This window comes from Rosa rugosa, chromosome 4, assembly GCF_958449725.1.
Source record: "Rosa rugosa chromosome 4, drRosRugo1.1, whole genome shotgun sequence".
In the NCBI taxonomy this organism is placed as follows: Eukaryota; Viridiplantae; Streptophyta; class Magnoliopsida; order Rosales; family Rosaceae; genus Rosa; species Rosa rugosa.
This window is the reverse complement of record NC_084823.1, coordinates 35,906,113-35,976,331: the sequence shown is the minus strand read 5'-3', so window position 1 is coordinate 35,976,331 and position 70,219 is coordinate 35,906,113. Positions and strand designations below refer to the sequence as shown.

At 38.6% G+C, this 70,219-nt stretch overlaps 6 protein-coding genes, 1 long non-coding RNA gene and 1 pseudogene across 12 annotated transcripts in view; 3 read left to right on the top strand and 5 right to left on the bottom strand.

Annotated features, from left to right (window-relative positions):
- Positions 1 to 6,071: 6,071 nt before the first annotated feature.
- Positions 6,072 to 7,744, bottom strand: LOC133744014 (protein TORNADO 2). Its single transcript, XM_062172116.1, has 2 exons — positions 7,136 to 7,744; positions 6,072 to 6,595 (listed from the first exon to the last, which is right to left on the bottom strand). The coding sequence occupies exons 1-2, from the start codon at positions 7,631 to 7,633 to the stop codon at positions 6,284 to 6,286; spliced, it is 810 nt and encodes a 269-aa protein (XP_062028100.1). The 5' UTR covers positions 7,634 to 7,744; the 3' UTR covers positions 6,072 to 6,283.
- Positions 7,745 to 20,921: 13,177 nt separating this feature from the next.
- LOC133745206 (LEAF RUST 10 DISEASE-RESISTANCE LOCUS RECEPTOR-LIKE PROTEIN KINASE-like 1.2) lies at positions 20,922 to 26,304 on the bottom strand (annotated as a pseudogene).
- A 6,845-nt stretch (positions 26,305 to 33,149) lies between these two features.
- LOC133743277 (28 kDa ribonucleoprotein, chloroplastic) lies at positions 33,150 to 37,925 on the top strand. Of its 3 annotated transcripts, none has more exons than XR_009863038.1 (6): positions 33,150 to 33,553; positions 33,640 to 33,738; positions 34,364 to 34,654; positions 35,650 to 35,796; positions 36,382 to 36,442; positions 37,586 to 37,925. XR_009863038.1 is itself a non-coding variant. In XM_062171147.1 (5 exons), the coding sequence occupies exons 1-4, from the start codon at positions 33,188 to 33,190 to the stop codon at positions 35,788 to 35,790; spliced, it is 897 nt and encodes a 298-aa protein (XP_062027131.1). In that variant the 5' UTR covers positions 33,150 to 33,187; the 3' UTR covers positions 35,791 to 35,796; positions 36,382 to 37,102. The 3 variants fall into 3 exon arrangements, 1 of the variants encoding a protein (XP_062027131.1); XR_009863039.1 differs by having other exon boundaries at positions 37,481 to 37,925; XM_062171147.1 differs by lacking the exon at positions 37,586 to 37,925 and having other exon boundaries at positions 36,382 to 37,102.
- A 654-nt stretch (positions 37,926 to 38,579) lies between these two features.
- LOC133743276 (RING-H2 finger protein ATL52-like) lies at positions 38,580 to 40,508 on the top strand. The gene has a single exon (XM_062171146.1). The coding sequence runs from the start codon at positions 39,200 to 39,202 to the stop codon at positions 40,322 to 40,324; it is 1,125 nt and encodes a 374-aa protein (XP_062027130.1). The 5' UTR covers positions 38,580 to 39,199; the 3' UTR covers positions 40,325 to 40,508.
- Positions 40,509 to 42,370: 1,862 nt separating this feature from the next.
- LOC133707331 (uncharacterized) lies at positions 42,371 to 47,283 on the bottom strand. The gene is made up of 12 exons (XM_062132885.1): positions 47,124 to 47,283; positions 46,441 to 46,563; positions 46,300 to 46,326; positions 46,137 to 46,178; positions 45,023 to 45,142; positions 44,700 to 44,845; positions 44,469 to 44,616; positions 44,226 to 44,309; positions 43,832 to 43,947; positions 43,648 to 43,706; positions 42,875 to 42,965; positions 42,371 to 42,738 (listed from the first exon to the last, which is right to left on the bottom strand). The coding sequence occupies exons 2-12, from the start codon at positions 46,541 to 46,543 to the stop codon at positions 42,517 to 42,519; spliced, it is 1,158 nt and encodes a 385-aa protein (XP_061988869.1). The 5' UTR covers positions 46,544 to 46,563; positions 47,124 to 47,283; the 3' UTR covers positions 42,371 to 42,516.
- LOC133707332 (uncharacterized) lies at positions 42,610 to 43,200 on the top strand. Its single transcript, XR_009845058.1, has 2 exons — positions 42,610 to 42,748; positions 42,888 to 43,200. It is a non-coding gene; the product is annotated as an uncharacterized LOC133707332 (long non-coding RNA).
- A 13,866-nt stretch (positions 47,284 to 61,149) lies between the features above and the next one.
- On the bottom strand, positions 61,150 to 63,635 carry LOC133746009 (transcription factor bHLH71). Its single transcript, XM_062174169.1, has 3 exons — positions 63,072 to 63,635; positions 61,902 to 62,345; positions 61,150 to 61,537 (listed from the first exon to the last, which is right to left on the bottom strand). Exons 1-3 carry the CDS (start codon positions 63,492 to 63,494, stop codon positions 61,442 to 61,444), a joined length of 963 nt encoding a protein of 320 aa, XP_062030153.1. The 5' UTR covers positions 63,495 to 63,635; the 3' UTR covers positions 61,150 to 61,441.
- A 2,732-nt stretch (positions 63,636 to 66,367) lies between these two features.
- Positions 66,368 to 70,219, bottom strand: part of LOC133743275 (uncharacterized protein At4g17910) — an 8,292-nt gene continuing 4,440 nt past the window's right edge. For 2 of the 4 annotated variants that reach the window (XM_062171142.1, XM_062171145.1), the window contains 9 exons: positions 69,824 to 69,897; positions 69,541 to 69,628; positions 68,749 to 68,875; positions 68,566 to 68,670; positions 67,808 to 67,937; positions 67,665 to 67,716; positions 67,544 to 67,588; positions 66,865 to 66,963; positions 66,368 to 66,774 (listed from right to left, as the gene is read on the bottom strand). In XM_062171142.1, coding sequence (XP_062027126.1) covers positions 66,622 to 66,774; positions 66,865 to 66,963; positions 67,544 to 67,588; positions 67,665 to 67,716; positions 67,808 to 67,937; positions 68,566 to 68,670; positions 68,749 to 68,875; positions 69,541 to 69,628; positions 69,824 to 69,897 — 873 coding nt within the window. In that variant the 3' untranslated portion in view covers positions 66,368 to 66,621. Of the gene's footprint in view, positions 66,775 to 66,864; positions 66,964 to 67,543; positions 67,589 to 67,664; positions 67,717 to 67,767; positions 67,938 to 68,565; positions 68,671 to 68,748; positions 68,876 to 69,540; positions 69,629 to 69,823; positions 69,898 to 70,219 lie in introns of all 4 variants that reach the window. The other 2 variants (XM_062171143.1, XM_062171144.1) reach the window with 2 other exon arrangements.

Sequence of the window (70,219 nt, the reverse complement as noted above, 5' to 3'; positions counted from 1 at the left end):
CAGCTCCATAAGCATGAAGCGGACCTGGAGATAATCATGAGGCACTTCGACCGCACAGACAACAAGTGGAAGTTTGGGGATGTTGTTATGGAAATAACGGAGGAGGATGTCACGGCTTTATTTCACCTTCCGGCTGAAGGAGAAGTGTTCAATGTGAACAAGAGGGTGGTGAGGGATGAGATGGAAGTCTCCCCAATATTTGGTAGCCCTTTGAAGAAGCAAGCTGTCCTGAGAACACAGGTGGAATCGAAGCTGACAGCTGAGTTAACGAAGCCGGCAAAACAGAAAGACGCCCGGAAGATAGCCGTGCTGATGATCACCTATCTCTTCAGCACATTCTTCTTCAGCAGAACCGGAGCTCAGATCACATGGGATATGGTCACCGTATGTGAACGAATTGGGACCATAAACATGTACAATTGTCCAAGGCTTATTCTGGACTTCCTGATGGAAGGGCTCCAAAAGTATAGGAGAAACAGTCCAGCTACAATGAATGGATGTCTTCTTCTCATCTACTACTGGTTTCTTGAGAAGACCAAGGCGAAGACCTGGATACCTGGAAAGCAGCAGGAAACCCCAAGATTCATCCGATGGTCGATAAAGGAAATATTTAACCTGGAGCAGCTGTACAGGAATGAGAACCTGGCCGTGGTAAGCAAAACACGATAACATTACATGCATTTACATATTTCATTATTGCATCGAACTGACTTTTTGATTGTAACAGGATCTAATAAAAGCTGGACCGTGGTCTGTGAATATAGGACTGGAAGACCTCGACCTGGGTGATGAGGTGCAGGACACACCAAGCTTTGACAATTGGGTGAGTAACTTAACTGAGCTTGTCTACTGCCAGTTATTGGGGGGCAATAGAAACATTATTGGCCCCCAATAATGTTTTGTCACTGGTTCTGTTATAACTTAAATTAGGCCTTTGATGTGAAATTGGCTTGTAAATCTTTGTAGTGGGTGCATCTATGGTGGTCTACTGGGGGACAATAATATTTTTATTGACCCCCATTAAACACATTATTGGGGCCCAATAACTTACAGGTTTTGGTTCTATTATTTGCAGGTGCCACAGGCAAGCCAAGCAGAACAGGAACAAAATGAAAGGCTAACCGTTAATATCAAAGAACTAATCAGTGAGATGGAGGCAGCCGTTGGTGAGACAAAGCCCACCAAAGAAATGGAGGCAAAGCTAGGAAGGCTTGCCAAAGCAAACGATGAACTGAATACACAGAACAGAGAATTATGGGCCAAGCTAAAGGTTTCCGATGAGAGGATTAAAGTTCTGGAGAATGAAAAGAGGGCCAAAAATAACCTCATCAAGGCTTTGTACATCAGGCTTGGAAAGGAAAAGGGAGAGGTCTCCCCACCACAAAGACAGCTTCAGATAGTTCCTTTTTCGCCCAAAGTGCCCCACCAAGATGAAGTTGAGGATGGAAATCCAAACTTTGGATCAAGCGTGGGGGAGGAAACACATTATGCAGCCAGTGTGGGGCATTCGACAGAGACGGTGACGTCAACATTTCCTCTCTCTATGGAACTACCTGAAGAATAAGAAGAAAGCCGAGAACGACCGGAACAACTAGAAGGTGTGAATAAAGAAGAGGAAGAGCAACTGGATAACATAATAAGGATGATTGCTGAGAAAGAAGTGATGACAGTTGTAGGAAAGGAAAAAGAGAAAGAAGGTGCCCAAATCGAACAGCAAAAACAGAAGAAAACTGGGGAGATACATTCAATAGAGAAGAATGTGAAGACATATAGGAGGGGTGCCAAGAAGGCTAGAGAAGAGGAATGGGAGTACGACACTCTCGAAGAAGCAAAAATGAGGAAGAGGGATGCACCTAATAGCAGGTCATTTACACAAATTATGGTGAAATTACATGCAGTATTCGATTCATGCTCCAAAATAGGCAGGTTTATTGCCCCCCAATAATCTTCGTAATTTTGGTAAGAATAGTATTGGGCCCCACTAATATTTAAGAAGATGGCCATAAGTATCTCAGTTGGTATTTGAAATTGTTGGCAATAGTTGAGATAGGTTTCAAATCACATGAAGGCCTAAAGTCCTTAAATAGATGACATTATTGGGGGCAATAATTTGTTTATTGCCCCCCCCCCAAGAAACCACCTGTAAGCACTAATTGCAACTCAAACCTGTTCGAAATTTAACTTCAGCTATCTAAAAGCAATTGTAATCAACCCAAAAGTAAAAATCTGTCATCTGAAAAGAATAATGATTGTTTGAGCCTGAATATAAACAATTACTGGCCCCCAATAAACCCATTACTGTCCCCCAATAGAAAAAAGTAAAACCTATCAACCCTTTACAGAAACATATACTACTGCTGAACGAGAGGTTCAGTGCAGCGCAACTTGTTATGAGTGCCCATTTTTCCACAACGGCCGCACCGGATCATCTTCTTTTCAACCTCTCCAACAGACTTGAACCGCTTCACCCTAGGCCTCCCAGGTGGCCTCTTCGCAAGGGGAGCTAATATACAGTCAGTAGCAGATTCAAAAGAAGACATATCAACATTGGTTATCGGCCGGATAGGAAAACTGTAGCTCTTCTTGAACATATCAACATGAAAGTACTTATCAATATAATCATAGACATTTTCAGAGGCAGCTTGTATTGCAGCAAGGCCGTGAGGACAAGGAAAACAATTGATCTGCCATTTCACACATGAACATGAATGCTCGGAAATGTTAACTACATAAGAAAAGTCAGATCGAACCTCATAAACTCCAGGGCTAGAATAATGGACACTGAAACGACGAAATTTCTCCATCTGTACCTTCAACCTTTCCTCCATTTTGGGAGTTAGTTATGTGGTCCAACGTTGTGCCTCATCCCTTCTCTCACCCATCAGCTCCATTTGTTTTATTCTGGTCTGATCCAACATACAATATACCGGCATCAAACGCTTAATTGCAATCCAAGAGTTAAATGAATCAGCAATCCCATTAGCCATAATTCCATATTGGCAGCTACTATAAAATGCACGGCACCAATTTTCCATAGGGATTTCAGCAAGAAAAGGGTCAATAATATCGGCACCACCAACTTCTCTAAGCAACCGCAAATTGAAACGGTATTCATTCTCAGTAGAGGAATATGCAACCTTATAAAACTTCTGCTTAACATCTTCTATCAAGACAGAATTACCTTTACCCCTATATTTACTGGCAAGGTTTGCCACCAAATGCTTGTAACAAAACAGATGAGGATGACCAGCAAATACCTTATCGAAAGCACTCAACAATCCAGTACCCGGATCACTAATAAATGTGATGACTCTTCCTTGAGTTTCAAGCAAACTCTTCAAATGCTTAAAAAAGAATGTCCAATTTGCATCTGTCTCAGAATCACAAAAACATATGGCTAGAGGGTAGAAACCTGCATAAATCAGAGCACAAAAAAATCAGTCTACTGGGGGCCAATAATGTTTTTTATTGCAGGGCAGTAAACTATTGCAGCGTGCCACTGCACAGAAAAAATGATATCAATAACAATACAAGAAACTAAAACAAGAAATATTAAACACACAAATGAAGAAACTAAAACAAAAGCCAATATTACTGGGGGCCAATAATAAAATTATGGGGGGAGGGGGGGGGGGGGGGCAATAAAGTATACAACTACCTTGATTTCCATTCCTTCCAGTTGCAGAAAGAATCTTACCCTTGTAAATGCTTTTACCAAACGTTCCATCAACATACAACACAGGCAAACAGAATTGGAAGCCTTCAACACAACCTCCGTAAGCTACGAAAAGCCACTGAAAACGATTAGTAGATGGGTTAACTTCCAACACAAAAGAAGAGCCCGGGTTACTCTGCAAAACAGCTTCCTTATATCAAGATAACTTGCTGAATGAATCTGCATTGGAACCATAAATCTCTTCCTTAGCCCTATGCTTTGCTTTCAAGGCAACCTTGTAGGAAATATCAAACTCATATGTTCACTTGAACTTACTCATAATCTCCCTTGGCTTCAATGAAAGATTATAGCTAACATTGGCAGCAATGCAAGTCTTGACAACCTTGGATCCCAAAAGCTTGTGCTTTTGAGTCCTAACTACACCCTTGCAAGTGTGAATATTATTCAACTCTGTTATATAAAGGCAACCATTGGCAGATGATGACAGAGCGCGAAGATGCCAATCACAACCTTCGGTTCCAACATTTGAACAGACTGCATGAATACGGTCCAAATCATTTCTCAAAAATACAAACTCGAAACCAACTGCAATTGCATACTTCCTGAGCTTCTCATGGAGCTCGGCTGCACCATGAAATTTCTCCCCAACATGATGAATATAAGAATTCCACTCATCAGACAAATACGTCTTGTGAACTTCAGTCCTAAATGCCTCCCCCAAATAATCGTCTTCATCAATAACTGCCGAACAACTATCCATTGAACAAGTTCTGCTGCAGCTTCCACCAATCTTTAAAACATAAATCTCAACACAATCTAACTTATGTATTCTAGCAGCGCAGAACAGCATTTGGAAATCACGATCGTTACGAAGGAAACAAACTTCACAACTAGGAACTGAATACTGAAGCTCAATAACATCACTTGGCAAAAACTAGAATGTACGGAAAATGTCTTCATACAAGTCAGAATAGCTCATACATTGATTCAAATGAATCATATAGCCTTTTCCAGAGTAAATGCACCTAGCAACCAGAGGATCAGCCATAATCCTGGGAAAAAAAAAGGAGAACGAATCTATTATTGCCCCCTAATAAAGAGATTATTGCCACCCAATAATGTAATCAAAACTACCTAAACAAATCAGAATCAGTAGCAAATTGCTTTTAAAATAACAAAAAAAAAATGTTGTAAACAATTACAACAACATACTAACACATAATACATATTACTGCCCCCAATACAGATATTACTGGGGGCTCAATAATATAGTCAAACAACAAAAACACTGCGGAAAATGTAACAAATCGCAATTCAAACAAATAAAAAGATCATTACACAACAATTAGATAGTCTAACTACCGATTAAAACACATTATTGCTCCCCAATGGAATGATTATTGCCACCCAATAATATAATCAGAACGACAAAAACACTACAGAACCAACTCAAAACCAACACGAAGCATGAATTCACCAAAAACAGCACGAACTTAACACAGAAATTCAAAACTAACACAATGCACTCAAGAAGACCTGGAAATTTAAAATCAGAACTGCAAAAACAATTCAAAACCAGTACAAACATAACACAAAGCTCAGATTCAGCAAAATCAGTACGAAGTTAACACAACAATTCGTACACAAAAAGACCTAAAATCAAACATATTAAATCGAGCTAAAATCAAACAATAAAAGATCGATGAGGAAAATAAACAAACCGCAATGGAGGAACACGTAGAGGATCTCCATCTCGCTCCATGTGAAAATCAGGGACCGCAGCAGATCTTCTCTCTCTAGGAAACGCAGGTCTTCTCTCACTAGGTCTAACTACAAATCGCAGAGCTTCACACACTGAAATCGCACGGCTCCTCTCCCCTATATGTAGAAATCGCACAAATCCTCTCTCTCTCTCTAAAATGGCAGAGATTCACTCTCAAAGCCCATGGAGCTTCTCTCTCTCTATAAATCGAGCCGATCCTCTTTCTCTCTAAAATCGGAGAGCTTCTCTCCCTAAATCTCGTTTCTGTTACAATTTGAAAGGTTTCAGTTATAAAAGGGCAAAACGGTTAGAAATTTTATATAAAACAAAAACGTTTTGAAACAATTGGGTAATTGGGGTTTAAAAATGAAAATTGTTGTTTAAGTGGGCAATCTCTTAGAGTGTTTGGGTAAGTAGGGTTAATTAACCCCAAAATTGGGTAAATTATCATTTTCCCTAAAACTTAAGGTATGCAAATGCAAAAATTTAATAATTGGATGTGAAAATAAAATTAGCCTCAATTCTGGGGCTATTTTGTAATTAATCCCATTACCAATGTCTCTACCGACCTCAGCAATAAAGGTTGCCAAAAGTCTTTCAAGGATAGAAAATGTATACATAGAATGCTCCACCTTAATGCTTGTAATTCAAAAGCAATCAGCTTTCGGTTCCCTCCGCAAATCATGCATGTTCACCATGACAATTTTTACACATATATCGAAGCTAGCCAAATGATCAAACCAGTAATTTTAAATCCCTAATTAGTCACAAAGTGAAAATTAACAAGAAAAAAGAAACGAAATCTTCTCGTACAAACCGGCAATTACAGTATCGATCTATTGCAATTAGGTATAGCCTTGTTTGTATTTGCGGAAAAGGTCTTCTGTTTTGGCATTCCTAAAAGCACAGCACCCTATCAAATAAACCGAAATGAGAGCAACTAGAGTAATGAGCAATATGATGTCTGTTCTTCTCCACTCTCTCTTCAGATTGGCAAGCAATCCGGCTTTGCAAGAATCGCAGTTGAAGCAAAGCTGTGTCTGGTCATTGTTCCACTGCAAGCAATCCATGTCCGCCGCATTGTTAATGGGGCTAATCCAATAGGTCGGGTTCACAAAGGTGTAGCCACATTGTGTTGGTGGTTTGCAGCATCCTGACTGTAATAAAGCAAAAGTACCACAGTAAGGAATAAAACATAAAGATAAAGATGATGCGCCACATGGTTATGAAGAATCTCCAAAGTGGTTTGTCTGGGTTCCTCAAGAGGACGATAGGCTATTCGCTTTTCTATATATAATAGTAAGAATACCATAGTTCATGAAGTCTTGAAGATGGTTGTTAATCTAAGACTAATAGTGTTTGAGGCAAAGAATATAACTTAACTTAATCTTTGTTTTCACGCTTCAAGCAAATGGTACAGTACTGTAGAAGCTTCTTTCAAAAACCAAATAATCCAAGAACTCATAAGCTACTCAAAAATTTCACAGTGATTTAATATGTACGTACTTCATTAATTCAAGAATTTAAGATACAGCTTTAAGCTGTAATTAGTGCAATTCTTTGTTACTCATTGTTAAACATACATAAGGGTTATGTCAGTACTAAAATTTCATTCAGGCTGAATTATATATTGTTGGAAGAAAATGATAAAAAAATTCAAAAATATGATTGAACTTGAGAACAATCTACTTGTTTACCTGCAAGGGCGTAAGGTGTGCGTTAAAGAAATCCTGAGCCATTCGATAACTCTGATTCAACTCAGCACACATATTCGTTGAGCTAAGACAAGCTCTGATGCGATCCCACTTAAGAGGGGATCGAACTCTCCGGCGAAGCCAACCGGAGTAGTCATCAAGATGATACTCCAAGTAAGACCGGCTCGGCTCAAGATGGCCGGAGCCCCTCATGGTGACCATGTAGATGAAAACCACCAAACAAGCAAGCAAAACTATGAGGATGAGCATGGCAATAAGGTAAGAGACAAGGAGCCACGGGATCCTCCAAAACGCCCCCACAAAGCCAGCAATGGCCACAACTAAGAACAATATGCCCAAGATGATGACAGGCCATTGTAGAATCTTTACGCAAGAGTTATCAGGTTCAGTGGCGAGCCAGATTCCGGCACCGATGATTGGGATGGAGAGGAGCATTGCAACAAAGTTGATGGCCGCAATGACATTGTTGCTAAGTGCCATTTTTTTGGGCGGAAAGAGGGAATGGAACAAATAATGTCTAAGGTGCCTTTTCTTTGCTATATGATCACAGTGGCTGGCTTAATGTGCCTTATCTTGGATCCATGTAAGCACGATATTTTTTTTTTTTTTTGATCAATAGTAAGGCACGATAGTAAAGCTTAAAGTAGTGAATTATAATGATTTGTAAAGCTGTTATAAAAAAAAAAAAAAAAAAAAGATTTGTAAAGCGCGTTTTGATCTTTAGTTCCAATCACTTTTTGAAAAGCTAGGAATACCTTGTATGGGGAGAAGGGAAAAAAGAGACAAAAGATCTTGGTTGCAAGTAACGACAAATGTGTATATATATAATTATATACATCGTGGAAAGGATTTAGAAGAAAGGGAACCCGATACATGTGGATGCATTACTTGTGATCTATGAATTCAATTATCTTTCAGGTCTGAAAACGATTTCTGACAAATTGACCTATTGCGTATGAGCTCAAATTTTTCAACAACGTACCGCATCTTCATCAGTAACAAAGCTTATCTCCACATCGGCATTTTGTCGATTATGAGTTTTCTTACTTGATACGACTATTTTTCTAGTCTCATTATGTTCACAAAATTATGTTTAGGTTTATTGGTCTGACATTTGTTACGAATGGTTCGTTAATGACTATTTTTTGTATCATTCATATTATTTGTAACTTCTTTCATATAAATTTACTTATTTAATAAATTAAAAAAATATATCTCCTTTTGAATATATATATATATATATATATATATATCTTGTCCTTACTTATAAAGTGTACCTCTTCCTATCTTGGACCAAACCTTTATGGGCCTAGACTCTGAGCCAGAGTCGTAGGGGGTGAGATTCCAGTTGAAACCCTAGCCTAGGGTTTCTTGCAGATCGGCGGCGTTTGATCGTGGGCACCAGTTTAGATCGGACGAAGCAAGCACCTCTTCAGTGCGTGGAGCGAGATTGAGGTGTCTGGGGTGGCGGCTTTCGCCGACGAAGATAGCAAGTGAGTTTGGCAGTTTCGTGAGTGACTGGGCCATCTGGGCAGCAAAGGTGATCGGAGGTGCAGGCCAGAAGGGTCGGGTCGGTGGAGATGAGTACGACGCATTGGGTCTCTGCGTTTTCTGCCAATTTGGACGGGATTTGTCTGGCGGTCTTGGCTGTGGGCAGATCCGGAACTGGGCAGCGCATGATGCTGTGGAAGGGACGCCCGCCGGAAGTCTGGCCGGTGGCGACGACATGGTAGGAGACGGCCTATGTTCCTGCTAGGGTAGTTTGTGTGTGGGTTTGGGCCTTTGGGCCTAGACTCACATATGGACTACTTGGGCCTCATTCATGGGTTTTTAAGGAGGGTGTCTTGCCACCCTCATTACTCACTTAGTGATGGGAGTGAGCCTGGCCTAAGAGGTGGACACTCTTGGGCATTTGGGCCGGTATATGGTCCATGACCAATCGCTTTCGTATCAAGACTGCTACGGGAGTTGGTAATTATTTGGAATAAGATTGGCAGTTTTTCAAGTGGCTTATGGATAAGGAATTGCTCCTATTTGTTTGCTAGGAAGTGGCTCTCTGTTGGTACCGCAATTGCGCGCCTGGCTAATGGGGATCCTAGTCAAAGATTTTGCCCTAGAAGACACGAAGTTGTTCTTTGTTTATGGGTTCGCTTCACAAAGCGGGCTCAAATTGTCTTGTAATGAGTTTTACATTGCTTAGATAGGAGTTTAGTCGTTACCCCACCATTTTTCTGTCTTGTAAGTGTGTGTTAGACTCTGGCTTGTTGGTTGGTCATCTAATGCAATGAACCTTTACTTCAAAAAAAAATAAAGCGTACCTCTTGTAAATTGTTGGACTCCACAACTAAAGGGAAAGGAAACCATCAACAACGGCAACTTCCAAAAGAATTTTAAGACAAAAGAGTTAAAATAGAGATATCGATCATATGTCTCGATTTTAGCTGCAGCACCCACAGGTAAACTATCATAGGCATCACTGCATCCATCCCTCGCATGTCAAGCCCATGGCGAATTTCAGTAGCACCATGAACAAGTAGTTTATACTTTATACTTTATCTCTATTAATAAAGCGAAGAGGGTGTTACTGTTCATCTTTGGGGTAACTTTCGAACTTCCCATTTTGCCCTTGATATTGCCCATGATTTACAGAGAAAATAGAACCTTAGAAAGAGACGGATGGTTCTGGGGTTTGCCAACACAGAGGAAAAGAGAGGAGACGTGGCTAGGGATGGTTTAGTTTCGCTCTGATAGAGAGACAGATGGTTTCATTTCCATATAGACAGAGAAAGAGAAGGGAGGGGTGTTTCTTAGCTTTCCGCAAAGAGAGAGAGAGAGCGAAAGAGAGAGAGAAAGCACAGTCGAAACAGAGAGAGAGGGAGATAGCGAAAGTGAGCCAGAGAGAGTGGTGATTCCGTTTTGCTGTGAGGAGGAAGAAGATCTGCTTATTCGATGGTTTCGATGCTGCTTATTGTGAGGTTGGCGTTTTGCAATAGAAGGTAGTTGAGCCAAGGCGATACAAGCTGTTACATCATTGGCATCGTCACGCGAAGAAGGGAGGAGATTGATTCCCGTTCGGCTTGGATAGATAGACGGTTGTCGTTTCTGCGGATTGTGCAAGGTTCAGCGTCGAAGGTATTATGTGGTAGATTTCTAGATTTTTCGGTTTTTGTTGTTCTTAGCTTTGAATTGATATGGGTTTTCATGTTTTAGGGATATTGTTTGTTGTGGAGTTTGCGGTTTGGGTGATTGGTTGGAAAGGGTTGAAGGTGAGAATTTGATTTTGGTTTTATGTTTTTGAATCTAAATTCCTGTGTTGCTTTGATATGGGTTTTCAAGTTTTAGGGATATTGTATATTGAGGAGTTTGCGATTTGGGTGATTAGTTGGAAAGGGTTGAAGGTCAGATTTTGATTATGATGTTACCATTTAAATGTGAGATTGTGGTCAATGTATTTGATTTTATTGATTATTGTTAACGCCATCTCTTGAATCTCTTATTGTTTTTCTGTTGAAATACATGTCTTTGCCTCTTCAATCTTGGTTAAGAAGAATCTATTGTCAGGATTTTGCTTCTGTTTTATCTTTTATTGATAAAACTTGATCTCTGTAATTACATTGCAGCTCTAAATAACTTGAATATCAATTGCATATCAGTTCTCGAATTCGGTACAAAACTTGATTATATCAATACTAGGAAAGAAGGTGTACCTTTATGAAGCATTATAAAAAGAGAGTAAGGTTTGTCATGAAGACATTGTCATAACTAATCTCACAGTATAGAGAATTTATGATCTGCAAGGAAAGTTAGAAACACATCAATATTAAAAGCTGTATACTTTTAGGTGTATGATCTGCAACGAAAATTATAGTTGCAATTCAATCTGTTTGTGGATAAAGAAACTAAATCGAAATGTAGTTTACAAGCTAGCTACTTTATCTTATTGTAATCCGTATAAACCGTTAATATATATATATATTATTGTTAGACAAAATGCCGTTGGATGAATTCCATGAATAATCTCTTGTACCAATAGAGGGAGAAGCCACTGTTCTGTAGGTACTGTCCTACTGTTGGACACTTTTTGACGGATGTCATACACAGCACAATGAGCACATTGTCCCTCCGAACAGAAAAACACACTTTGCACCAAAGCTTCAGGTAATTAATGTAGGATTAGCCCCATGCATGAATTGATTCCTATCAAACCACAAATACTAACATACATAAATAAAGCTAGACGTACTAGTCCTCACCAAGGAACGATGTACGTACCGTTTACATTGTTGAAGAATAATGCCCAAAGCTAGCCCCGATTAATTGGTGAAATTGAAACAATCCCATGCGTACCTTGGAACTCAATCTCAATGGGCATGACCACACATATGTTATGTAGTGTCACTTCAACCTCTCCTCGAAACAAACGGCAATAGGATACGAGAAAGAACAAATTAAGGGTGAAACTCATATAGAAATGCGAGCTTGAGTTTAGAACTTTAGATGCATGAAAATAATTATCGGCCGGCTTGACATGTCCCTCTTAGTTGGGTATGAAAAACTTGGCACCAACAAGGCTCTAGACTTGTATGGTGTGCTTTGCAAAACTGCAATTAGTATTGTCATTACTGTATACTCCTCTAAACCCGTCTAATTTAAATTCTTAAAAAACAAAAACAAAAACAAAAAACAAAAACCTCTCATTTTCTAAACCATCCACCCCCTTAAACCTGTTGAGATTATAGATCCCAAATGGAAAAAATGGGACTCTGCCTATAGATTTATAAGAGTTTGACTCACTCTATCCATTGCCAATTGGTTTTGGATGTGAACCCCAGATTACTTTATCATGGTATCAGAACGGGTTATCCCACGTGTGAATGCTTAACAGCCACACGGGCTCCACATCACCCAATATAAGTGGTCCACGTGTATGGCTTGAAAATTCGCCACACGTGCGGGGGGCATGTTGAGATTATAGATCTCACATGGGAAAAAATGGGACCTTGCCTATGGGTTTATAAGAGTTTGGGTCACTCCATCCATTGCCAATTGGTTTTAAATGAACCTCATATATTACTTTATCAAAACCTTTGTATTAATACTCAATTTCCATTCCTTCTATTTCCCACAATTTTCTTTTCTCTTCTCCCCAATCGACTGCATGTCAATTGCCTAGTAAGCAGGGGCGACCCTGAGGGTGTGCAGGTAGTGCCGCCGCACAAGGCCTCCGAAAATGAGAGGCCTCCGACTTCGAGTTTCAAATACAATATATATATATATATATATATATATATATATATTATATATATATATATATATATATATATATATATATATATATATTTATAGGTATAGTGAATATAATATATTTAGTTCCTTTTTTTATAAAAACACTAAAGCTTGTGTAGTCCAGTTGGTGGGTTGGTAAAGGCGTGTGCGGGCCTTCATTCCCTTGTCATGAGTTCGAGTCCCAGTCTCCGTATTTTAATCTTCCTTTCTTCTTTTTCCTTCCTTTTTTTTTTTTACTTTCCCTGTCCCTATTTATTTTTCCTTTTCTCTTTCTCTTTTTTAATCTTTCTTTCTCCTTTTTTCTTCCTTTTTTTGTTTTTTCTTTTTACTTTCCTATTTTATTATACCCATTCATTTTTTTTAAAGTCATTATGCAATGAACATAAGGTCTTGGTCAAACTTTCCCACTAAGATGAATTCTCAGGACCGGCCCTGCTAGTAAGTCGTAACTTGTAAACATGAGCTACCATGTCAACTTGTAGAATTAGAAATTAATTAGCCAAAAATAAACTTAATTTGCCATGATAGAGCTATAAAGATTTTAGTAACCCATGCACGTCAATTTGAGTTTTTATATGCATGAAAGTGGTAGTTGTGAAAATTGATGACGAAGTTATAATATGAAATCAGGTTGTAAAAGAGATTAGATACGGAGTTATATGTTGTTGTCCAACTCGGCCTATTTGCTAAATTAATAACCAAGGATCGCATAACCAATACAATACAAAAGTAGGGAAGCAGGGAGCCACCAATGGCTTAGCAGCTAGCGCCTCCATCTCCTTCTGATATTGTTCAGGAGATTTGACCAATTGCGAAGGCTTGATCAGGCCCTGATCCAAAGCCTCTAGCGCTCGCTTGGCCTCTCCAAACCTGCGCTACAACTTCCTTTTCTTGGAAAGGCTAATTTCTACCGCCTTACCCTTTTCCCTGGTGTACCACTTGCCCTCCTTGATGGAGGATGTTGAAGAAGGCGGAATGTAGGGTTTGATCAAGACATCTTTGTACTCGTTCTTAGCCCTCCCATCTTGTTTCTGTTCGGCCGTGGCCGCTTTCAGTTTCCTGAACAAGTTGGAATCCCTTGGGGATGGTGGTGACTCCATCTTGTCTCTTGCTCTTGGGCTAGAAGGTTGATAATTTCTCGACGGCGAAGCCCACTTGATTGGCGGGAAAGAGCCAAAACGAAATGTCTGCTCGACCTCTTCATGCGACACTTGGATGTCACATTCCTCTTTGCATCACAAGCATAGGATCACTGGTGAGGCCTCGCTGGCAGGTCTGGCATTCTTCTTCGCTGGGACCTCACCCTTGTCTTCCTCTTGAGCCCCTGTAGTCAAGTCTAGGGTTGGTTTCCTCTGGTTCTTCTTGGTCCAATTCACATCGACCATATTGACCCCGGTGTTAGGAAAAGGGTTCATATCAGGTCTACTAGCACTGCCGCGGTCGCCGGAGCTTCCACCTGCAAACTACCATTATTGAGCCATACCTGAATCTGATCCTTCAGCTTTATGCAGTCAGCTGTGTTATGATTCCACAGGTTGTGGAATTTGCAATACTTTTTCCTTTTAGCTGATCTGGTCTAGGGAAGGGTCCAAAATCTGTCTTCACCATCTTCGCGGCTATCATCTCATCTAAAATCTCATGTGCCTTATTGGCATTATATGTATACGTCGCGAACTCGGGCTTGGTGAAGGCTACAGATTTGAGCTTGACAGGTTCCTTAGATATTTTTAACTGCTTCAAGGCTGAATTCTTCCTTCCTGTCAGTTCCAATGCGGAGACATCATTTTCCTCTTCATCATCTTCCTCCTGGAAAAACTCTTCACCTTGATGATGGTAGTAAGGGTCATAGGTAGTCGGCTGGTAGTTCAAAGCAACCACTATACGGTGTTTTCCTGGCACATAGGTACCTTTGGACGCATTCTTTCTGGCCTCAGTCTCTCTGAGGAGATGCTCAAAACTACCCACCTCTGTGATAAGCTCCCCCATTGATTGGATCATGATGCCATGTTGCTTCTTTCACTGACGTGGTTCCAAGCCCTTGATCGCCAACTTAACCAGTTCTTTCTCAGGCAAAACCATACTCAGTTTGGCCTTCTGAATCTGGAAGCGTTGAAGATAAGCAACAGCAGACTCGGTGGGCTGTTGGGCCATCTGAGTGAGAGAAGCCAAGTCAACCTCAGGCTCGATAGCCCCAAAAGTCTCTCGGAAGGGTTTCTCCATTGCTGGCCAATCTACCACTAATCCTGGTCGAAGCTTAGAAAACCATCTAAAAGCAGCGCCAGAAAGAGAAGTGCCAAAGATCTTGCACTTGAGTATGTCATCATTTTGGTACTAGCCGCATTGCACCCTAAACCTAGCCAGATGGGTTGCCGCATTCTCAGTATCTTCTCCTGAAAAAGTAGAAAATATGATATTTTTGTAGCCTCTGGGAAAAGGCGCAAGCATTATATGCGGCAGGAAAGGTCCCTCATAAATTCCATCAAGGTGGGCCCTAGGGTCAGCCAACCTGATCATCTCCTCAACCTCATCGCGTCTCACGTTATCTGGGCCAGGAGAAGGAGTCGCCACAGTCTGGCGGGCAGTCTGCAAAGGTACCGCCTGGCTGGCAGTCGCTGTTCCTTCCCCCAGACGAATGGTCCGGGGAGTGGTGGATTGCTGAAGGGTCATTGCTGGCGTGGACACATCCTTAACCAGAGCCGTTATCTTGATTGGATTGCCTGCCTGGTCAATGCCATAGTAATTTCCTGGGAGTTCTTCGTACACATTTTCTGCCCCATCGCTGTCGTATTGAGTAAACGCAACAGGGTCAGCATATGTGCCTTCACCGATTTTTAGAGTCCTATTCTTTTGCGCAGCCGGTGGAGTGGCCTTGTTGCAGCCAATTACCAAGACTTTTTCCTTATTCTTAGCTGATGCGGCAGTAGCTGTTGCAGAAGGCGTAGCCGCGCTGCTGTTAGCCTTCTCCCGAGCATTCGGTGGTATATATTTGCCAGAGCCTGAGGGTTGGCCAAGCGAACCAAGAATGGCATTAGGATCTCCTAAAGCTTTATTCAAAACCTCTTTAGCCTGGTCCAATTCAGCTCTTTGCATGGCCACTTGGGTAGAAAGGTTGGAACCCTCTTTGCGCATAGCCGCAATGTCGTCCGCGGTTTCCTTGCTTTGGGTATTAACATTGTTAACAGCACTCAAAAGCTTCTCATACCGTGTGAGACTTTTATCAGCAGCCCTATTGGTTTCCTGGGCATTCTGTTCCATTCGCTGTTCGAAGTCACGAAGACGTTGTTCCATCTTCGCGATCGAAACAGCCAACTGCTTCCGATACTTGTTACTGTCGATAGTAAGGAGGTGGAGTTGTTCATCAATACTAGCACCTTCTGGGATGATGAGGTCTTCGAGCTCGCTAGCTTCAGTTGTTTCGCCGACCGTAGTGGCTACGGTAGTTGCGGGAGCCTTGACTGCCTCAACAGTAGCAGAATTCTCGCCCTCAGTAACGGGCGGCTCATTTTCTCCTTGTTTAGTTGACATGATTGGTGATAGTGAATTGAGTGGGAATCTTTGAGTCACCTGTTCGTCGGAAAGACCACGACAGTCTGCACGAGAGTGCGGCCTGTAGCTGGAGGTCTTATGCTTCGGGCAGTTAACGTAAACCTTTTGGTAAGGGTTTGCGCCTGACTTCCCAATGGTGGCGATCGCGAAGAAACGCTATGCAGGTCCTGTTTGGCTCCAATTTTGCTGCAGCTGGTCAACAGTCTCTTTTCTTGCGCGGGCGTGCCAGCACCGTTCGGGTGCGGTCGTCGGGGGTGTCCCTTGACCTGACTTCTATCAAGCGATTGTAGACGAGGAGAGCACCAACCTCGTCGTGGGATTCTTTCTGCCTCGTGGTGAGGACTTTGCTGAAATTTCTTCTTGTTAACACAATCGATACTCAATATTGTAGATCGAGCAGAGCGACATCACCGGGAAATGTTGAGATCTTGCTAAAGCGTGACTTTAGCTTGGCTGGGTTGCTAGGGCGTTACCCTTGCTTGGCTGGTTCTGTAACCGTTGTGGTCGCGGCACTACCGTCGGCTCCCGAGGAGACTAGGACCGAAGCACGTTGACAGAGGGTTTGGTGGCACTGAAAGTCGGCTTCTGAGAAGACTAGGACTAGGAGTGTGATCACCGGTAAGAGAAAGAGAAGGAGAGGAGTTGCTCTTAGAGAGGTTGCTCTAGAGAGAACTTAGATCATCTTAGAGATGTTTTGATGTTGTGAATGTGTCTTGGTGTCGGTGTTTGGTCGTGGTACTACAATCGTCTCTCGAGGAGACTAGGACCGAAGTACGTTGACAGAGGGTTTGGCGGCACTGAAAGTCGGCTTCTGAGAAGACTAGGACTAGGAGTGTGATCACCGGTAAGAGAAAGAGAATGAAAGGAGTTGCTCTTAGAGAGGTTGCTCTAGAGAGAACTTAGATCATCTTAGAGATGTTTTGATGTTGTGAATGTGAATGTGTATTTTAGAATGAGAGGAGAATGTGTTTATATAGGGAAGAAAAAGAAGAGTGAAATGATGAGTGGAAGAAAAATAATGAAAGTGGAGTATGAAAGTGATTTGTAAAATATGGAAAAGATAGAGAAATGATGAAATGAAAGCAAAGCATGAAGGTGTAGAAACATGGAAGTGATGATGATCTATTAAAGAGATTGTCTTGAAAAATATATCCAAGGAAAAGAAGAAAAGCATCTAGCTTTCTTCATGTGGGTACGAAACATGAACATGTGAATATTGAGCTGGTTTTAGGTCAGTTTCTGTCCCTTTATTCCTTCAATTATTTCTCCAACAAGACTTCAGAATGAGCCTTCGTATGAAATGTTCCACTATGAGTGTAGATCATCCTGACAAATTTTCAGAGCTTTATTCCATGTGGTTGGGCTGGAAATGCTGCTGGACCTCTTACAGGTCCAGTTTTCCAGTTTTGCTTCTGTAGAAAATTGGACTGATTGTTTGAAGGTCTTCCACTCAAAAAAATCTCTGGCACTCTTCATAAGAAATGATCCTTGGGATGTCTAGATTTGATCTGGACAGTTTTAGCTCATTTCAATTTCATTTGGTTAGTCTGCCGCCCCTCCTTCCTTGTTTAGCTCGGTTTCTCCTAGCCGAAGTAGGAAAATGTGCTAAAGTTGACTTTTCATGTTTACATGCTTCCATGCTTCCATAATAGGCTTTATTTAGCCTCTAAATATATATTTCGAATTTGTCGACAATATATAGCTTGAGCCACTGACATTGGCTCAATTTCTCCAAGACGTGCCTTGTCAGGCCAAAATGTTCATTTTGGGTCCAAACAGGTCCCACTGGGTGTGCCAAAATGTTTGGCTCCAAAACCAGCTTGGTGTGCAAACCGTCTCTTTTGCTGCTGTGATTGCGCGGGCGTGCCAGCACCATGGGGTGCAGTCGTCGGGGAGTCCCTTGACCTGACTTCTGAATCAAACGATGTGGACGAGGAGAGCACCAACCTCGTCACAAGGTTCTTTTCTCTGCCTTCCGGAAAAGGACTTCTTGCCTTACGGATAAGGGCTTTGGTTGTGATCTCGTTGCGTTCACCGAATCGATACTTAGTGTTGTAGACTAAGTAGAGCAATCACTAGGAAGTTGGGAGAAAACACAGGGTTTTGCTAAAGCGTGATTTTAGCTTCGCTGGGTTGCGAGGGCGTTACCCTTGCTTCGCTGGGTTGCAACTAGGTTGCAGGTAGGTTTGCTCCGGAGAGGCTTTGATAATCTGTGTGATTAGTTGATTGAAGAGTTGTTCTTGATTCGTCCTTGAAACCTGGTATTTATACCCTAGGGTTTCGACTTGTTCCTTGCCATAGAAGGACTATTGATTGAAGTTTCCTATTCAATCTCCGCTACTTGATTCCAATAAGGGCTCGTTTTCCTTATGGATTCCGGAATGGGTGAAGCTGTAACCCAAACCCAAGTAGGCTTATTTTTGGGCCGCAGGTATCGGCCGGCTATGCTAAATCCCCTAAGGGATCTTGCCAAAATTACTTTTGGGCTCAAACAGGCTTTTCTCTAGGTTTTTCCAAGGTAAAGTCCTTTCTTTGGTTACTTTCTCTTCTTCTTTTGGGAGGATTGAAAACTAAGTTGACATCCCAGTTTTAACTTTGAGTACAATTATTTTGGCTTCTGAGTTTCTATCCTTCAGTACTTTTCGACATAATCTTGAGGGGAGCCAATCTAATGAGGACTACTAAAATGAAGACTAGTTTAGGACTTTTGTGTTAGACCCATTTTTCAATCACATTTTCGCAAATCAACCGTTAGATGTTTAGATATTTATGTTGAGATCATTGATGCAATTTTTCAACCAAGTTGAAAATCATTAAGACATTCATAATCGTGATTTATCAGTTATGAACATGAACGGTTCATGTTTGACAGATTTGGTTCATTCATTGATTTGATCTAGTTTGGTACCTTAACGATTAGCAATTTGAAAGAAAATTTCCAAAAGTAATCTACTCATGCATACATAAACATTTAACGGTCAAGATGCAGAAATGTAATCGAAAAGTGAGTCTCCCAAACCATCGATTAGAAAGTCCTCAACTAGTCATCATTTTAGTGGTCCTCATTAGAAGAGCTCCCTAATCTTGAGGTGTTTGAGAAATTAGTTCTTATAATTATTTTTCTATCATGTTTTGCTCTCAAAATTTTAGAATTGATCTACAACAAACTTTGTTCTCCTTTCCCTTTGTTTTCTCAAATTTCTTCACAAGTAGCTTTATTGGTTTAGGTACAAAACGTTTTGAACAACCTTGGTATTTTAACATCCTCCTTTTACCAAAAGTCACTCTCTCTATTTGTTCTGTTATTCATATTTTTCATCAACGTCTATTTTCGTTGGTATTGCATACTAAGTGTTTGATTTATTGTCGATCAAGTTGATTTTTTTATCTAGTGGAGATTACAATTTTTGTTATTATGTCTATGTTCTTTTCTTTCTTCCTGAAACATAACTTGAATTATGGAATCTAATTCAAGGTGTGTTTATGTTCTGTTAGGTGTTGAGGGAGCTACTTGAGCTCGTTTGTTTTTCTGTAAAGTGTTTAGACAATCTTCCTTGTACAGAGGTGAGTGGATATTTGGTTATTTTGTTTACATTGATTTCTTGTTATCATATTAGATGTGCTTGGTTTAATAACCATGATATGGTGACTGGTGATTGTGAGAGTGGAGTTCAAAGTTGTGAACTGCAGTGAACTATTGATTTATGTTGTGGAAGCATAAAACTATATATGTTTTAGAATCCTCTAGCCAACAAGAGAGTGGTGTTGGCAATGTGCACATTACATATGACATGGCCATATTATCAGGCACAATCATTGGGCTGTGGTAGCCATTTTAGTTAACAGGAATTGCAGTGACATTCCTACTATTAATATCTAGCTAACAGGTTGCAGTGGCATCCCATTACTAATCGTTGTTATATTTGTGATGGTTCTTTTAACTACTCATTGAGCTGCAATTTGCTCATGTGTGTCCTAAATCTTCTTTTGCAGATCCTTAGGATGCAGGATAGGGAATGAGTGCAGAGCGCATAGAGACTTGTTTTCCCACTCTTTTTTCTTTTTTGTTTTTGTGTAGTCATCTTGTATACCTTTTGGGTCTAACTTCTTCTTGTAAGATCTTGTAATTATGTTCTTTTGAAAACTAACTTTTGTATATTTGTAAATGTAGAAAGGTACTGGAACTTTGAAATGGAGCAGTGTTTTAGTTTCAAAATAAGTGCTTTCACTTCCTTTTCGTTTCTTTCCTTCTGTGTCTGTTTCTTCTTCTTCTTCTTGCCAAAGTTCTTGATACCATATATTGGGATCGGGGCGTGATATGAAACCTCTTATGGTGTTAGTGTTATAGAAAACTTTTCATCTCAACTGCCTCTTATATGTATGTGTCTTGATCTTGGTTCAATCGGTTCTACTTAATCTTACTTATGTTATTGTTGTTTTTTGGTTTTACCTTTTTTCAATAGGCCGGTCTTGGCTTCATGTCCTTCCTTAGGTGCTATATTTTTTATTTAATCAATTTCTTTAATTGCCCAAAATAAATAAATAAAGGAACTACTCCTTATGAAGTTTTAATATTATGGCTTCCACTAATGTATTTCTTGAACAATAGAATTTCCTAAATAGGTTAGGGCCAACGTGAACTATAAAGCCCAATCTCAAATTCTCATTCCATTCCAAACTTGGGCCAGAAAATTTAACAGGGCCAACAGCCCTGAATAAAGAGCCCAAAAGTAAACATTTTCCTTAGACAAAACTGCACTAAGCAACACAAAGCAAAATGCACCAGGACCATTCCGGCGAACCACGCGCCACCTCTCTACGGGGGACGAAGCTAGGCCTATTGTAAGTTGAGCAATGACTCAACTTACAATAGGCCATTGCTCAACTTACAATAGGCATCATTTTCTCTTCAGATCTCACACAGATTAACCAGTCGAAAGTTCAAACAAAACAAATAGTTACATCTCATTCAACAAATCACATGTTTAATAGATGAAAGGAGAATGACAATGGTACCGTAGATGAATCTAGAAGGAAAAGTTTAACCAGTGCTATCATTTGGTGTTGGGGACATGCTAACCCAATTTAATGTCACAGAATCTGGTGAAGGTGGCAGAGGACCACTCTTTAGCAGCACAACATCATCGACTGAAATATCTATTTCCTCTGTCTTTAATTTCTTTGTTAAAATCATCACTCTGTATCCTCTTTAGTTCATTTTCCACATCAACCATAGAAGGCCTCATGTCCGTCTCATTTTGCAGGCACCGAAACGCTAATTCCGCCACTGCATTGATCATTTTTCTTACTTTAAGGTCTGACTCATACCCCAGGGATGGATCAACTAGCTCATGCAATGCATTTTTCTGAATCTTGTTGATAGCCATGTTCGACAAATTGATCTCCTGTCGATGCCTTGTGACATCAACAGCAGGCAAGGATGATATGAGTTCAACCAGGACCACACCGAAGCTATAGACATCACTCTTTGTAGTAAGCTGGTAGCATTGGATATAATCAGGATCGACATAACCTGGAGTTCCTTGTGGAGCAGTTGATACATGGGTGACATCCATGGGAAAGAGACGAGATAGTCCAAAATCTGCTACTTTGACACAGAAATTGTTGTCGAGGAGAATGTTAGTGGTTTTCACATCGCGGTGGATGATCTCAGACGCATGAAGATAGGACAATGCACTTGCAGTTTCTACGGCAATGTTGATTCGAGTATGCCATGGCAGCACACCGGGTTTTGCTTTTCCACCGTGAAGATGATTAGCAATAGTTCCATTGGGAACATATTCGTAGACAAGGAGGAGTTCACTGCTGTGATGAGAGGTGCATCCATAGAGTAAGACAAGGTTTTGGTGGCGTAGGCGAGCTAAAATCTCAATTTCATTCAGGAACTGCTCAATTCTCTTGCAATTGGTTTCATATAGTCGCTTGACAGCAACTGCTCGCCCATCACGGACTCTTCCTGTTTAAGAAAACCATAATGAACGAGGTTCATATATTATAATGGTTAAAACACAACTTTGTGATCTTGAAGATAAAAGATGTTAAATATTAGTTTACCATAGTAAACAGTGCCAAAGCCTCCATCACCAAGTTTTTTAGATGAATCGAAATAGTTTGTTGCTTGTTCAAGTTCCTTGTAAGTGAAGACATGAACTCCAGGGTATGCAGTTCCCTTCTTAGTATCACTTCTAGAATAACTTTTAGAATAGATGCTTTGAGATGCATAGGATGATGGACCATATCGATTTCTGTTGCGGCGTCGCCATATAAAGAAAATGAAGCACATTACAGCTATAGTTCCAATAACCGAGCAAGGACCTGAAGAGAAAATGGTGAGCTCACTCTAAGAAGTAGCAAACTTGCAATTAAGAATCATATGAGCTTGGAGAACATTAAACAGCTGAAGAATAAAGGGATTGCGGATATTACCTACGACAACCTTCAATCTCCAGTTGAACTTAGGGCCTGCAAAGCAATCAAAGAAGCAGCATTAATTCTAAGAATATAAGTATACAAACCTTAAATAAAAGTATGAATATAGGCCTTGAAGATATCCACTCTCATCCATGCTACAGAAAAAGTACTACTAGATATCCACTCTCATCCACTCACACATCACAACTCTGATTGCTTCAAAACTTTTTCCACTTCTTCCGTTGCATTGTCTGGCATAACATCAAAGCCCTCCCAAAAAATGGGGACTCGGATTTTGATAGAACATGTGGGTCGGCCCGGAACATCGACCCTTGAGAGTGAATCATCCACGTAGTATGCAATATCCTTGGATGTGCCGTCTATTTTGCAGGTAAAATTGTTGGGTACGGATTGGTCGAGTTGAGGGAGGCAGCCGTAGTACAAGACTACAAGGTGAGGTTACGAACAGTTTGGACATAAGAGAAATGGTTGTAGCCGAGAATGGTGTTGACGAGGTGCTTAGTACAAGGACTATCCCAGAGGTCGGAGCGAGCGATTGTCATGGTGTGAAAAAGCTCTTGGCTGTTGAGGTTGGATACATGGAAATCTAGCTCTTCAATTATTATGTGAGGGAGTTGAGTTTCGTCTTCGCAGTTGGTGAGTTCGAAGCCTAAGCGACCGCTCTCTTTCGGGCGATTGGGTCGCCCCCAGAAAGGGTAGGATATGTTTGTGAGGTTACCACAGTTGAAAGATTGCTTGCACTGTGTGTATTGGGGAGGGTCTTCACAGTGAGTCGAGAGTAAGAAGAAGAAGAAGAAGAGGATGAACAAGATGATGGGTGGTGATCATAGGAAGAGATGATAGTTAGACATAGTCATTTGTGGAAGATTATGGAGAAAAGAGAAGGGTGAGACCATGAGCTAGCAGCTAAGATAGAGATGAGCTTCTGTTTGATATTTAATTTGGGTGAATTCCCTATAATTTAGGTTCAAAATGACAAACTGAAAGCAACTGTGATGCAATATATAGTCGTAATTTGAAATGTCAAATATGCAAGCAGACTAATAATCTGGTTTGACGTCCAAGATAAGTAGGTGGAAAGGAAAGGTATAATTTTGACTTCTACACATGCATTTTGTCTCGGAAATTTCCCATCGGGCTATATCTAATTGAGGCATGCATGCTATATATATTTTGTGTGCAACACACTTTACTAACCTCATTGATAGGCATGGGAGTCCCTTATTCTGTATGTTTATGTATGGAGGACAGGAGGAATAGGGCTGTATATGACTGGTCCGTCAAGGGTCCATTTGCAATTTGTTTTTAAAAAATAAAATAAAAGGTCTAAAAGCTAATCATGTTCAAGTGTTCAACAACCAATTCAAAAAAAAATATGTTCAACAAATTAATGTGCTAGGCAACTGAGGCAGCTAGGCAAGAGGCATGCCATATCATAAGTAAATCAGGATCGTTACAAATCTTGCCTGGACTAACCAACTAATACTATTTTAATAGAGGTTTCTATTATAACAATCAACATCTTGCTATTTATTTATTTTTTTGTTAATAATATTCTTTCGATATGTCTCTATCTTCTTAGTCATCCCATGTATTTTGTAGATGTAAATTAAAATAGTATAGTTTTGTATACGTGAGATTATGATCAAGCATGAAAATGACCTAGACATTATAAATAAAGATTAGATCCCTTAACATTATGTAGTTAAAACATCTATGTTTGTTGAAAGTTGGAAGAAACAAGTAGAGATGGAATGTTATTTACACAAGAACCTTAAACTTGAAAATAGTGAGCTATTCCTAAATAGATAAGGAATAGTAAGTCATATAACGTTTAAAATTCAAAACCCCCTTTTTCCATGTCGTAGTATTGTGTGATTAAGGTTACTAGGCTGGATAAGCATGAAGTGGGACTATGCGGACATCCAAGTGTAGAGATTAAACAGAAGTTGATGAAATTTTAAGTCTTTTTTATTTTTATCATAAAGAGATTTATGTTATATTGATGCACTGAAAGTCGTTAGATTAACAATTAATAAAGAACTAAATTAACCAAAGGCAAAATAGTCAAATTACCCCATGACTTTTTCCATGATTGCCGATTTACCCCCTGACATTTCAATTTTAATTATTTACATCCTGACTTTTTTAATTGTGGCCGATTTACACCCTATCGTTAACTTTTAGACTTTATATCCAATTCATCTTTTAACTTGACCTCAAGTGTTGGGCATTTTTGTCTTTTAATTTGTCACAATTTAAAAAAAAAAAAAAAAGAATCTCTCTCTCTCTTAACATATGTCTTAATTTTTTTTATATTTTTTTTTATGCTTGTTGAATACGTACTATTGTTTATAAAATAAATCTTATTTATATCACGATGACGTTGTTGCACAAATTCAAATGATAATTGACCTAAAGATGGTAGGCAAAAAGTCACCAATTCATATGACAATTTGAAACATATGTTAAAGGAGAGAGGGAGATTCTTTCTTTTCTTAAGTTTTTTTTTCCTTTTATTTATTTTTTTATTGGCAACATTTAGAAAGACAAAAATGGCCAACACGTGAGGTCAAGTTAAAGGAAGAATTAGCTATAAGGTCCAAAAGTTAACAATAGGGTGTAAATCGGCTATAATTAGAAAAGTCAGGGTATAAATAATCAAAATTGAAATGTCAAGGGATAAATCGACAGTCATAAGAAAAGTCCGGGAGTAATTTAGCTATTTTGCCTTAACCAAAATCTAAATCGTAAGTCCTAGTATGCGATTTAACTTTGTAGTATATATTTCACGCTCCAAACTAAACATAAAAAGAGTCTACAAATGCATTTAGCTCATTAGTTTGGAAATGTACTTGGCTTTAAAACCCGCGTAAACACTAATGTAACTAATACGTAGGGCCTATACAGACATTGGACCGAAAGCCATTGAGCCCAATGAACATACCCAAGCCCATCAATATGACCCAAACAAGAGCAGAAACCAAACAGAAGCCATACCAAAACTGGGCCCAAGCAGATTTTAAAGTTACGAAAAGGATTAAGGAACAAGAAGCATACCTTTCTTCCTGCATAGGCCATTGCCATATTTGCAGAAGCAGAGAAACTCATCAGCTTTAGTGGGGTTGTACCCACACAAACCACCACCACTCTCACACGAAGCGCACTCCTTCGCCGTGGTCCAGTTAAGCACAAACCCCTGGTTCATAAGCCCTCCAAAAGCACCAATCAACTCATCAATAATAATATAAAGCTCCTTAGTCTTCATCACAGTCACCACCACATTCTCCTCACAACTTTCAGACCAATCAAACCCATCTGATTGCTCTCCCTTCATGATAACATAAGACTTTTTGGTACCCCATATTCCCAAGCAGGTTATGGGAGGCTTAAAAGGATCAGGAAAGGAAGTGCAGTTGAAGTAGAAGCTCAGGTTCACATCCAATGGGGAATAATCCAATGGGAGCGTGCCTACACTAATATTGTGTCTTGCCCTAGGGCATTGTTGATCGAAGATGTCTATGTCAACGAGGGTGAGGGTGGAATCAGTGAAGTTTATGTCTTTCACATAGTAGGAGTCATTATTTGGGAGACTTAGTATTGGCTCTCCGGACTCTGAGCAATTGAGACCAAAACCAGGGTAACCACAATATTGATCGGCGGTGGAGTCTTCAATTTTCCAAAAAGGGTAGTGAAAATCAGGGCCATTACCACAATTGTATATGGGGCAATTTTTTGTGGGTACAAAGTCGGCTTTGCTTCCATGGAAGTTGAATAACAAGAGTGAGAGAAGAGCTGAAAGGAGGTAAGAGATAGGTGATGACATGGTATAGAATATTGCGTTGTTATGCTTTGGCTATGGTATATGTTATATATGCTTAGTTTATAGATAGACTTGATTAATGAGATTAGACTGTCGTGGAAATTTGTGTGGGAAGAGAATCTTATGCATTCAAGTTGGTAAACGTTGGTCGTTAGTTTATTAATTGTGATGTTGATGGGTTTTGTGATTATGCATTTTGAGGACTGACGTGGAGCTGGGAATCTAAGTAAAGATTAAAGCTTGGAAATATCCTCAGGTATAAAGTGAGAAATTATGAAATGAGACTGATTGAGCTCAAAGACTAGAGACTAATTAAGACTTGAAGACTTTTGAGTCATGAGTCATTGTAGATTAGGCAACATATTATATCAGCTTCAGTTGCATCAATTATATTAAAGGCGTGTCGCATTCATGTTCAGTTGATTAGTTTACTGAATTTTCTGCCATTAGTGCATTGCTCAAGTCCTATTTTCTCCTTTAATAAGTGTTAAGACTTAAGAGAGTTGAGCTGAGAAATTAGGTACAGAACAGGTCTGAATAATCAATGCGTTTGGTGACCTCTGAGTCAGAGACCGAGTCACGGCCGATAGAATCTGTCAATTTTTTTTTGAAATTGAGAATATGTCAATTTGATAGTTCATGCATGGTTTGGAGGTGTGAAACAGCCTTAACTTCTGTACTTCTTTTGCTGAGGAGTTCTGTACTACTGTACTGTTAGTTTCTTGTGGCTTCAATCTTTAGCTAAAGTACTTTTCAGAAGTAGGGAAACTTCATTAGCTCAGAAATTGACTAAGAAAAGTAAGGCAGGACTTTGGAAGATTTGTATATATCATGTGGAAACAGAGAAATGTTTTGTTTCAATCTTTGAATATTGTCTAAGTGTGTATATTCAAATAACACAATTAGATAGTGTGAAATGAATTCAACTATGTTCAAATAGCTATTGTTTTGGGCTTGTAAGTAAATACAATGACAAAAACCTGAAGAAAGAAACAGCTAGGAGTTAAGATGCCTGGTGTAAATAGACTGGAGCTCCTTTCCCACTTCATCCATTAGTTGAAATTGCCGGCCGAGAACTAAAATATGTAGTACGTTATAATTGACGGGAGGGGCTCCAAGAGAATGGGGAGGTATTCTCATAGTTAGCAGAATTAGCATCAAACTTTATATAATTCAAGTATCCCTTGTGCTCTTGATAACGTCGAAATTTTTTAATACCTAAACAAGGAACAGCTCATAAGGGATTATCAAGATAGTTTTTTATGCCTAATACTCTCTAGCAATCAAGGGATACAGTATGAAAGATATTTTCATTGAAAACTTGTATAACAAGTATGATTAATAAACAATGTATGTTTATACAAATATGACTCACAAAAATTTGCTGGGGTTTCATGTATGCATGAGCTTTATAACATGTATAATTTAATAAGCATGAAATAAAAAATAAAAAATAAAAACTTCATTTAAGACCTCAACTTACTCAATTGGTTAAAACCTCCCATTGGTTTTTGTAAATTGAATGTTGATAGTACTAGAAATAGTTTGTCTGGCAAAATTGGTGCTGGTGGTGTTATCAGATCTCCCTCTGGAGATTGGATCAAAGGGTTTCAAGTAAACCTGGGCATTGGTGAGGTTTTGGATGCAGAAACATGGGGTTTGTATTATGGCCTTAGGCAAGCTCTTGCTTGTCATATTACTAAGATCGAGGTTGAGTCGGATTCTGCAATTTTGGTGAAACTTATTCTTGATAGTGATGTTTCTATCCATCCTCTTGGCTCTCTGATTGATTGCTGCAATGTTTTGATCAAGAAGTTTCAATCTTTCTCCCTAAAGCACATCTATCGTGAATGCAATATGGTGGCAGATTGCCTTGCTAAGAATAGCATTGATCATGCTTATGGAGTCATCGAATTTGATGCTCCTCCTGTTCATGCTGCTAATGTTTTTCTTGAAGATATTGATGGAGCTACTAGAGTTAGAAGATCTGGTGTCGGACCTTCTAGTGGTCATGCTTAGCTAATTTTTAGTTTTGTTCTGTTTTCTGGGCCTCTTTAGGTCCCCTTTGTAACCAAAAAAAAAAAAAAAGTCCACAAACCAATTTTAAGAAACAGTTCATTCTTTATACATAAAACCTTTCTAAACTTGCATTGAAAAACATTAGCTCTCCACAATTGGGATAGAAAGGGTTGAACATTCCTAAAATAACTCTAAAAACGAATGAATGCAAACATACTTCTTGAGAAGTAGTCTAGCATTCCATTATTTTGGGATTCCAATTTCCAGAGTAGAATTTATTACACTTGGGTCTCGTTTGGTTGATAAAAATGAAATAAGCTCCTTTATTGTTTTTATGAGTACAGGAAAATAAAAATTTTCATTAGTTTGGAAAACTAATGTTTGGGGGCGCTAGGAAAGCAATCAGAAAATGTATTTTTGTAACTCTTCCATCAAAGATGTTCATTTAGTCACTGCCTCACTAGTGAACATGAATTTTTATGGCTGGATATCATTTGATTTTTAATATAATACAAAGGTGGATGGTTCTAGTTGGACCTCCAAATTTGATATTTTGACCTCTCCTACTTATTAAACCTCCAATTCACTTTTTTGAATACTTAAAAAGCTAAGTACACCTCCTTAATTGTACCAAAACACCCTTGAACAATTATATTTGTATTTTCAACAATTTGTTAATTTTTTTTATCTCTATCAATTCAACCACGAAGAATTTTGTAAGGGAGCAGCCTACGTGTACTTTCATTGACTTTCATTAACAGAACCAGAAAATGATTCTTAGAGGGACCGAACAAGTAGACAATTATAAAGATTTTCTGTTAGATCATAATTTTTATTTTATTTTTATTTGTTTTGCTATATAGATGGTTCTAGAAAAGACTTTGATTCTCAAATAATAAATTTAGTTTAAGGAAATTCCAAATCAGATTGTTTTGAATTTATTTTTGTATTAAATGATGGACATGTATAGAAATTAATTATGTTTAGGTAAATTATATAATTATAAAGGTATATAAGGAAATTCTAAAGAAAAAAAAGAAGAATTTATTTGAATTTTATATTAATTTGATTGTCTAAAAATACATGAGGCAATTGCTGGTGTAACATACCAGTTTATTATTATTATTATTATTATTTTTCATCAAACTTGAAGAGACGGATTTCCCTTATTAATATGCCACGTGGCATACTTGTAATGGAGAAGTTAACGACATGTATGAAAACTGGGTCGGGTTTAAAAATTAGGGATATTGACTCAATGCCCAAATTTAGGCCAATATATTCCCACTTACTCTATTAAAAGTTTTTTACTCCCATTTACCCAATTTAATATTTAATGACAATTTTGCCAGTTTGCCCTATCAATTAAACTGAAACTCATCGATCTCTCTCCTCCCAGACGCTCTCTCTTTCTCTTCCCCTCTCCCTCTCCCTCTCCCTCCCTCCCATCAGCGCCGTCGTCGAGGCCCAATCCGAGGTCACCGAAATCGCGCCGTCGTCGACACTCAAATCGGTCAGGCATCGAGGCTCTCAATCTGTTGTCGTGCAGCACGGTTTCGACTCAGACAGAGACTCCAACGCAGTCGTCGAGGCACAAATCGGTCCGGCATCGAAGCCCAGACGAAGAATCTGTACCCTAAGTTGTCGGCGTCGCCGCACAGGTTCAACACTTGCTCGGTTAAGCCGGAGCGTAAAACAATACCGGATTGATGTAGAGCGAGCTCTAGTTTGGGGACACAGGAGTGGAATTTCCGTAATATTCTGTATATCTTCTCCACGTCGGCGGCGAACTCGCAGTGGGTCGGGTTGTCTGGGGTCGGTTCCGGGTCAGTTTCGAGGCGCCGAGAACTGATCTTCGTTCGCTGAATACATGGTTGGTTTGTTTGGTCGCTGATTACTTAATTAACAATGACTAGTGACCTGCAAGCACTGATTGGAGCCAGGGCCGGCCCTGGGACTAGGCGAAGCAGGCCCAGGCCTAGGGCCTCACATTTCAGGGGGCCTCAAAAAAAAATATTTATGTTGGCCTGCAATTAAAAAAAAAAAGGATAAAGAAACAGAAGACGCTTGAGAGTTAGAGGCCACCCTTCAAGCCAATCAATTATCCTTCAACCCCACGTGTTGGTCACCTGTAATGCTAAGCTTTGAAGAGGGTGATGACACATGGCTCTTATGAGATCGTCTATAACAAACTCACAAATTTTTCTCTCTTATTTTCAAGTTTTATTTTGTCTTTTCCCAACCTTGTTTCTTCTGTCTGTGCTTGATCTACTCACTCCACTCTTTCTTTATTTTTCTTTCTTTCTGTTCTTCTTTTCTTAATTACCATACCCAAAATCTCATGCTTCTATCACCCGCCCCCGTGCGCTCTTCTTAAGTAGAGGACCTGAGTCTGTGTATGAATCTGAGTATTACATACCATATCAACGACATCAATTACCACAACATCAAAATGGAATCACAAAATGAGCACAATCACCATTGCTTCTTCCCCAAAACTCTATGAAAATTTCAGAAAATCAAGAGCTCCCATCAAACCCGTCGAAACCCACTTAAGAGTATTGTTGAGGGTGCTGAGTGAATTGTGTTTCTTTTGGGTTTGATAGCATGGTATCAGAGTCTCCATGGCTCACAGCCTCACACTGATACATGATCATCTACCCGTCGGCGCTGCTTCTTCGAATAGTTTTGGGCGATATCCAGTTCAAGGGAGCTCCTTGATTTGTATGATTAATTTTAGTTGACTATATCATCTTTATCTGGGCTTGTTCTTCATCCCTCGACTTTTGGGATCTGCATTTTGGATTGAGCTTTTTCTGGGTCAATCAAGATGTTTTCAATGAAGAGGAATCGGAAAGTGACCACTACGAAGGAAAGAGAAAGACAAAAGAAAGATGGGCAATGAAAGGGAAAAACAAAGCATGAGTTAGTTTTAGACCTTTAGATTCCAACACCCTGAAATTTCTGCAAAACCAAAATGAAGAGCTGCACTTGTCCATGGAAACACTCACCCAAAACCAAAATCAAATTTCAGCTCAGCTTGCTGCTCTCCAAAACACCGTATTAGCAGCACTCCTCCAAAACCGCCAACCGCCGTCGTCCACCACCCACATCACCACATCTTTAGGGATTCAATTGTTGAATTTGGGGCCTCAAATTTTTTTTCGCCTTGAGCCTCCAAACTCACAGGGCCGGCCCTGATTGGAGTTTCTGCAAATAAGGCGTACTTTGACCAGGCTTATGGTCTCAGGACAGTTGGCATTCTTGCGCAGAAAATATGTTTTCATAACCCGTGAAGCAAAAGAAGTTTATTTGGTGTATATTTTGTCAAAAATGAAAGATATGGGTTTTTGTTTAGCCATCGTGTTTGTTCTCTACCCTATGGTATTCTTGCTTTTAAATAGTTTCAGTGCTGTTTCATTTTTTTTTTTTTTTGGATAACCTGATTCATTTGTTGGATGCCTTGATGTTTGGATAATTAAGTTACCATCAATATATGGATTTCGTTAAGTGTGTGCAGGAATTGTCACTTATTGAATAAGATTATTGGGAAACCGTAATATGTTTATTGCGGGCAATAATAAGATTATTGGAGGACAATAATATGTTTATTGGGGGGTAATAATATGATTATTGAGAGGCAATATTATGATTATTGGGGGGCAATAATATGCATATAAATTGATCAATTGTGCATGTAGTGTATTCATTTTGGTTTTGGGAGTTTATACAATTCACTGGACGTCAATAATATGATTATTGGGAGGCAATAATATGAGTATTGGGGGGCAATAATATGATTACTGGGGGGGGGGGCAATAATATGGTTACTGAGTATTATTAGGGGCCAATAAATTCAAACGCCGGAATCCGGCGCGACCGGATTCCGGTCACCGGAGTCAAGCAAGGTCTCCAATGACTTCTTTCTCTAAGAGCAAGTGCACCGGTTTCACCTTGACTGGTCATAGTCAAGAAAAAGCTGATGTGGTACCGGTCATGGGAGAAACACACTTGCAGCGGTTGTTTCTTGCCCGGGCAAACATTACCCCTTCATGACTACAGCCAAAGAAATAGTCAATTCCATGGCTATTTTCTTGCCCGACCAAGCCCAGATGCCAGCTAGGCCCAGGCCTGATCGTGGCTGACGTGATGAGGAGCTCAGCAAACGACGACGCGCCAAGGGAGGGAAGTGGACGACAGCTTGACGACGCGTGGCGCTGAGCTGCTGGGAGGGACGCCATTTTTGTCGCGTAGCGCCAATGAGAGGGATGTGGCAGTCATCTATTGGGCTTTTGGAATTTTAAAACCAACGGTCAATTAATCTTGGCCGTTGGTTGCAATTGATGTGAAGATCTGATGGTATATAATTAATATGTATGATTATATAGGTAAAAGTTTAAAAAATGAACAGTAATAATGACACAGTGAAAACGACGATGAACAGTGAAAAAGTGAACAATGTTGACCGGGCAAGGAAAAAAACGGGTGCAAACCTATGTCCAGGGTAGTGAATAGTAACTTGACTGGTCGAATTTTTGACTTCTCGACTTTGCATTTTCTTGACTACGGGTGCACTTGCTCTAAGTGACAAAGAAGGAGAGGGCAAAATTGTCCAAAAAATAAATAAAAATGAATTAAAAAATACTTAATTGAGTATTAGGGAAATAATCTCTTAGAGTGTTTGGGTAAGTGGACAATTTTTTAGCTGAAATTAGGTAAATGATCATTTCCCCTAAAAATTAATGTACTTATGTGATAGTTTCGAAACATTGATTACCTTAATTATCAGTGGCCTTACAAAATTTTCAAATAAAAAATATGAAGTAAAAAAAAAAAAAAAAAACAAAATATATAAATTATCCACCCGGACCACCCCTCTTATCCACTCAGACTGAACATCGGAAACAATGGCGGCATTTGAAGCTGCGCTGTCTCTCCCCTCACTCTACTCTCCATGTTCCTCTAAACCCCTCTCCTTTCCTAAACCCTTAAACCTTCGTATTCCCAATTTCGTCCCTCCCATTTCTCACAACTTCCTCTTCTCTCCTCCCCCACTTATCCCCACAAGAAACCTCTCTTTCGAGCTTCTGTGCTCCGCGGTGCAGGAGATTACAGCCGGGGAAGAACAGTTGGGACAAGACTCAGTGGAAGAGGAAACCCAAAACCAGCAAAACCTCAAGAGAAAGCTGTACGTTGTGAACTTGCCTTGGTCCCTCACTGTGGTCGATATCAAGAACCTGTTTGGAGAATGTGGGGACGTTAAAGACGTTGAGGTTAGTGTTCTCTTTTGGGTTTGTCATTTTCTTTTTTGGGTGTTCATCTGAGTTTGGATATTGAGTTTGTGTGTTGGATTGTTTAGATTATAAAGCAACAAGATGGGAGGAACAGAGGCTTTGCATTTGTCACAATGGCTTCTGGGGAAGAAGCTCAGGCTGTCATTGATAAATTTGACTCTCAGGTAAGGCTAGTTTGGTATTGGGACTTCTCTATTCAAATGGGGTTTTAGAAGTTTGTTCACTTTGCGGTTTTCGAACGTTTTATGTGTTGTCTTCAGTAGCAGTATGAAAGATACATAGGATGTGAGTATATGAGATTGGTGATATAAATAAATAAAAAAAAAAAAAAGGAGATATCATGTTCTTTATTAAGGTGCAAAAAGTAGAATGGTAATTATCTATTCATGAGGTTGAAATGGTTTGCAATAACTGCAAGTTTATATTCCATGGTCAAATCAAAGAAGTTTATTGTTTGTTATGAACGTCAGTTTTCTAATGAATAAGCTTGTATTGAAGTATCTTCAGAAGATATTTGCAGATATCTGGTCGTGTAGAGAGGGAAATGATCATTAAGATTGAAATAAGTTAATTCCTATTCTACTGTCTTAGGGAGGCTGATTATGTTGGGAATTTCCACCAACTTTTATTTTTTCTTGCTTTCTTGCAGATTTGAAATAGGTTCTTACCACAATATTATCGCTTTTGTTGTGTGTTGGCTATAGCTATTTGCATTCATTGGTTTGTTTCCTATTATAGCTTTTGTTGTGTCTAGGATACACATTTTCACTTCAAAGTTATTTGATTCAGGAGCTATCAGGTAGAACTATCAAGATAGAGTTTGCAAAGCAATTTAAGAAACCATCTCCACGTCCTTCGACCCCCCAAGTTCAAGAGACTCGCTATAAACTTTATGTTTCCAATTTGGCATGGAAAGCAAGATCAAGCCATCTCAGAGACTTTGTCTCTTTAAATTTTAAAACTCCAGTTTCAGCCCGTGTCGTCTTTGATGGGCCTTCAGGGAAGTCTGGTGGATATGGATTTGTTTCTTTTGCTACAAAGGAGGAGGCAGAGGAGGCAATTTCTGCTTTGAATGGGCAGGTAAGAAAACTCAACTTCATGAGTCTTTCTCTTTATTTTGTTCTATTACTCTGCTCAAGATTGGAAAATGCTTGATTACTTATTGAAATCATCAGGTCAAATGGATTTTTGTTCTCTTGATATCTAAAGTGATATAAACTAGTTTTCTATGATCAGCTGTATCCTAGACATTTTTACTGTACACATACCGCCTCTGGATTATGCAGTTATCCTAGGAGAGATTTTTATCACTTTTTAAGCAATTTTACACTGTTCAAGGAGTGGGGATTTTGATATTTTCTCGATACAGTTGAAGGGGATTTCATCATTGGCATCAGGTTCCCAACTTTTTCATTCTATATATGCATCCAGCAGTGTTCCATGCATGAATGAAACTGCAAAGTCCTAGGTGGATATTGAATTAGGTTGCAGCATTTGTCCACACCTAAATGGTGTATTGAAGAAAAAGGATTTAGATTTCACCATAAGTCTGCATTTGTTGGAAGAACCAGAAAAAGACAGGATGAGTTTATTTTAGAGGAAGAGTGAGAGAGTGAGAGAGAAAGAGTATGAACACATACTCACACCTTACCCCAAAACTATCGAAGCACTACATCATTGCCGTACATGATGAATATGAACTCCAAAGTTGTATTGATACTACATATGATACTGCATTTCGTTACTAGCATATCCTTTTGTTACTAGCATATCATTTTGAATCGAGAATAAATGCGTTAACAGTGTGAGGGTTTCAGTGAATGGACTGATTTTGACATAAGTACAAGATGTAGATCATATGTATTTGAAACAAGTAACAATCTAAGTTTATAATAACCCAGTGCAATGAATAAAATACTTTTATATATCAAGTATGTTGGAGAAAGACATCTCTTTCTTCATATACTTTCGTTGAAAGTTCAAGGCTTATGATTTGTTAACATTCTAGTTAACAATGGAATTCTTAACTCTAAATTTCATTTTCCAAGTCACACATAACACTTCTGTTTTGGCAGGAATTGATGGGGCGGCCAGTGAATCTGAAATTTAGTGAGAAAAATGTAGGTGAATCTACAAGCCAAGAGGAAAACGTTGACTCCAACCAAAATGAAAAGGAGGAGGAAGAGAAATTGGAGAGTCAGCCTGAAGAATCATAAGTCCATGTACACATTCTTTGACCATCTTGATCCATTTCTTTACAAGTATCAGTGGAATCTTTGGGCGAAGCAGAAATTTTGACCTCAGCCACCCATGTAGAGACGGAATGTGTTCTGTTGTTTGTACATCTTGCATTTAGCATCTTGTTTAGCTTTTTTTGCTATTCTACTACAATAGTTGTTTCCTGTCTTGCTAAAAATCTTGACATAGATGCTACTGGGTTGTGTAAGATATACAGATTTATGGTTTTTCTTAGTCATGGGAACTTCTTTTATAGCATTACAGGTAAGTATTATGCTTTTGATCAAAATATGTTCTGCAGTCTTTATCCTCTGCTTCCCTCTTCCCTCTTCCCCTGAATTTTATAGTAGGAACTACGAAAATGAAAGCAGTTCTGTATTAAGCATATTAGTTCTCCTGCTAATATTTTTCACGCTTCCTGCTGGTAATCATAAAGTACTTGGCTAAGGAAACTTCCAACCATGTATTTATGATTGCTTATTGTATACATAAGAAACTTGATCATCTGCTTAAAGGTAGTTGTTCACACCTCTTTTGCAATTGATCCTGGATGTTAATTTGTTTTGCAGTGTCTACTAGAAGATGGAGAAATTTTATATATCTGAGTAAAAATGTCCATGTTACAAAAAGGTGAGTACAGTAAACCAATTGATTTGGGTAACTTCCTCTAAGGCAAAAACTTTTAAAGCCTGGAAAGCTCAATTACTGATAGATTAATGTTAAAGAACATTCTGCCAGTCTTATCCTCATTTTGTTTCTTCATCTTCTCTCCCCATTGGCTTGTATTTACTTGTTATTGCATAATAACTCATTTCTTCAAATATTGTATCCTGAATAAGTTAATTATGTTAATTTATTCACTTAGAAGATGATAATGGAGGAACTTGTAGGCTTGTAGTACACTAGTATAGCAGGTTTTGCTGAACCACAGTGACTTGCATGTATCAGCAAGTCACTGTCAGTAACTGTAAGGTTGCAACTGCTATATTCCTGTTCTGTCTCTTGGTGTGAGTAACTTAGGTGTTTCTTCTTTTGTTCATGAAATTATCAAGTGGTGTTAGGATCAAAGAACCAATGTTTCCTGTTTCATACTTGGGAAAAGGTGAAAGGAACTGATGGCTTGTAAACTGTGACGTGATTCTCTCTTAAAAAAGCCAGGGATTCAGGGGTCTAAACTGAAAGAAGGGAAAAACACCATGTTTTTTGTTTTTGTTTTTATATATACAATGCTTGTGCCATTTGCATTTTCTTGGAGGTGAGATATCAGATGACTGCGGTTTTTTTGTTTTCTGTCTATCTCTCTTTCTTTCCTAATGAATTATGACTCCCCAGTTATAGCAAGCTATATACACATGCACTTGCAACACATGTATCTGCTACATAAACAGATGCACAATGACATGAAGTTTGTGTTCTCTTCTCCATATATGCTAGTTTTCCACTCCATCTTCACTTGGACAATTTTCAGTTTTTTTTTTTTTTTTTAAAAACAAAAGGTGGTCCAAAGTTTAAGGAATCGCTTGATACGGAGAACTCTTAGTTCTTAAGACTTGTCTCCAGAAGACAGCTTCTTAGATATCTGAAGCTACCTTTTAAGTTTGGACTACACCTTTACTTGACCAATAGTCTAAATGTATTGTAATATTGTATGTGTATCTTCATTGCTAGGAAATGGTGGGAAAATTGCATGAGGAAATTACAGAGATCAAATGACAAAAGTTGAATATTGTAATGTAAAGTAAAACCAAGTATCAAGTTAGAATCATTTTGCAGGCTAAGAAGGATCTGGAAGTGGCTTGTGACTTTGAGCTGGAAAAATCAAAAGGAATGAAACGATGGTCCAAAGTTTAAAGGGAGTTGTATAGTAGACAGAGATTTTCTTAGCTCTTACTTCATTGTAGTTGTGAGAGGAGAGAGCTTCTTGATTGTCTGAAGTACTTTCTTTAGTGATTTTGGTTTTTGACTCCATCTTCACTTTAAGACTAATGATCTTTAAGAGGAAAACAAAAGGTGGTCCAGAGTTGGGAAGAAGTGTGTTTGATATAACTCTTGGTTCTTAGTTTTCTGAAGCTACCTTTTACTTCAATGGCATATCCTTTAGTCTTTAACTTCACCTTTACTTGACCAATAGTCTAAAGGTATTGGTTGCAGAAACATTCTGGCGGGTTTTCCAGGAATTGGAAAATCATTCTTTGTTCTCATAATGGGATTGGGATTCCTTATCAAGAGAATGAGATATTGTTAAATTACAATCTTTTTTCAAGATGTAATGCTTCAGCTTTTATGTTGTTGGGAAGAGATTACTGGTCCTACACTCTTGGAGAATATATGCTCATCTCAAAAGGAATCCAAATCCTGGTTTTTGAGACCCACATTCTCACTTTTGTGCATTTGGGTGACAAAATAGTGCATTGCATTTTCCTATTAATAATGCCATATGGTTTGTTCCCAAGTCCTAACATATATTCTCTCCTTTTCTTTTCTTTATATATAAGTAAAATAAAAAAGGGGTATGCCATGTTTCCTGAGGTTTGCTTTGTGGTATAAAGCACATACATTGACCCCAAGATGACTATTACACATGTTCTGGCCTAACATGGAGGCCGTGATCGCTTTATATCATGTGATTTGCTACATAACTATAGCGAGTAGGGTTGCCCTTTTAACCTTGCCCTTATTACAAGCTTCCGCGCAAGACTTGGGAAATATTAGCTTGTTGATGCAGACTGATTTAGAAGAATAATTCTTCAGATCCCTTGTAAAAATGGACCTGTGAGTTTGGTACACCTATCTTGACAGCTCCTCCTAGATTTGTTCAAGGTATCTTTCACCAATTTAATGTAAACGGGTCCAGCACCATGCAATTTGCTCACTTGCAACTGCAAGTGTCTTGTACAATATTAAAAGCATCCATAACTTTAATGAATTCCCAATCAACATCACCAAGTTAGTCAACAAAACATTATCTCCAGAAAAAGATAGACTAAAAGAAGGAAAAAAAAAAAGAACATGAACAAGTAAAGAAAGACGCACATCTTGAAACCTTTGTTTTGCTTTCCATCTAAGCTTCTTTGGCCTCTCAACCCATCTTGTCTTTTTGAAAGAATTTATATTGCGGCAATTGCTCTGCTTCTACTTGCTGTACATGCTTTTACAACCCCAGAGAATCTACAATACTACTCTATTCAGGTAAACTATTGTTTGTTTTCTAATATCAAACTCATCATTACCTTATTTCTGGGGGCCTCTGAGTTTGCTTATTAGATTCCTCTAGTGTCTGCAATTGCATTTTGCTATTTGGAAAGTGGATTAGAGGGAAGAAATACAGGATGATATTGCGAATGTGAGCAAGGTAAGAAAAGCTGTGTATATGATTTCAGATTAGTGATGGGATCTATAGGCAGTAGTAGTAGTTCAAAAACTTGGATACCATATATGAACAGCAGAGACTGTTCTCAAGGCTTTTGTAGTTTGTACTGTCCACAATGGTGCTACATCGTAATACCACCCCCTCCTTCCTTTGAGTTTCCTCAGGACAATTCATCTTCATCTCCAAATTTCTCTCCTCTTGTTATTGCAATCATTGGCATTTTGGTGAGTGCCTTTCTTCTTGTGAGCTACTACACCATAATGTCCAAGTACTGCGGTAACGAGGACCGAAGAAGAACAAGACGCGGAGAAGACTATGGCCAGAATGAGGAGCTGGATGGTACCCAAAATCCTTCTATCCATGAACCGTGGTATGTTGTGACTGTCGGCTTGGATGAAGGTGTGATAAAGTCATTGGGAGTTTATAAGTACAAGAATGGAGATGACTTAGTTGAAGGGACGGATTGCGCTGTCTGTCTGAGTGAGTTTGAAGAAGATGAGAGCCTGAGGCTGTTGCCCAAGTGCAACCATGCTTTTCATCTTCCATGTATTGATACATGGCTCAAGTCTCACTCGAATTGCCCTCTATGTCGTGCTAGCGTGGTTTCGACGAATGCTCCAACACATCAATTGCCTCCTGTTGTGATTGAAACTCCTCCAAGTAGTAGCAATGAAGATGAAAATGTAATCATGGGGGCACAAGTTGCAGAGACGGGTCATCCTCGAAATGTGGAGATATTGCATGGAGATGTCATTCCAAAGACACCAGTACGCGCTTTTAGTGATTTGGGTAATTCAGAAGAGAGGGATACCATAATAGAGATTGAAAGTGATGATGCATTTGATCATCAAACAGTCAGAAGATCAGTCTCCATGGACTATTTATGTCAGAATAATCGCATTTTAGTTGCCGATATTCTCCACATGAATGATGAAGAAGATGAAGAACATGTGCAAGGGTGCTCACAGTTAGAGTCAGATGAGATTGCTGGTCCTTCAAAACAATCAGTAGCTGGAGGAGTTGGAACTCATAGCCGCAGAAAAGAGACTCTGAGACATGTTGCAATGAAGAGATCATTTTCGGGTGGGAGATTGTTTCTAACTAGGCCTGCAAGAGCAAGGCATATAGTAATTCCACTCTAGAAGAAAATTGAAGTGGAATCATGAAGAAGAAAAAGAGATCAAAGAATTTGGTCTGAGATAGCTATTACATTGATTTGAGTGATTACGATCCTTCTTGTAAGTTGTATTTCTTTTTTCTTTTGCAAATTGAAAAGTTCTTGCACACAACAAGTCTATACAAGATTGAAACGAGATTAGAACAACATGCACTAACATATATTCTCTTTATGAAACAAGCGAGTAAGCAATTGAAAAAACAATCCTTGTGTACTAGTGTCTCCTATCATCAATAATTGGAATTGCAGATTGAGATACAAACATTCTCCATAGAGTAGAAAAAGAAGAAAGGAAATGGATCCAACTTTCACATTTAAAAACTAGGTTGAATCCATAAATTTGGTCTATGAAAAATTGAGTATTCGCCCATGTATGTACTGATTATTTTGTCTGCCAATCTGCCATAGTAAAAATACCAAAGTCCCTAACAATTTTTCTGCGGAAAGATTGAATAGTATTGTTTGTGTAGTATTATGCAATTCTTCTCGCAACTAGAGTCGGTGGAGGCTTCAATAGAGAATGAAGAACTTGGACCTAAGAACAATGTTCTGCTCCCCAAGTTTGTTACCTCCGAGTCCGACCAATTTCCATTACTAAATGGAACTTCAAAAACCCTAAACTCAATAGCCTGGAAGCTGTCCTTGAATGTGTAAACATGTTGAACTGCCAATAAGACCCCTCTCGATTCCACAGAGAGTAATCCCCAACATGATGTCCAAGTTTCAAAGGAACCGATGACCAATAATCACCCTTATCCTTGCTTGTTCAGTGTCTTCAATGTGACAAACCAAGACACGTCCGCAGTTATCTACAATGTAGAATTGCATGTCCCTTATAAAGTTATAATAAGCTATATCACAGTAGAACGTATAATTCTCATTTGTTTCTTCTACCATGGTCCATTCATCTCCCGGTCTACAAAATGTCAATCTGCCCCAATTGTAAACAACCATGACTACATAATCTGATGTCGAAGAAGGGCTCGATGATAAGGCAAACTTGTTCAAAGTGACACGGTTTTCTCTAATGAGATAGTCCTTGTCTCCATAATGTTTATACATCATGAAATTTGGCAGCTTAACTATGGGATGATGATGTAAAGGATGCAACAGACTAACTTCAAAAATCTTCAGATACAGTAATTAGCCATCCTAGAGAAGAAGAATGCAAGTCGCTTCTTTTAGCTTCTGCTAGACTAAGTGAGCGAATCTTACGTTTCCTCAGGCAAGATCATCAATTTGGCTGAAACTTTGCAGAGATGATTTATATATTAGTACCTAAAAACTGAACGGTCGAGATGTGGATATGAGACCGAAAAGTGACCCTAAACTCCAACCTCACACGTAAATTTCAGAGTGAGGCCTCACTCTGGATAGAATATATATATATATATATATATATATATATATGAAAGAAACCTAAATAAAGAAGGCAATCAAGTGCTAAAAGGATTCAGAATATCAATATATTTCTATAATAAATATAATTACATATATGCCAATTATTGAGGCCTTCAAGATATTAAGTTAGTCCACTTGGAGAGGGAGAGTGGAATTTATAGTAGGTGTATCTTCAAACGTCATTTGGCACGCACCGAAGTACGCATCATATGGCTAATATAGATGTACCTTGTATTGTGCACAGATTTTAGCACAAGAATATGGTTTCATATTGGATATGCCAATTAGAACATCCGGATGCAAACATTGTCTATAAATCCATAAATCTGGAATTTGAAAACTAGGGTAAGCGCACATGTATTATTGATTTTTTTTTTTTTTGTCTGCCATAGTAAAAATACCTGTGATGCCTGCAGTCTTGGTTTAAGATTTACAGAATAGCTAGTTGCCTAGTTCCCTCTATCTGATAGTTTCTACAGAATGGCTCGCCTGCACTCTTCATGATGATAGGGTTTCTTTCGATCATGTGCCTAAACAAATTTATCAAAAAAAAAATAGGACAAATGTTGTACAATTGGCTAACTTAATCTGCTCCACAAGAAAAATAATCTTGACAAAGAAAAGAACAATTTCATATTGCAAATGCTGTTTGTTAAAACATGTGTTCTGTTCGATCCCATATTGCTCACATGCAATTAGTACAAGTATATAGCCCTAAGACCATATTTGTTACAAATGTATGAATGCTATTTTTGCTTACTCGTGTAACTCAAAAACTCGGGCAGTTCCATCAGTAGATACTGAAACAATGAACTCTTGGTTGGAAGATACAGAGAGAGACTGAATGGGCTCATTGTGCCCATTCAAGGTTCTTACGCAATCACCAGAGAGACTATCCCATAACCGAACCTTCCCATCCATACAGCCTGTTGCTAGATACCTGGATGTGCCCAGCCATGTCAAACATGTCACTCCATCCTGTCCATAGGTAAGAATTCTTCATCAGACCATTACAGAGATTTATATCCATTAGTAGGTGACGCAACGAATGATATTCTAAAATTCGTAAAACGGAGAATATATCTATCTTCTGCAGGATGAAACTCAAACAGACCTCATGTTCGCAGGTACAACGGGGCAATGAATGCTGCAAGTCCCAAATAATAAGCTTCTTATCCATACCTCCAGTTGCAGCCCAAGGGGAGCTGCCACACACAATTTAAGGCATGATAATAATAGCATCATAGCAGAATACTACACGAATTAAGAGTCACATTGCCTAGATTTAGAAACCACATGTAATTACCTCAAACAGGATTTCTCATATAGGAGGAAGATGGGAAACTTCATAATTCCAAATTGTTGCTCTTAATATCTTTGACAAAATCACTCTTGCATTATCCCATAATTTTATTTATATATGTCATCAAACTTAATGCTCTTCAGATATTATATAATTAACCCATGAATACACTTCCGTCTGTGCACAAACACAACCATAGCATGAATCACCAATACCAGTTACATCTTGAGATCGAATAGTCATGGTCAAACCATCAAAAGGGATTAAGTGCATTTGTTTGACAGATGACCAAGAATTTGTTAATTGAGTGAAAAAGTTGCAGATAGAATCAGAGAGAACTTAGGTCAAACATTATCATGATTATCTTTCAAACTTGCTATCCGGTGTAATTGAAACCGGAGGGTCATGCATTGGTTGTTGAAATCATGCCCTCCTAGTTGTGGTTGACAAAGCCAACAAACAATTGTAGATAAAGTAAAATGTCCACATAGTTTTGATAGTTCAGTCTCTCTCTCTCTCTCTCTCTCACACACACACACAAAGAGAGAGAGAGAGAGAGAGAGGAGAACGAGAGATGACTGTACCTTGGTGCAAGCCCGATACATTCAACTGAATCTAAATGTGAAACCAGGGAACTAACAACCTAAAAACAAAAACAAAAGATTATATTAAAGGCCTGCTAATTCTAAAAAAAAAAAAGAAAAAAAAAGAAGGGAAATAACAACTAATTAAGGGTTCCAGATATACTGAATGGAAAATAAATCATACCTTTCCAGTTGTTATGTTTACAATATAGACAGAACCATCTTCAGAACCAGTAACAGCTAAAGTTGAATCAGAACTTATTGTCAAACATGTCAATCCTGTAGTATGGTATGGGTGACCTAGAGGACAAGACGTGTTAAATATAGCCAAACGAAAGACAAACAAGTACACCATCACTTGTTTACAAAAGCTTTCCAAACTAAAGACAATTGCCACACATATCAGAGAAAAGTAATTCATGATTTGGATTATCTGCATAACTTTTGGCTTCAAAATTGACTACTTAAGGATGAACAATATAGAAAATTATAGTAATTCATGATTTGGATTATCTGCATAACTTGGTAACTATAAGGATGAACAATATAGAAAATTATATGAAAAATTGAGCACGTACCTTGTACCACATGAATGCTCTCGCCACTTTTTGGATTCCATATTCTCAAAGTTGTATCAGCAGAACCAGTGCAGATTGTTTTTCCTTAACATCAGCAACAGAAACAAAAAAATATTTTTATATTTAAATGATTGGGAGAAAGAAAGAGTAATAGTTTTTCAAATAAGTTTGTAAAAAATGGATGCACAATAACAGTTTGTAAAAAGAAGAGGGAAAGCATCAAGTTGAAAAGTAGTTGCTTACCATCAGGGGTAAAGTCACCACAACTCACCCTACCACCATGACCAGAAAATAAATTAAGATAGGAACCATTGTCAGCATTCCACATCCAAACTGCAGAGTCTTCTGAACCAGCCAAAACCACATGACCTCTAGGATGCCACTTGATCCACTACAACATATACTCAGTATTAAACTTTTCATAAATTGCAGTATAATAGCAGTAAGACAAAAGAACTTTATGAAAGGTTTTACCTCAATTCCCCCACCAGGACCTTCTAAAGTAGATTTTAGATTTCCTGATGCTATATCCCAAATTTGGATGATTCCATCCAAGCTTCCAGATGCTAGCAACTGTCCATCAGTACTAAATGCTAAGCTAGAAACAGAATCCTTATGACCTGCAGACCAGCTTAGAACCAGTTAAACTGAAGAAAAATGAAGATAAGATCTAACAGTGCAGAGTTTACTACTGAAACTAAAGCACAAAAGTATTGTGTTCAAAGCACAGAAGCAAAGCCAATAAACCATGGAGAATGAAGTACGTAAACTTTGTATCTGTTCTCTCATTGACCTACCTTGAAGCTCAAAAGCCCAATCTCCGTGTCCAATCTTCCAAAGAAACCCTCTGTCATCTTTACCCCCTGTTGCAACCAAAGTAGGATCTGTCGGGCTGCATATAACGGCGTATAGTTCGTCTGTCCAGAAAAAGGAAGACACTTTAAAACCTAAATTTTAAGTAATCCAAGACATATCACTCTGTTTCCATTTCCAAAATGTAACTCAGTAAACCAATCATGTGCATAGGACAGATAAAATACTTGTTACACTCTAACCTAAAAAAAGAAATTAACTGTCAAAAGGGGGAAATGAAGCTCCATTGAGATATCATTTCAAAATCAGCGGCACTACAGAACAACAGAAGTGTTGCTCTTGTATGTGGAATCAATGATGCCTCTAACCATTAACTTAATGAAATTATCGAAATTCCTCTAATTTTATACATATGGAATACTACAAAATCAGTGAATATTTATGCTAATGCTGTACCCCTCCAGTAACTACAGTTATGCCACAAGCACAAAATAAAATCAAACAAATGTAAGGGAAATCTTTATTCCATAGGACCATAGCTGTTATTAAAATTGACAGGACAACACCATGGAGGGTAAAAATATTAAGTTGGAAATAGCTCGTGCTAAATAAATGCTCATCACATTACTCAAGGACTGAGCCTAATGTTAGTTTCTTTCCATCGTTTGTGGACACTAATTTGATTTGGATAATTCTCAAGTCAGGCAGTCTATGCTAAAGGGGAAACACTATACTTCTATGCATCAGCACTTCCAAACAGACCCTTCGGATACAATCAGAGATTGTAGGATGTCTATAGAAGCTTGTTTAGAGGTCTTTAAGGCATTTCCAGTAGAGTGGTTTGTTCCCTTCATTATCTATACTTGCAACACTTAAAGAGCAATAGAACACATCAGTATAACATTCACATGAATTAGGTATAAAATAATCACCATTAGAATTTCACCTTGGGAAATCACATTCTCTCGAATATAATTCACATTTGATTTAGTTTTAGTGAAGTCGCTATTGAGTATTAGAACTTCAATGTGTGAGTGCACACAATGTAATGCAGCAAACAGATGAAATTCATCAAAAATAAATGAAATGAACTCTTACCGCTATGACCAGTAAATATGTGTATGCAATCATCAAGCTCATCTGAAACCACCATAAAACATCAAAATCACAACAATCAGTCAAAGTCATTCACAAGGGAAACAGAGAATAAATATCTTAAGTAACAAATTATTAGATTGTGGGATCTAGTTTAGCAAAATACCAACTTCATCGTCTGCATCAGGAAGATCTGCAACCAACAATAGTTGACCAATAAGTTGGAATACATATCTTACATTCTATGAATAATAATTATTAATATATAGCTATATACACACAGAAGAGAGAGAGAGAGAGAGAGGACCTTCTTCGTCGACTGCAATTTCACCAACGATGTCTGCTTCATCGAGAAAAACCTCACCTTGGTCATCTTCTTCTTCATGAAGAGCATGAGCTGGATTGCTCATCTTCTTATTTCTTCTGGTTGCTGAGGCAAAGAGCAAAGAGGTTTAAGTATTATTGGGTATGAATATTAGAGCAGGATGAGTCCAAAAACTAGTTGGTATATATCAAGCTACAATACTATCAAGCATACAGTTCAAATTTTCCCCTTTTTCACATGCTTTTAAGCTTATTTGAATACAGAAACTCTGCAAGTTTTGTGGTTCCTAAAGGACCTTACTTAAGTCTATTATTTGGCATGCCTATTGGTTCAGTTCTCATATAAACTGAAACCCAATTAAGTCCAAATAAAATGCAACGCTTGAGCTTCGTAAAGGTTCTATCTTTATCGCTATAATCAGTAAACAAGAATAGCCATATTCATCGTAAAAGGTTCTTTCTTTATCATCTCGTTAATCTTAATAGTGAGAAAAACACTTCAATATGGAGACTTGAATACAGTTCATATGCATTTTGATAATGTATGAGCTTCAATTTCACTTTGATTGACAGCAGAAAACTAAGCCAATGAAGCATGAAGCAATGCATGAACTGAAAACAAACCAAAAGAATAAAGAAAAATCAGAACAGAATCATAAAGAATACCTGTTAGGGAATCAATAAGTTTTTTGTTTCAAGTTTCTAACCCGCGCTGCTACTGCTGCCAAGAAAATTGAATGAGACGAGCCAGTGAGAGAGAGAGAGAGGGGGGGAAGACAAAAGGAGGCGCAAAATAGAGAGGACAATTTCGGTAATTTTGTTAGGGTCAATTTTTATTTGAATGTGAAAAAGAAAAATTGGAAATGCCTTATTTTTTCAAACAAAAATAGTAGTGAAACTACATTATCTGAGCTGGTGCTGTGCTAACATAGCACGGATTACATGTCCGGTGCTTCATTGGATGCATTTTTCTTTTCTAATCGAAAAGTAAAGTTTGTATTAGATGATCCAAACATCCACCACAATACAAGAAGTACAAAAGACTTAAGAAAATAGAGACACATAAGCCCAGTAAATAAGACACGTAGGCTCAGATAACAAAAGTCTCTAAGAGACTCAGCCCAAAAACAAGTTGGGAGCCCATAATTGAAATTAAAAAAAAAAACTAGAAAAATTGCTAGCAGCCACCAAGAGAAAAACGTCTCCATCTTTAGAAACCTACTGCCGCCACTTCCATATCTTTGCTTGAAGAGGAATGGTCGCCATAGCACCATCTTGCCTCCTTCTACACCGGTTGGGACACACAAAGGGCTCAAGAACTCCCAAGAAACATCAAATAATCTAGCAGAGTGTGATTGCGATATCATTGGATTGTGTTCTTATTAGATTTTTTTGTTCTCATTGCATCTTGTATTATTTTTGTTTTATTTTATTTAATTGTGTTCTTATTAGGTTTCATAAAATTGACGCCTTCACTAAACTTGTAGCTAAATATTTCTTCCTCCAAACATGCAATAGGCAAATTGACTTCGATTGAGGTCTATATCCAGTACCTTGTGGATCTTCCATAGTCTGTCCCCAAATTTGCGATGTTATTAGGGTTGTTCTCATCAAACTTGTTTACAACGCGCATCTGACAAAACCTTGCTTTATTAGGTTGTTTAGGCTCTAGATCCCATCTTTGTCTCCAACGGCGGAGCCTTTCTTGTTTACATGTTTGTTTGGATCATCGATCCAACGACAAGATGGTCTAAGCAGCGGTCTCATGAAGGACATCTACAGGTTGATAGTTGATTGCACGCATTGAGGTTGCATTTGGGCCTTCAATTTTTCAGACCCGATGTCATGATTTGAGAAGACCATTAAGTTGTGATGACGAAGCGGTGGAGGTCACGGATGCTTCGCCAATGGTGGACTAGGTTTTTCCTTTGGCTTTTGGAGACCTCGAGGTTCAAGTTTTTGTGGTGGTGCTCTATCTAGTCCATTTTTGTTTTGTGGTGTGTGATTCTTTGGGTGGTAGGCTTCTTGTTGTTTGGTGGTACTTGGACATGGTGGTGGGTCTATATCAACTAATTGGTGAATGTCTAGGCAGAGGTAGTGGTGATGTATGTATCAGTGAGGGACACAAAGGAGTTGTTGCTGAAGAATAAGACTACTCCCTCTTTTCGAGATTGATGCAGGTTGGTGGGTTGCTCGGGTGAGGGAATTTCATATACAAGGGATCTAATAGCATCTCTAGTGGATATGTTAAACTCAAATATTGTTATATTGATATATTGTTGATCTAATAGCATCTCTAGTGGATATATTGTTGCTTTGTCAAAAATTTTGTTCCAACCGATGTATCGAAAACTATATTATTATATTAATATTTCTTATCTTTTTAATTTTTTTTTTTTTTTTTTTACAGAGTAATAGATATTTCATTTAATCATAAAGTCAGAACGACACTTACAAATAATCCTCATATGCTTGTACCCTACATTAGTGGTCAAGCAGGTAAAGAAAAACGGGTACCATCCACTAGTACATTGTCGCTCAGTTATTCCAAAGCCTACACAACTATGACAATTCAACGTACACGAAGAAAACTACCTTGAATCTTCTTTTGTCAATGCACTCAATTGTGGTACTTTAGAAAACTCATTAACTTGGTGTAAACAGAATCCATGGCTGGTAAACTAAAACACACACGAAGTGCCTATATTGGGCCAGAGCCTACTACCTTCCCCAAACAAAATTAGAGAGTTATTAGAAAGAACTAATTCCTTTTTAAACAAAAAAAAAAAAAAAAAAAACCCTAAAGCCCAAAAATATATCCAGCCCAAGGCCCAGCACAAAAGAGCAAGCCTAGCTCAAGCCCAGACCCAACACAGGTTCATGACAAACCCCGTCGTCGAAGCATCGACACCAGACACTCGTCGTCGCATCAACCCGAAGCCCAGCAAGGCTGTGAAGTCCCCGTCGCCGTCGAATCCACTTGGTATCCACTCCACAAAACGCAGCTCAGCCAGCGGCCTAGGCAACACTCTCAACATAACCCATCATCAACTCGAAACCAGAGGAAGAAGAAACCGGATTGCCCGACTGGCCAACCGCACCTCTCCATGGGGTCGCCTTGAGCGAATTGCACCACCGTGTCGCCTGCCACCACCTGCATGGCCAGACGCCCTCGGTTCGACCCCCCTTCTGTCCATGCCAAAAAGTCTTCTTGCAGGAGCCACCAAGCTCCCTTGAAAAACTCCTCGTCCGGCTGCACTCATCGCACTCTGACGAGGCCAGAGGCCTAGCGAGGTATGGGAGCCACCAGACGAGAACGGAGGAAGGTAACAAAGGTCGAAGCCGCCAGTAGGGTTCTCAAAGAAAGAATAGAGAAAGAGATATCTCAGGTGTACCTTTTTGACAAATGTAAACTATAATATATTTTTTGATTAAATACTCGTTACTCCTCATACTTTTGCATGAAAAACAGTTTAGTCTAAAATTTTAAAATTAAACAGTTTAGGGCTAGTTTGGGATTGCTGCGACTTTTTTAAAAAACTGCTGCTGCTGTGTTGCGAGAATAATCAACTGTGAATTAAAACAGTTTCGTGTTTGGTAAATAATATTTTTAAAAGTGTTGTCAGTACATAAAAGAACTGCAGAGTGTGTTTTAATCCACAGAAGCTTCTAAAAGCAACCTCTAGGCTGCTTCTAAAATCTGCTGCCAGTGACCTATAACTTTTAATTAAAGCTGCTTTTTATTTATTTACCAAACACAATAAAATCTAAAATTTTGAACAAAAGCTGATTTTTTTAAAAGCGAAGCAATCCCAAACGGGGCCTTAGTCCTTATTCTTTCTAATTCTCACACAACATGTCCTAAAATGACTATTATACCCCTCACTTTTTATTTTTTTCTCTTTTTTTTTTTCTCTCTCTCTCTCTCTCTCTCTATATATATATATATATATGTGTGTGTGTGTGTGTGTGTGTGTGTGTGTAGAGAGAGGTAGAAAAAATAAAAAATAAAAAGTGAGGGGTATAATAGTTATTTTAGGACATGTTGTGTGAGAATTAGAAAGAATAAGGACTAAACTGTTTAATTTTAAAATTTTGGACTAAACTGTTTTTCATGCAAAAGTATGAGGAGTAACGAGTATTTAATCCTATATTTTTAATCTTATTTGTTGTTAGCTTTTTGAATGTAATGAATTGTTTAAATTATATAGGCCCAACTTGATGTAAATAAAAGATTTTGACAGTTTTGAGCCTCTGCCAAATTTGGCAAATGAAGACTCATATGCCTTTTACATGTCAGCTTTACCTTCTATTAAAAAAGTGCTTCTGTCAAATTAAACCAATGAAGCTCTTCACATAGGATTTACATATATCGTTGGAGATGCTCTAAGGGCGTGTTTGTTTACGTAGGATAGGATGAGACTGGACATCCTTATCTAATATTAGACGAGTTATCTCATGTTTGGCATCAGTAAGGATTCTATTAAACGAGACTATGCAGTCCCTAAAACGACCCCGCACCTTCTAACATAGCGATGCCAAAAATCAACAGACTATGGAAGCAAGTCTTATAAAACCCTGAAATCTCATACTTAGTCGTTCTTTACTTCAGTCTCATCATTCTCTCTCAATCGTTTCTTTTGCTTCAGTGAAGGAAACTGCTCTTTTTTAGGTTCAATCTCTCTCTCTCTCTCTCTCTCTCTCTCTCTCCCCGTAAGGAATCTCTACTATTTTTTTCCCTAACTTTTGTACATAGATTCGATTCTCTGTATCCAAACAGATAAAGCCATGGTAGGAAGATTGTGGAGATACTTTCGAATCCATGGGGAGCCACCACGATACGCAAGTAAAATCAATGGTCTCCCTCTCGAAAAAGTGATTCCATTTTTGTTGAATGTGCTAGGATTCCCTATTTTGCATTGTTTATGCCCTTATTTATGTCTTTATATGGGTTTGTCTAGGGTTTAGGTGTTTTGGATGTTTGATGTGTTTTATTTTCTTTTGGGATTTTTGTCTCCGTCTGCAATTTTTAATTAAGGTTGTCTCACTAATGTTGGGTTTAGGGTGGTTGGGGAGGTTAAATGAATTAGATGAAAAATAGTGACCGATTTGGGGCTGGTCGGTGAGGGTCCTTAATTTTAGGGTTTAGGGGTTCTACACATAAATGAAGAGGGTTGGGTTTAGGGTTTGTTTGGTGACCTTTTTAACTATGAAATGATTGTTGTTGCTGGTGCATGGATTATGTGCGTGCATTGTGTAACTCTATGAACAAGATGACATTAATTATATGTAGTACCTTGGATGCACCCTAAAAATTACCAAAAATAACATATTGATTTTATAATTGCAAATCCTAACCTTTTCACTATTAGGATTCATCATGAAGGCAGATTTCATAGTGAGAGAGGATTGAATTGGGTTTACAAAGAGGGGAGGGGGGGGGGGGGGAGTTGTGCTTTGTTGATGGAGTATACCGGACAAGGTGTCCTTGACAGGGATACATTATTGGGCTTATGATTTGGGGTACCAACAACCCCCCCAATAATGTACTGGTTTAGAATTCCTGGAAGTGAAGAGGGGACAGGGTATCTGCCTATAGCTACTGATCAAGAGGCAGTAGAGATGTGTCATCATGTATCTCCTAGGTCAAGTATCTGGACTTGTACATAGTTTGTACAAGTCCAAGAAGGATTTTTTCTATGAGGGAGTTTGAAGTGTTTGAAGAAAATTTAAACCATGTTATGTTCATAAGCTGGTGGATTGAAGATGTGGAGGAAGGGCCCAATGCAGGAGATGATGAGGAGGATGAAGGGTCTTTGGGGACTGAGGACATGAGTAATGGTAAAGGGCCTGTTTTTGTGGATTTAGATGACTTTGATGATGGACATGTGGCTCAGGAAGAGGAGGTTGGACAACAAACTTGGCCTCCATAAGAGGAAGCACATAGGCCTGAGGAAGAGGATGTTGGACAGAGGGAAGAAGAGTCTGGACAATGACCTAATGTTGATATGCAGGAACCATCCATGACAGAAGCTGAGACCTAAAGAGTTAAAAAAAAAAAGCAAAGGACAAGGGCAAGCAAAAGGTTCAAGAAGGGGACATTCCAGCTACAAGGAAGAATAAGTATGATGAGATGGGGTTCGAGGGGAATATATCTGAAGAAGCTAAACCTGATTCTGATGAGTTATATAGTCTTAATGGATCCTCAGGTGAGGAGGATGAAGACAGAGGGAAGTTCCCTGTTAAGTGCAGGAGAAGATATAGTGAATGGATGGAGTTCTAGCCTAAGGAGAACATGAAGAGACCTACTTTTGAGTTGGGAATGGAGCTTTTAAACTCCAAGGTATTTAACAGTGTAATTAGGAAGCATGCGGTTCAAACAAGAAAGGAGATTAGGCTTCTCTAACAAACACAAGACACAAGGTAATTAATTTTCTTGTTTATACCTTAAAATTTTGATTGTGTTGAAGTTACATTCCACTTAATCTGACTGTATTGTTTCCATTCTACTTTGACACAGGTGTTGGCAAGGTGCAAGACATCTCTTGGTTGCCCTTGGAGGATCTATGCCTCTACTATTGACTTGGATAATCCCACCATTTTCATTAGGACTCTAAGGCAAGAGCACAAGTGTGCTTTTTTGGGAAAAAAAAGTGTATCATATGCATGCACCTTTTATTGCCGAAGAGTACCAAGATTTTTTTATGAGTGATCCTAATTAGTCAAGACAAGGGATGCAGAATGCAATCAATTGGGATTTTGAAATGGAGGTAGATTATCATATGTGTTACAGAGCAAGCGTGAAGGCACTTAAGCGTGCACAAGGGAGCACGTAGATCAGTACAATTTGTTAGAGAGCTATGCTCATGAGCTGAAGAAGAGGAATCCAGGAAACTCTGTGTGGATTCACACTGAACTGGATGGAGAGCTTCTACATATGTATGGCTGTATTGAAGAAGGGTGGGAAGGAGGGGTGCAGACTCTATATAGGGTTAGATGGGTGTCATTTGAAATTAGTTCATAAAAGCAGTTGCTTTCAGTTATGGGGATTAATGGGAATAATGGGATTTATCCAATTACATGGGTAATTGTGGAAGCAGAATCAAGGGAGACCTGGACATGGTTTATGGAATTCTTGAAAGTTGATTTGGATATACATCGCAGCACTCATTATACATTCATGAGTGACAAGCAAAAGGGGCTTGAGCAAGTTATAAAGGAGTTATTTCCAGATGCTACACACAGGCATTGTATGAGACATCTTCACAATAACTTCAAATCAGATGGACATCAAGGTTTGCAATCTCTCTCTCTCATTACTTTGTTGACCTGTTTGTGATTGATCCTAATTGTTTCTAACAGTTTGTTTGTATATTCCTTTTTGTAGGATTGGAACTGAAACATAAACTATGGGCTATTGCTAGAAGCTGTACAAGGAATCAATTCAGGGATGTGATCACTTGCATTTTTATGCGCGTAATTACTTACTAAACACTATAATTAAGCTAATCTCCAAATCAACTATATATTATTTAATTAATTCATTTTTATTTATTTTGTAGTAAATAAGTGAAATTGCGGAAATAAGGTAAAATTGTGCAAAAGTGGAGAAAATTAGAGTTTCGACAAAATGACAAATTCTCGACATGGTCAATTATGGTCAATGCCAAAAAAGAAAAGAAATGATGATAATAGAAATGGTGTTAGAATTGCATGGCTTAAGAGCAACTCCAACAGCTTCCCCATAATTTGATTTTTCTCTATTTTAGGGAAAAATGAGCTTCTTTTGCTCCAACAGATTCCCTATAATTATCTCTATTTTAGAGAAAGTGAGGAAAGAGAAAACCAAATTCCCTATATTTACAGCAATCTCTAAAATTTAAGGAAGAATATGGAGATTTTAGAGATTGCTGTAAAATAGAGAATCTGTTGGAGTTGGAGAATAAAAAGATGCTGAAGCTTTGACTTTTGCTTCCCTATTATACAGAAATTATAGGGAAGCTGTTGGAGTTGCTCTAATTAACCTAACCTTTGGTTAGTTAATGCAAACGTGCACATGCAATTGTGTTTAATTGATTGGTGCCAATCCAGCCTTGACACATGGCAACTATTTTCTTAATTAAATCATTAATTGAAAGCTAGCAGCCATCACGTGCTCTTCTCTCCATTCAATCCTAGCCATACGCCATCATATTTTCCTTTTTAATCACAGCCATCTATTCATCATCCACTTCTCCCTTGACAACCAGCAGCCACACACCAAGACCACATATAAATTCTTTTTTTTTTTTTGACAACTCACATATAAATTCATTTGATCCCTCTCCCTTCAACACGAACAGTAGCTGCACACTCCCATTCTTCTTCTCATGGAGACCAGTCACCCCTCCTATTTTCTATTTACCATTTTTCATTTCCTCACATTTCCACCATCAAATCTTCATCAATCTTTCAAGGGATTTCAAAGAGCATCAAAGGGCTTCAAGTTTTGAGATTGGGTAAAGTTGGAAGCCATAAATCAAGGCTTGTCATAATCGCTCCATAGCAATTTGTGACTTGTTCTTGTTACTTCTCACTCCTCTTCACCTTTACCTCTTTAATTGATGTATATTTTTGTTGATTTGTTGATGGGTTGTGAGTAGTCTATTTAAGAAACTAGGGTTTGAGCCCTAACATGAATTTAATGTAATAAATATGTTTTGATTTAATGGTTTTCAATTTCGTGTTTGGCATATGTTCTATTCAATAATATTTGGCTTAGATGCATGATTAGAAGCTTGATTAACTCTTGACTGTGTAGATGAGCATGTCTAGAACAAATTAGGAGACCTAATCACTTCTCTAATTTATGGCTAGGACACTTGTTTAGAACATGATTAGTTACAGTACCAATTTCGATTGCCGTATTGGCTAGTTTGGAAGCCTTGATTCTAGAACTCTTCGCCTTTTGGTGCAACTAGAGGCCCTAACAAGGCTCTAGATTGTCTCAATTGAGTTTCTACGACCTTTGATTCAGAGTAGGAATACCCTTTAAGGAAGGAATACCCTTTAAGGAATCTAATGACCCATGAGCCTTAAAAAGCCTTAGGTACAGTTCTTAATGCCATCATGAATTGAATGACCATTGGCGGAACATATTTGTGCATTGAATTTGGCTAGAAGGATACCATAGTGACCTAATTTCCATTTCTTGATTAGTTTCTATTATCTTTATTTTTAGTTGCAATTTTAATTTTCAATTGTCAATTTTATTTTCGCAATCAAAATCAAATTTCAAAAACCACTTTCATTGTCAATACCACTTGGTTGTGAGTTTCTGCATTCATTTGTGGTTCTCTTGACCCATTTTTGGCTTGGTTGTTCCAAGCCCAGCATGTAAATAGCTTGGTGCTATTTTTTAGGTTTTATTTGCTAAATTCTTAGTGACCTGGTAATCAGGATAACCAAGTTAGCTTTTCAATCCCCGTGGTACGATGATTTCGGATTTAAATATATCCTATTTCTTTGATGACCGTGACCTTATTGCGCGTAAGTTTCATTTAAGCACCAAATCAGGATGCTTTGGAGGACATGAAGAAAAGCTCACTATCTGGTTGGCAATGGTGCATGGACAGACCTGCACAGCATTGGTCAAAGTCACACTTTGATCCTAAATTCAAGTGTGATATTCTATTAAACAACCATTTTGAGAGTTTCAACAAAACTATCCTACCAGCTAGGAAGAAGCCCATATTTAGTTGTTTGGAAGACTTCAGAGTTGCCACAATGTTGAGGTTAGCTAATAGAAGAAAATTTGGCCCCCTAATTGGTCAAGTAATAACATCTTTAAGATTCAAGGCAGAGGTGTAGCATGTGCAAGTGATGTGGTGGCTGCACATTCAGTGTCATTGGAAGCCAGGACCTGCACATGTAAGAGATGGGACATTTTTGGGGTACCATGTAGGCATGCAGTAGCTGCAATTCACTATAAAGGGTTTAGGCTTGATGATTTTGTGCATGAATACTTCACCAAGGACACCTACATGAAGGCATATGATCCCATTATGTTCCCAATAGCTTGAGTGGCTGAGTGGGACAAGATACATAGGCCAATTGTACCTCCTCTTTATAGGAGGCAACCTGAGATGCCCAAAATGTCAAGGACCAAAGAGCCTGGTCTGTCAACCTTCCTCTTAGCTAATTTTAATTCTATTTTGTTGCAACTTTAATCTTGATTTTTGTTGTGAAATGAGGCTATATATCTGACTTTGTTATACTTACTGCAACTGGTTTAAAAGGAGAAGTAGCCCCACCACCTGGAACAGAGAAACTACCTAAAGTCTATTACTCATAGGTGACTTGTGGAATATGTAAAAGGGAAAAAAAATACAAACAGTACTCCAACTATGACCCATTCTAAATTTTCATACCCAACTTTCCGAAACTATCACATTGGTACCCCAAATACCCCGCCCGACCCAACATACGTACCTGCCGTCATGACGGTGTTAAGCCGCATGCCAGATGGCGTATTTTTAGGGGTAAATCCAACCAAGTGGTTAAGTTTTTAAAATTAGTATTAAAAAATTAATAATATTAATAATTAATGAAGAGAGATAAATTTTTTTAAAAAAAAAGTTTGTTGTCTCTCTCTCTTTCGTCCTCATTGAAACCCAGAAAACCCTCTCTATCTCTCTCTTTCTCTTTCTCTTATGAGTCTTCTCTCTCTCGTCCCTATTCAAATCCAACAAACCCAGAAACATGCTATCAACCAAAACCAAAAACTTGCATTAATTCAAAACATAGTACAACAAAGGTACAACAAAACCCAGCAACTGGGTAGGAAAAAACCAGCTTCTTTTAAACCTCTTCTTATTCCTTGAATCCTCGATAAAGTCTCTGCCATCTGATATGGACTTCCGATGATCTCCCTCACCGTGTTTGGCATAGTCAGCGAGAATTCAAAACCCAAAAATCGAGCTTTCAGATCATCTAGATTACAATTAGATTCAGTAATCAACCGTGTTGGTTTGATTGAAATATCAGATTTCTGGGTTTTTGAAAAGCCCATGTATTTTAATCTGGGTTTTGGGTCGGGGTCTGTTTGCTTTACATTCCTGTCCCTAAACCTATCTCAGAAGATCTACGAGTTCAGATTCAAGCTCATCGTTTAGACCGGAAACAGATTATGAGGTTTTTGTGTATATTTGTAAAATTCAGGTTTGGATTCTGGGATTTGGGTGATGAGTTTGAATTCATGAAATCTGGTTCATTTTTTTGTTGGTCAAAGAAATCTGGTATAATGGTAGAAGGTGGGTTGTGATGCGGTCCTCTCATGGCCAAAACCCGATACTGAGCCCAGAAGACAAAAGCACCCGACTGCCTTCTTCTTTTCCGATCACCCCGCCGCCATCTATGGCCTCCTCCAGTCGAAATTTTTACACATTTTTCTTCCTCTCTTAAAGAGAAACACACTCATATAAGTTTCTCTATCTATCACCCACGGTATACAACGAATCGAAGAGAGAGAATCGGAGACCAGAGTCGACAAGAAGAGGGAGATGGGATCTGCAACTCTGCTTTGGTGGAGGAGAAAGATAAGGAAATGACCCAAATACCCCTCTAAAATTAGCAAGTTAACGCCGTTGTGGACGGCGGGTACGTATGTTGGGTCGGGCTGGCTATTTGGGGTACTAATGTGATAGTTTCGGAAAGTTGGGTATGAAAATTTAGAATGGGTCATAGTTGGAGTACTGTTTATATTTTTTTCCCTATGTAAGAAGATATGCCACAATAAGAGGACCTGCAACATGAGGAATCAGGTATGGTTCTCCATATCATTTTGTAGGTTCACAGGTGATATGATTGGGAAAGTTAAATTATGTGTTGGGTCCCTTATGTGTTTTTGGAATGGACTAAATTTAGTTTAATCCCTCGAACTTTAGGCCTAAAATCACTTTGGTCCCTGACTTTTTTTTTTAAATCAAGATGACCATGCACTTCCAATTTCCATCAACCTAGTCCAAAATTTGACTTTGACTCTAATTGTGACGTCATATGCTGAGTTGGCACCGACAAGCATGGCCTACTGTTCAGTTTTTGACTCTCAGTTTGGACGAAATGTCCAAACTACCCCTACTTCTTCATATTTTTCTTTCTTCCTCTCTCCGATTCTATTCCCTTTCGTCTTCTTCCCTTTCTTCCTCCACCAAATTCAACTTTTTCGACGGAGCAAGAAGCAAACCCATCATAACCACAACAAGAGTTAGAAGACGAGCCAAACGAAGTTGAAGAAGTGCAGTGTCAAATAGTCATCTCCACAATCTAGTTTTGGCCTTGATTGGATGGAAGAGGATCAAATCTCTCTTTTCCATCTCACTCTCACCTTCTCTGAATCAATCCATTGACAAATCTGAAACCCCTTCACACAAATTCAATCAGAAAGCGGCAAACCCATCACAACCAGACCCAAAACTTGACCCGCTGCCTCTCGGGCATCACCCAGGCCCGGAAGCCCTCCCACGACTCCAGCACGCTCATGGTCGTTGACCTCAAACCCGACATGCAAAACAATGTCGTCAAGCGGCTGCGCGATCAACCACCAACGTGGGTCTCGAAGAGGCGGAGGTTGCGAAACTTGAAGACGAGATCAGCGGTGGATGAGAGCGACTGAGTTCTGGCTTTGTGGGATCACCGGAACACTTGCATACAGTGCTACACCGACCCCCTCACCGTCATTTCCTGCAAATTTGAAGCCAAAACAATTTCCAATTTCACAAACCCAATCACAAACACATACTAACAATTCTCATCAAGAATGAAGCTTACTCTAATTAGGATGGGGAAGTTCTTCCTTGCGAAGCGTCCGACCCATCGATTGAGTACGCCGTCAATGTCGTCACCGCGATGGAGCTGATAGACCTGATTGACGACGTCGGAGACGGCCTAGTCCTTCTGGAAACGCTCCGTTTCGACGCGTAAGTGTGGTGTTTGGGGATGTCTCACTTCCTGAAGCCGCCGATATGAGTGGAGAGGTGGTGAGTGCCGCTGTCGTAGGCGATGGCTTCTTCTCCTTGAAAGCTGCTGAGTCGCTCTTATTGGGCTTGTTGCAGAGAATTCGGGTCTTGGACTGCGGAAGGTGGAGGAAGGGTGGTTGAGATACTAGAGTGGCCATTGGGACTGTGTGCTGGCGGCGAGCCTCCTCGACAGAGGAATTCCGACGAGGTGGGAAGCTGGTAATTTAAAGCTTTCGAATTGGATATATCTTGGAGATCCTGCTACAGGTTATAGAGGTGGGTTGGAGTTATTATGTCATGATCTGAGGCCGAAGAGGACATGGGTTGAGACATGGTGGAGGAGGGAGGGAAATGGGGGGGGGGGGGGGGGAGAGAGAGAGAGAGAGGAGCTCTCGGGTTTCAGGAAGAGAGATGAGGAAAAGAGTATTAAGGGGTAGTTTGGACATTTTATCCAAACTAAGAGTCAAAAACTGAACAGTGGGCCATGCTTGTCGTTGCCAACTCAGCGTATGGCGTCACAATTAGAGTCAAAGTCAAATTTTGGACTAGGTTGATGGAAATTGGAAGTGCAGAGACCATCTTGATTAAAAAAAAAAGTCAGGGACCAAAGTGATTTTAGGCCTAGAGTTCGAGGGACTAAACTGAATTTAGTCATTTTGGAATTGCAGTAAGGTGAGAATGTGCAGCAGCAGTAGCAGGAAAATAAGGGAGTGCAGCAGCAGAATCCTCAGGAAGCTGAACATGTCCAGTAGTAGCACAATGAAACTTAGCATGGGGAGCCACAAGTTTCTCAGAATGTGCAAGACTCCCAGCAAGCTTATGTGCCAAGTCAGCAATCACAGACTACTACAGCTTCAGGAAGCTCCTCCATACCTGGTTTCACACACAGAAGGTTCAAAGCGCTTGCTCACAGAAAACCTAGACCAGCAAATTCCCCTCCATCAACAGACAATGAATATGAATAGGGTTTTAGATCAAAATATAGTTTTTGGTATAGCTTGCTAGACAATGGTTTTGTTGGGTTTAATGCATCAAACAGATGTATTTTGTATGTTGTATTTGCCTTTAACTTTATGGAAACGCAAGCTCTGTTTCAGGTTATATGCATTTCAGTTTGTCATTTGTGGCAGGATGAATATTAGCCATTACATGTACTTATGTTCTGTCAGGCCAAAAACCTTAGGTACTAAACTGATATATAGTTTGGCCAACCTCCTTTTTCTTCAACTTTGGCGCCACATTCTAATTGTATGGCTGAGTAATTTGGGGGTAAATGTCGCTAAAGTCCAAAAACAATCAGGCGGCAAAGTATGACTGGCAATTTTGGCGGGATTGAGTGAAGGGACGAAAGTACAGACCATTTCCCCCCGTTATTAAAGAGAAGGATGAAAGAGAGACATCTTGTGAGTTACAATATTATTGTGTCCTTGACGAATAAGGTCAAAAAGAAGAAAAATGAAAAAACTATAGTCTGTCATGTTTATTTTATTGTCCCGAGTTTTCATTGATTGAAAATAAATATCAATTTTTGACATTTTGAGACTTAAATCCTCTGCTATATATGGTCATAATACGGGCCAAACTAAAACTAACACAATTATCTTACTACATACAAAATGCAACTTACAATTATAAACTTTTATGATCGGACAATAAAAATTGGCTCCTGAAAGTCACATAGGCTACTCATTCCTCCCTCATCGTAAATAATGTCCCTCTTCGAACGTTATTGAAGTTGTCTTTCATAAAAAGTGATACAAGATTAACGCGATTTTGGACTCAATTGCAAATTAAGGAAACTTGGAAACCGCACCCTAAGAAATTGTCTTGTACCCAAAAGGAAAGCAGAAGGAAATTTCAACCTATTTACTACTGTAGCTACATACAAAAACAAGGGAAGCTTTATTGCAGAAATTAAAAAAAGTGGTGGCACTCCTATAGCTAAGCCTAATTAGAGCATTGAGTCAGGTAAAAGTCATAACACTTATATTAACAAAAGGCAGCTTCTTCCTCAATTACTCTAATCATGTGGTAAAATGCTGCTGCTATGTCATCTACTGAAGTGAGTAAGCACCCTTCTTCAATCTGCACATACAATGTTCTTCCAAATTTAGCCAAAACTCTTATAGGATTTCTAAGAGTATTAATTCCAAATGAGCAAACAAATAAAATTTGGCAATCAAATAGGGAAGAAGTACGTCGATCAGCAGAGACTCAAATGCAAGACAATAATGGGTGATGATCGATACCTAATAGTATGACTATAACACGCCCCACCACCCTTCCTTTCTTCTAAAAAGTACACCATGCATATATGATTATTCTCTTGAAACCTTGAATATCTGAGCACATAATCCGCTTTCTGGGTACTTTTTTCTTTTCTGGATTTTCAGAAATATGAATACATGCAGAACATAATGTGAAAAGCTTTCGTGAAATATTTACATACCTTGACACTAATGGAGTAGAGAACAAAAGGGTAGATGGTGTTAACAGTGAGATGAAGGATGGTAAGTTGAAGTGTTTGAACTCCTGCAACCAACTTTGAAAGCTGTCTCGGGGTAATTCTTCGCATCACAATTCGAAGGTTTGCGTGGGTCTCAATCAATGTGACCTCAATATCAGCTATGTCTGCCTTGGTTTTTGATGTGAACTTGTTAGGGCTCTGCTGTTGAGACCAAGACGACTGACCTTGGGAAATATCATACCCCGAAAATTGTAAGAATGGGGTTATAATTGGCTGCACAACTTTGGAGTTGGAAGTAGTACTGCTATCTTCATTAACAACCTTGCTTTGTAGAAGTTGAAGCTTCTGAGCTTCAAGGGACAGCAAAAGGTGCTCAAGCTCCTTCACAAACTCTATGGCACCACCCACTATAGAGGCTTGGTCACCCTACACAGAAAACAATTAAAAAAAAAATAGAAAAAAAAAGCTGGTACTGAAATCATGAGATTTTGATTTGTTTTCCATACTCCAAATTAACATAGAGTTTGTTGAACAGTGCCAACAAAAATGTTTTAAATCATTTTAGTCCCAATAAGTATTATAGTCATATAGTCTGCAATATGATAATCACATGATTACAAAAAGAGAAAGATGGATTTTAATAATTTTCATCGTACATGATTTATGCGAAAGAATAGAAAAGAATATCAAGTACTCTTACTTTAATAATTTGAGCTATGGACCTTACACCAGGTACTCGCTTTTACACGTGACAAAAAAAGAGAAGAGGAACCTTTCAAAAAAAAAAAAAAAAAGAGGAGAGGAAAGAAAAACGAAGGAGAACTTAACAAAAATAATGCCAATTTCCCAGCTTCACTACCCAATTAACTCTTCGTTTTTTTTTTCCCTAAAGTTGAATTACATTCCATTCAAACTTCTATAAATTCTTCTGAAATTCCCATCAAGTATATATAGTACTATTTAAGCAGAAAACAGATTCATAAAATGCTGCCACAGTTGTGCAACTGAATTAGTACTACATGCATGATTTTGGTGATTCCTAGAAATATCCATAAACGAATACCAAAAATTATAATTAAACAAACAAAACGCAATGGAGTAAAATAATTGACACCATTTTAATGGAAGATAAAGTCTATAAGGTAGTAGTACCCTTTGAGCATAAGACTCAGGCATGAGAGAGCGCAAAATAGCGAGATGCTCATTCATTTGCTTTCTGCGGTTTCTCTCAACAGCAATGTGAGTCATTCTCTGCGTCTCGGCTTCTTCCTTGTTCTTGCAAACCCTCGGCTTTCGCTTCCTCTTCTTCCTCCCTTGCTGTTGAGTCACAGACGTCAGGCTCCGGCTTCGAGTTCCGAGTGTGGTACAACTCTCTAAAGCTACAATACCACTTTGATTCTGATCTTGAGCTCCGGCCTCTTTCATGGTAGGAGTAGTAGTAGTGGCACAGTTCTCCAGTAAGAAGCTGGTCTCGGCCACAGCCGGAGAGTCTTGGCAGCTGTAGGAGGTTGCGGAGATGGTGTCATAGATGATGAAGTTGAAGGGCTCATTGGAAGAAATGGCTTCTAGAGCCATTGTTAATTTCTGTCGATGGATCTGTGATTTTAGGCCGTGGTTTTCTTCAGCTTTGATATATGGAGGTGGAACACTGGATGAGACTTGTTAAACACTGTTTATATGTAGCTCGTTGTTTCTTGCTATTGCAAGACATCAATCATTTGATTCATTTTATAGCAAAACCCAGCTTTCTCGAAGTTAGCGCTTTGTGTATGTGTACGTGGCAGTAGTGCGAGTGACAAAATAATGGAGTAAAAAAGAAGAGACGTATACACTTCGCCATTTATGTTAACTTCTATTATTGCCATGGACTATCTTATAATTTATTGTGTTTGTGACTTGTTATTTCAAGGAAGTTTGTAACAATAATTGATAATGGTTGGACTATAAGATCAAGAAATAACGAAACTACTTTTTAACTTGTCCATAACATTTTTATCCAGCTCCTCAGCTAGATAACTCGACCACATTGGTGCAAGCTCGATGATTGTGGTTTTAATAACAATTAGACTCCAATAAATAAATAAAAATAAATGTTTTTACAACTTTATAACATTGAAACACGTTAGGAATTAGGACTTATTCAAACATAAATAACTGAAAAACACAGTAGCACTTGAGAGAGTTAATTATATAATTTGAGATGTTATATGCAGACAATTTTTGGACCACCTTGTGTATTAAACATTAATTTGGATTAAAAAAAAATTATGTATTAATTTGGATAAAAACAAATTATAGAGGTTAATCGTTTTTCTTCTTGTTTGCCTAAGAGCTAGGGTTAAAATGTTACGAGGGTAAAAGTTTGAGGAGAGAGAGGATATGGTGCACGTGAGTGAGGGCAGAAAAGGTGAAGTGCTTTTCAGCTTAGAAAACTGAAAGGAACGAGATTACAGAAGAGGGTCCTGCGCTCTCTCTCCCTCTCGCTCTCTAGGATAGTTTTGGTTTCCTTCCCAATTTCATAGATGCTGTCAAAACTCACTGACCCCAGTTTCTGAAATGGAGAGAGAACTCAGAATGGTGTGTGTAGGGGACCCAAATCTATATAGAATTACGCATACAAACAACACAAGAAGCTGTGCAAAAGCTACTCCTCACATTCAAATCTGTGTTGGCTCTCCAGGAAATGACTGGCACAGTTACGTACCCTAGATTCTCACAAACTCTCTTATAATCTTCCATATCACAGATCCAAAGTTCCAAACTATACCGTGTGCTTGACAACCCATTGTACCTTATGCATGTTCATACACACAATCTCGATCAACCAGTAAATCTCTGGGACCGTTCATCACGGATCGTACGGTAGATGATAATGTTCAAGTCTGAGGCCAACTCCTTTGCGCGCCCAAGACCAGGAGCAACCTCATTCAGGAGGTCATTGCAATGTGCAAATGTCCATTGTCAAACACTGTTCCTGAAATCGACAGTACTGAGATTATATAAAGAGACAAACGTAATTATCACAAAGATAACCCTAAAATTAATCAGATTATGACCCCTTGGAATTGACCGCTACTATTCTTAATTCTAGGGCCAATAATATAGCCTAGAAGACTAGAAGTACTAGGTTGTATTTATCTACGTTATCGAGAATCGTACGTTATAAGAGAGTTCATTATTTGCAACTTAGAAATGTTTAGAGAGTGAGCAACTTAGATAAAAAGGAGAGAATCTATTCTTCAAACAAAAACCAGCATCTTCATATGTTGAATTATAGATAGAAAGAGGAGTGATAAGTCTTGTCAGTCAGCATGTGCAGCTTAATTTAGGGCTTTTGTTCTATCTTCTACAAATTCATATCATGCAAAGAACTCCTTGAGTTTTATGGTCAAATTACTGATCCCAATCCGATAATGAAAACAATGATATAATGGCAACTCCAACCATAAAGAAAAGACTTCTTTCAGAATTTAGACACCTCCCCGCTTTTGTTAATGGAACATTATTAAACTCTAATCTCAACATATTTACACACCGCGTCTGTCGACTCATACAAAAGCGTTTTGCGCAGAGCAAAAAAAAAACATGCATTATTTTAGGCAACGAAAAAATCTCCGCTACCAACTTGCAGACCTGTTGCTTTTTGTGTACAGCTACCTGTCTCTCTCACTGATCACATGTTGCGTTACACGATGAAATAGATACACGAATTCTTGTGTATACAAAAGTTCACCACATTCGACATACATTAGTTTAACCGAAATTTGTTTACAGCCATTAGGATTTAAACCGAAGACATCTAACCTTACAGCTCGTCCTGGAAAACACCATTTTTGCACAATCATTTTCAGCTTAGGTACTTTTACTCTAGAACCCCCCTTCTTTATCTTATAATCCAATAAGGGCCTTTGCATGGCAGCTAGAGGGAGGAAAGAGAGACTACAATTTGCAAGATCTGGTCATCTGGATTTTGGGAACTCTCAGTCTCATCTTTTTCTAGGTGACTAGGACATATGGAAGGAGAATGGTCGCCCTTGGACCATGGTCCAAAACCATCTGTCAGACCTTTCTGCAAGTTAATCCATGTGACCATCATCAGATCAGGTCGCTTGTCTATTGAACAAGTACACATCTTACCAGTTAAATTAGTCCCAAGGACAGGAATCCATCCCTACCCTATTACATGTTTATTTTGGCTATTGTGTCAAAGCTTCTTTCTCTTCTCCAGTGTTGGTTACTTGTACAACTGGAATTTTAGATGCAAAAATCAATGCATGACTTGTCATTGTATAGATAGAGCCCCAGCTAGAATTGGACGATCAATGGCATATGGCTACAGGCAAGATACCGTGCGTATTCATGTGCATACCAATAGCATGTTGCGCCTAATCTTTGGCCAGCCGTGATATGGAGAATGAGGACCATTTTCTGTGGTGATGTAACAAATCTGAAGAATACCCTTGTTAATTTGAAAAATTATAACGCATAATACACTCAAAGACAGTACTGTAATTTCAACTAATACCCAATCGCTTTCTCCTCCAACCTTAGCTGAAAGAGGGAGAGTAGGTACCTCAGGTCTAGATTAGGGGGATCAGGAAATACAATGCCAACAAGAGTGAAATTAAATCTATGGTGTAGACTTCTTTATGATTTCATAATGTATGTCCTAAAAAAATTAGATTGTCGACTACAAGCTGCTTCACCAAAATCTAAATCGGATGCCGCAAAAGTCTAGCAATCCAGGAATGAAAGTTAACGTGAATGCATAGGCAATCATCACAGAAAGAGCTTTGACTGATGATGCAAACAGGGTATCCACCAAAAAGTTTACCAGACCAGTAAGCAAATTTGCCTGAACAAAGCAGAAGAAATATAATATTATATTCTGAGCAAAAGAGATAAAGCTACCAGATGCTAATACAGTAAAAAGAGTCTTGTTTACCAAAAGAAATATTGCTAGCAAATTGCGGTTATATGCTTCTTCAAGTACTGATGTTTTGCTTCCAGGGAAACAATCAGAGAACAGAACTATGGCCATACCCTGCAAAATGGATGGCAATTTATTGGGGGATAAATATGATTCTCAAAGTGAGTTCTCACAGCATGAGATTTAGAATATTGAATGAAAGAGACATTATCGATAACTTTTGCATTCTGAATATATTCTGTCAACTGAGGGGCACAAAAGAAAAAAAACAAAAAAGACCACACATATAGAAACAAATATACCAGCACGAACTGCAAAGAGAAAGGAATAGTCGATTATTAACATTTACAGGAACTTAAAATTTCACAATAGATGACCCTCTTTTTGTTTCATACCATGTTTGGCAATATAAGTTGCAACTCGACTCAGTTTCCCAGAACCCTTCAGCTAATATTTTCAGACCACTAGGAGAACATAGATAGATCAATCTACTCACTCAAATAACTCTAGCACAATTATAAATGTGAATCAACCAGCCCTCTAGTCCTTTCCGAAGTTTGTCCAACTACTCCAAAACACCAGGACAATACCATTTGTAATACGATGAACAAATAATACCAAAATTCATATCTTCAAAAGTCGACATGCCATTAAAATTTTTTCCATCTAAATCAGAGGAGGAGATGGGAATAACCTCTAGATTTACCGCCAATACCAGTGTAACATAAGCCAGATTGCACTGCAAATAGCGTATTTACTCAGTTTCCTCAAAACTAGTATTCAAACACTTTAAGTAAACAAAAAAGTATAGGTACCATTCTACGGGAAACTCTCTGGACATGGCTATCTATAACCACAGTTACTAGCCTGAAATGGAAAAAAGAATCAATCACCAGTGACACAGAAAGAATCAGTTACCAACATAAGTTTGACAACATGTCTTGGGAGTAAAGAATACCAAAACAGAAGTGAAAGTATTGCAGCTCTATTCCTTGTCCATTTATGGCTTCTTGTTGTAGCAGAGGAGTGGTTACTGAAAAAAAGAAAATTCCCCACCTGGACACCAATGAGGTACATGCTCCAATATCCTGGAATGAAAGAAATAAACAACTTTATAGAAGCAATTAAGTAATAGCAATAAAAAGGAAAAGGGTACAGTTTTCTAAATTTGCACTAGGGCACTTCTTAAATAAAAGAGTATGAAAGCATTAATATAAACTATGGTGTTTCCAGATCACAACAGAACCAAAAGAATACTAAAAGTAGAGAAAATCAATTACTATCTCACTCCCCCCCCCCCCCCCCCCCTCCTAATAATAAATAAAAAAAAAGGCATACGTATACTCTTTTTCTTTTGTGTTTTGACATATACATATGCAACATCATGATCAAAAGATATCAACCATAATGAAATCGTTATATAAATGGAATGTATTTTAATGTTTCTTTTTGGCAACGACTTGATATACTACAATATTCTCCAGCATCCAACCTATACCAATTTATGTCCAGGATAAAATTTATACATTCCATCAATAAAGTTTAGTCTCGACAAATCAAAGGATTATGAGTGATTAAAGAAATGACTCTCATCTCTTTGGGTTAGTACTGAGGTTCTAAGATATCTGTCCATATTTCAAATTGATTGGAAAGTCAAAATTAAACAGAGCATATTTCAATAGCACATACAAGATATTGAACTCAGAGAACTCTTACCAAATATGCTAAAAAATCCCTCCTTATTTTGGCTAATTATATCACTTCCCCTTTCATTAGAAAGCAGATACATGTTTAACCCCTGCATCAACCAACCTTCGTAACCTGGAGGATAGAAACCCAGAAAGGCTTATAAGAAGGTATTCCAAAGGCATTGCTAAACAAATATTATCAAAAGTATACCTACTAGAATTAGTGCACCGAGAATTCCAGAATACTGCGCGGGCACATTAATTATGGATGTAAGAAATGATATGGCAGCAAGTGTGAAAAAGAAATTCCAGTGTACTCCATATTCAGCTGCATGATGCTAGGATATATGAATGGAACAACATAAGAAAACAGAAATATATATATAACAAGCTAGCAAATAAGACAAAAAAAGCATCATGAAGACATTAAAAATGTGTATAACAGCTTATTAAACACAATAAAATACTAGTTGACCGGAAGCAAACACACAAATTAAAGTACTGACATTCTATGTGTCATCATCAGTGTCTAAATAGAAAAAATGATAACAGAAGCTCATAGTGGTGAGTGTTTGATTCTAAATTGGCTTAAGTTGAACATTGGACATGGCCACTATGCAAATACTAACTAGAGCTGCTATTTCCTCCTAGAGCTAATATGCTTCAAAAGCCTGCCCTCAAAGCTCAAGTCTCGCTTGTGCCCTTTTCCGGTTCCATTGCTGAAGAAATGATACTCATAGTAGGATTGAACAGCATCCACCTCAGTGAACCATTGATACTTTAACTTATTATGATGATAGGGAGAAGGCGAATAGTTCCATTTATTATAACATATAAAGACTTTCTTTTATGCAATTAGGATTTCTAGCAAGAATCTCTAGTTCCAACAGGCATGACACAACTCAAAAAACTATAACTACATGTTCAGAACATATGGATTGCTACCCTAATTATTCAACATATATCTGTTATCCTAAAGACAAACTAAGATCATAGAACCTACCTGATAGTCTAGACCTGCAGTAGAGAGAAGACGAACAAACCCAAGGATGATTAGTGGACTAGTAGATTGAATTGCAGTCTTCCATTTCCTGCAAGAGCACAAACAAACACCAATAAGCACCTAAATGCTATAAATACAGGAGGAACTGCAGTGCATTGTTGATATATTGAAGAGAGAGAGAGAGAGAGAGAGAGAGAGAGAGAGCCCAAAAAAAAAAATATATATATATATAATATAAAATAAAAAAAGGATAAAATAAAAGAATAAAATTAGAATGACTCACGTCCATGATAAATTTCGTGCTTGCCGAGACACAAATGAGTTTGCTACAACAAATGAGCCAACCCCGAGATCCATCTTGACATATCCAACAATCAAAATTTTGTCATTACAACTCTGTTCTCCTCTCTTAATTTGTGTTTCTCAATGAATACTCATGCACAAGATATTTATGTTTAAAACGAGAGCTGCGCCTCAAAGAAAATAGAACATCACAAGAATACAAACATAAAACAAGGGCAATATAAAGACACAGAAAGGATGATACATATATCATAAGGGTTAATCAACAAAAAAGTTATAACTTTCTTCTCATAAAACAGAAGTTGGGACAGTTATGCAGCACCAGTGACTAATTATTGTCTGCCAAGTCTTGTGCTATTAAATCTTGGTTATAATA

Coding starts and splice junctions, on each gene's coding strand:
- LOC133744014 (XM_062172116.1), bottom strand. CDS start 7,633: ATGGCACTTAGCAACAATGTCATTGCGGCCATCAACTTTGTTGCAATG. Junction 6,596..7,135: donor CACACCTTACGCCCTTGCAG/GTAAACAAGTAG, acceptor GCTTTATTACAG/TCAGGATGCTGCAAACCACC.
- LOC133743277 (XM_062171147.1), top strand. CDS start 33,188: ATGGCGGCATTTGAAGCTGCGCTGTCTCTCCCCTCACTCTACTCTCCA. Junction 33,554..33,639: donor GGGACGTTAAAGACGTTGAG/GTTAGTGTTCTC, acceptor TGGATTGTTTAG/ATTATAAAGCAACAAGATGG. Junction 34,655..35,649: donor TTTCTGCTTTGAATGGGCAG/GTAAGAAAACTC, acceptor CTGTTTTGGCAG/GAATTGATGGGGCGGCCAGT.
- LOC133743276 (XM_062171146.1), top strand. CDS start 39,200: ATGGGATCTATAGGCAGTAGTAGTAGTTCAAAAACTTGGATACCATAT.
- LOC133707331 (XM_062132885.1), bottom strand. CDS start 46,543: ATGAGCAATCCAGCTCATGCTCTTCATGAAGAAGAAGATGACCAAGGT. Junction 43,707..43,831: donor TAAACATAACAACTGGAAAG/GTATGATTTATT, acceptor TTTTGTTTTTAG/GTTGTTAGTTCCCTGGTTTC. Junction 42,739..42,874: donor GTTGTACCTGCGAACATGAG/GTCTGTTTGAGT, acceptor ACCTATGGACAG/GATGGAGTGACATGTTTGAC.
- LOC133746009 (XM_062174169.1), bottom strand. CDS start 63,494: ATGGCTCTAGAAGCCATTTCTTCCAATGAGCCCTTCAACTTCATCATC. Junction 62,346..63,071: donor CTGAGTCTTATGCTCAAAGG/GTACTACTACCT, acceptor TTTTCTGTGTAG/GGTGACCAAGCCTCTATAGT. Junction 61,538..61,901: donor TCTACTCCATTAGTGTCAAG/GTATGTAAATAT, acceptor TTGTATGTGCAG/ATTGAAGAAGGGTGCTTACT.